At 52.5% G+C, this 69565-nt stretch overlaps 1 long non-coding RNA gene across 1 annotated transcript; it reads right to left on the reverse strand.

The window, feature by feature from the left end:
• Positions 1-400: 400 nt before the first annotated feature.
• Positions 401-25702, reverse strand: LOC309683509. Its single transcript, XR_014270212.1, has 3 exons — positions 25642-25702; positions 22805-22900; positions 401-436 (listed from the first exon to the last, which is right to left on the reverse strand). It is a non-coding gene; the product is annotated as an uncharacterized lncRNA (long non-coding RNA).
• Between the last annotated feature and the right edge of the window lie 43863 nt (positions 25703-69565).

Below are 69565 nucleotides of genomic sequence, written 5' to 3' on the forward strand. Positions count from 1 at the left end.
GGTTTTAGTTTTGTGGATGATTTAAACATGCATAGGTTAGGTCATTATGCCTTGCAGAATCCTCCTGAGCTTCTTTGATAGATTTCAGAGGTGTCTATGACAGAGAGAAAATTTTTGGGGAAGAAATATAGGTCACCTCAGCTCCTAAGTTATTTTTGTGGTGAATCTGGTAAGGTTATGTGGTTTACATGCTTCTATGTAGTACTAGGGTTGTTATTCTTTACTGTTTCTAAACATAACATGAATTTTGTTTTTAATATTCTTTACATTTATTTGCCAAAACTTGGAGATTTTCCTCCTTGTCTGAGTGTACATCAGAAGCAGTGTGTAAACTACAGCTGTTTCAGACTTCAGTGATTTTCATGTCTCAGGAGCAAATTACCTGGCAAGAATGCTCTCCTGGTGCTGGGTCTCCCATTTCACTGCTTTTTCAAGCCTGTATTCATAAAGTCAAGACCAGCTGTTCAGTAATCTGACCAACTACAAGGGAGGAGAGGTAAAATTTCATAGACAACTGCATCTAATTTTTGAGGCCTTAATATAAAGCTCTTAAATCTATAACTCTGGCAGTATACTATATATTATAAAGTATAAGTTATCTGTGGATACTCAAATCTTATGCCATATATACCACTAAAATAAATATGCTGGGTCTAAAATACACCCTCACTATCTCTTGGCAGCGTTTTCATAATCCCCCAAAACATATTAATAACCTCTCTGTAGAGCCAGGATGAAATACTGCAAATATCCAGTTTCTTCATAGTTCCACAAAAAAAGTTTCTCCCCTCTCTCTAGAGCTGGACTAAAAAACTGCTAATATCGAGCAATTGATATAACACAAACGGTACAAGGAGAGAAAGCTGTTGCTGGCTCTTAATGCTCTATGTCAGCATTTTCATAGAATCATAGAACGGTTTAGGTTGGAAAGGACCTTGAAGATCATCGAGTTCCAACCCCCCTACCGTAGGCGAGGACACCTCTCACTGGACCAGGTTGCCCAAGGCCACGTCCAGCCTGGCCTTGAACACCTCCAGGGATGGGGCCTCAACAACCTCTCTGGGCAACCTGTTCCAGTGCCTTACCACCCTCAAAGTGAAAAACTTCTTCCTAATGTTCAATCTGAACCTGCCGTCTTCCAGTTTAAAGCCATTCCCCCTTGTCCTATCGCTACATGCCCTAGTAAAAAGTCCTTCCCTGGCTCTCCCCTAGGCTCCCTTTAGGTACTGGAAGGCCGCAATAAGATCTCCTTGGAGACTTCTCCTCTCCAGTCTAAACAGGTTGGTGACAATCAAGTGCAAGACCAACTGAGGAACCTGAAGGTGCACAAGTCCATGGGACCTGATGAGATACATCCGCAGGTCCTGAAGGAACGGCAGATGAAGTTGCTAAGCCACTATCCATCATATTTGAGAAGTTGTGGCTGTCTAGTGAGGTTCCTGCTGACTGGAAAAGTGGAAATATAACCCCTATTTTCAAAAAGGACAATAAGGAAGACCCAGGGAACTATAGGCCAGTCAGTCTCACCTTGTGCCTGGCAAGATCATGGAGCAGATCCTCCTGGAAACTCTGTTGAGGCACATAGAAAACAAGGAGGTGATTGGTGACAGCCAGCATGGCTTCACCAAGGGCAAATCATGCCTGACAAATTTGGTGGCCTTCTACGGAGGGTTTACAGTGGCCATGGATAAGGGAAGAGCAACCACTGTCATCTACCTGGACTTGTGCAAAGCGTTTGACACCGTCCCACACAATATCCTGCTCTCTAAATTGAAGAGAGACGGAGTCGACAAATGGACCACTCGGTGGATAAAGAACTGGCCGGACGGTCACACTCAAAGAGTTGCGGTCAACGGCTTGATGTCCAAGTGGAGAGCAGTGACGATTGGTGTTCCTCAGGGGTTGGTACCGGGACCTATACTGTTCAAATAGCTCCCCAATCACTTCATCCATCTGTCTCTAGAGCCAGGCTGAAAAACTGTAAACATCAAGCAATAGCTACCACACAAAAGATTCCAGAAAAGAATTCCCTTGCGTGTGCTCCCTGTTCCTTGGCAGCGCTTTCATAGATGAAATAAACACATTTTTCAATCTCTCTAGAGATGGGGTCAAAAACTGCAAACATCTAGCAATTTCTTCCAAACAAAATGCGCAAGGACAGAACACTGTTGGCTTGTCCTCACTGTGAATTACCAGTGCTTTACTAACCCACTAAATAAAGACCCTCCACCCCACAGCAGGGCTCAAAAACTGCAAAATTCCAGCAATTACTTATGCAAGAAAGATACCAGGAACAAACGCTGTTGCTTGTCCTCACTGTCCCCTGGCAGTACTTTCGGAGCCCCACAAAACACATTTCTCCCACCTCTCGAGCCACGTTCAAAAACTGCAAACATCCAGCAATTACCTTTAAATGAAAAAAGCCAGAGAGAATGCCGTTGGTTTTCCTCACTCTCGCTTGGGAGTACTTTCATAGCCGAACAAAACACATTTCTCCTCTCTCTCTACAGTTGGGCTGAAATACTGGAAAAATCCAGCGTTTGGAACTGCAGAAAATATGCCAGAGAAGAGGAAGCTGTTCCTTGTCCTCACTGTCTCTAGGCTGCACATCCGTAGCTGAAGAAAGCACATTCCCCCCTTCTTTCATGACCCAGTCAAATTGCAAATACCCTGCAATTTCTCCCACACGAAAGGTACCAGAAGACAATGATGTGGCTTGTCTTCACTGTCCCTTGGCAGTGCTCTCAGAGCCCCACAAAGCACATTTCTCCCACGTCTACAGCTGGCTTCAAAAACGGCAACCATAGAGCTACTACACCAAAACAAAAGGTGCTATCAGAGAATGATGTGGTTTGTCAGCACTGTCCCTTTGCAGCGCTCTACTAACACCACAAAACAAATTTCTCTCCTCCTATAGAACCAGCCTGAAAAACTGTAAATTGTTTAAAATCAGCTGTAGAAAGAGGGGAGAAGTGTCTTAGAAGGCTTCAAAAACGCAACTAAGGGACTGTGAAGATAGGCAATATCCTTCTGTTCTAGCACCTTTTGTATTGGGGAACTAGTTGGATGGTGTCAGAATTAGAAGCCAGCTGTGTAGAGCCAGGATCAATGGCTCTTGTGGGGTTTTGAAAACACAGCTATGGGACTGTGAGGACAAGCAAGAGCATTGTCTTCTGGTACCTTTCGTGTGGGAGTACTTTTGGTGTGGCTGCAGTTCCTGGATGACTGCAGTTTTGGAAGCCAGCTGTAGAGAGTGGGGAGCTATGTGTTTTGTGCTTCCGTAACAGGGCTTCCAAGGGTCCGTGAAGATAAGTAGCATCCTTCCCTTCTAGCACCTTTTGTGTTGGTTCAATGGTTGGATGTTTGCAGTACTTGAAGTGGCTGTAGAGAGAGGGGAGAAATGTGATTCGGGGTGCTGTGAAAGTACTTCCAAAGGATTCTGATGATAAGCAAAATCTAGGACTTCATTTTACTGCAATTGCTGGAGAGGTGCAAGTTTTGACCCTGGTACCAGAGAGAGGAGAGAAATGTGTTTTGTGTGGCTACGAAAGCGCTGCCAAGAGACAGTGAGGACAAGCAATATAATCCTCTGCTAGCAGCTTTTGTTTTGGTGAAATGGTGTGATTGTGTCAATATTTGAACCTCGATGTAGAGAGACAGGAGAACTGTGTTTTGTGGTTTGTTAATGGGGCTTCCAAGGGACTGTGAAGATAAGCAGTATCATTCTTTGCTAGCATCCTCTTCATGGGTGTAATTGTTGATGGTTGTTGTATTTGTAGCCAGCTGCAGAGAGAGGGGACCTCTGTGATTTGTGGTGCTGTCAAAGTGCTTTCATGGGAAAGCGAGGATAAGAAACACCCTTCTCTCCTAAGAAATTTTGTTTTGGTGCAATGGCTGGACATTGAGTATTTTTGGCTCCGGCCATTAGGAAAATCCAAAAAGTTGGTTTTGAGGCTGAAGTCAAGAGGACAGCCCTGAGCGCCAAGTTTGTGGGGCAACGAAAGTGTTCCCAGGGGACAGTGAGGACAAGGCACATCTTTGTGTGCTGGCCCCTTTAGTGTGGTAGTAATGGCTGGACACTGGGTAATTTTTCCTTCGGATATACGGAAAATGAAAAAAAAAGGTGGTTTTGAGGCTGAAGTAAAGAGGAAAGCCCTGAGCCCCAAGGGCGGTGGGGTGATGAAAGCATGTCCAGGGGACAGTGAGGACAAGGCACAGCTTTGCGTGCTGGCCCCTTTCATGTAGGAGCAATGACTGGACGTTGGGTAATTTTGCCCCTGGCCTTCGGGAAAATGGAGTAACGTTGTTTTGAGTCTGAAGTCAAGAGGAAAGCCCTGAGACTCAAAGTTTATGGGGCAATGAAAGCGCTTCCGGGGAAAGTGAGGACCAGGCACAGCTTTGAGTGCTTGACCTTTGGTGTCGGAAAAATGGCTAGATGTTAGGTATTGCCCCGGCCTTTGGGAAAATGGAGAAAGGAGATTTTGAGGCTGAATTCAAGAGGAAAGCCCTGAGCCCCAAGGTTTGTGGGGCAATGAAAGCGCTTGCAGGGGACAGTGAGCACAAGGCACAGCTTTGTGTGCTGGCCCATTTTGGTGTGGGAGCAATGGCTAGACAGGTGTTTTTCCCCCGGTCATTGCAAATTGAAAAAAAAGTGGTTTTGAGGCTGAAGTCAAGAGGAAAGCCCTGATCTGCAACTTTTTTGGGGCAATGCAAGTGCTTCCATGGGACAGTGAGGACGAGGCAAATGTTTCCATGTTGGCACCTTTGGTGTGGGATCAATGGCTAGGCATTGGGCACTTTGCCCCTGGGCATTGGACATTGAAAAAAATGTGGTTTTGAGGTTGAAGTCAAGAAAAACAGACATGAGGCCCAAGGTTTGTAGGGTGATGAAAGCGCTTCCAGGGGACAGTGTGGACGAGGCACAGATTTACGTGCTGGCCCCTTTGGTGTGGGAGCAATGGCTGGACATCTTGTAACTTTGCCCCGGATGATGGGAAAATGAAAAAAAAACAGGTGGGTTTGAAGCTGAAGTCAAGAGGAAAGCCCTGAAACTCAAGGTTTGTGGGGCAATGAAAGCACTTCCAGAAGACAGTGAGAACAAGGCACAGCTTTGCGTGCTGGCCCCTTTGGCGTGGGAGCAATGGCTGGATATTCTGTATTTCTGTTTCCAGCCTTTGGGAAAATGGAGAAAGGGGTTTTGAGCGTGAAGGCAACAGGAAAGTCCTGATTGCCAAGGTTTGTGGGGTGATTAAAGTGCTTCCAGGGGACAGTGCGGACGAGGCACAGCTTTGCGTGCTGGACCTTTGGTGTGGGAACAAGTGCTGGATGTTGAGTATTTTTATTTTCGGATATTGGGAAAATGAAAGAAAAGGTGGGTTTGAGGCTGAAGTCAGGAGGAAAGCCCTGTGCCCCAAGATTTGTGTGGTGATGAAAGCAATTCCACAGGACAGTCATGACAAGGCACAGCTTTGCGTGCTGGCCCCTTTCATGTAGGAGCAATGGGTGGACATTCAGTATTTTTGCCTCTACCTTTTTGGAAAATGGAAAAAGGAGGTTATGAGGCTGAAGTCAAGAGTAAAGCCCTGAACCCTACGTTTGTGGGGCAATGAAAGTGCTTCCATGGGACAGTACAGACAAGGCGCAGCTTTGAGTGCTGGACCCTTTAATGTGAGAGAAAGAGCAGAACTTTTATTATTTTTCCCTTGGGATATTGGGAAAATGAAAAAAAAGGTGGTGTTGAGGCTGAAGTCAAGAGGAAAGCCCTGAGCGCCAATGTTTGTGGGGTGATGAAAGCGGTTCCAGGGAACAGCGAGGACAAGGCACAGCTTTGTGTTCTGGCCCCTTTGGTCTGGAAGCAATGGATGGACGTTGAGTCGCTGAGGAGACCAGCTCCAGCGCAGACAAGGCTGCACTGGGGAAGGGGATTGTGGCAGATTAAGCTGGCAAAGGGCTCTTTTAGGGGGATTTCGAAGCCAGGAAAAGCGGCTAGGTCATGCCGGAACCGGCAGCTTGGAGGCAGGCTGCTGACACGGCAGGGGCGGAGACAACACCCCACTGCAGTTCTAAACAGGTGGTGCTAGAGTGCAGCGGCCGGCCGCTGCACACCCAGCACACGGGGAGCCAGTGGGCATCACCCAGGGTGTCGCTGCAGCACCGCAGTTGGAACAGGTGAACAGGGCCCAGCATTTTGCACAGTAGGTCACTGAAAGCCTTGTGTCTAAGCTGAGCACAAGCTGGGTAAGCACAAGCAGAAGAACATCGGCTCAGGGCGTGTGTGAAGCTGACAGCAGGAATACATCACCTCCCAGCACAAGAGAAGAACATGGCCACAAACCAGTCAAAAACCGCTGCAAGAAAGAATGTGGGAACTCAGACTGAGCTCCCGCAAAAGCATGTGGCTGTGCAGTTTTCAGGCTGCAACGAATGCCTGAGCCTGGCACTGCTCTCACAGGGTGCCAGCGACACTGCTTGTGTACGGTGGGATCAAGTGATCTGCTCAGGCAGGTGGTTGAACTGAGGGAAGAGGCAGAAAGGTTAAGAATTATCAGAGTGTGAAAATGAAATAGATTGGTGGAGCCATAGCCTGAGGCAAGGGCAGCAGGAAGAGGCTCTATCAGAAGTGGATGATCCCCTTCCCTCCTGTCACCAGGCAGAAAGAGGGGACTTAAGGCATAAGGGGGAGTGGAGTCAGATCCCTCCTTGGGGAGGCAACCAAAACCCCTCATGGCCCCCCTCACCATCCCAATTGCCCTTGCAGAAGAGGTATGGGGCTTTGGAATTCGAAGACCAGGCGATTGAGGATGGAAAGGATGATCCATCCAGTGAGGCGCCCAGGGCTAGTCACCCACCCCCATGCCTTAGGACTTCCTCAACCAAGAAAGAAAGGCAAGTAATTGTAGTAGGTGACTCTCTTCTGAGGGGAACAGAGGGCCCTATTTGTAGACTGGACCCATCCCACAGGGAAGTCAGCTGCCTCCCTGGGGCCAGAATTAAGGACATACGGAGAAAAATCCCTTCCCTGGTTCAGACATCAGATTACTACCCGCTACTGATTTTTCAGGTAGGTGGTGATGAGGTAGCTACCAGAAGTCTAAGGACAATGAAGAATGACTTCAGGACCCTGGGACGGCTGCTAAGGGGATCAGGAGCACAAGTAGTGTTTGCTTCTATCCCAACAGTTGCTGAGATTGATGAGAAGATTAACAGGAAGTGCCAGCTGATCAATGCCTGGCTCAGAGACTGGTGTCATCAGCAGGACTTCAGGTTCTTTGATCATGGGCAGCTCTTCAGGAAACCAGGACTGCTGGCAACAGACAGCAAAAGCCTATCTCGGAGGGGGGAAAAGTTTTTAGGGCAGCAATTGGCGGGGCTCATTGATAGAGCTTTAAACTAGATTTGAAGGGGGATGGGGATAGATCCGAGCTTGCCAGCAAAAAGCCTGAAAGTGGCATGCTGGCACTAGACCTGGAAAAGATAGGGGACGTAACCAGGCCCCTTAGGAATAAGTCTGAGGGTGGCAGAATTTCGGCTTCCTCCAGTAAGAAGGAGAAAGGACCAATAGCCCAGCTGAAGTGCTTATACACTAATGCACGTAGCATGGGCAACAAACAGGAGGAGCTGGAAGCCATTGTACAGCAGGATAATTATGATGTAATCGCCATTACAGAAACATGGTAGGATGACTCACATTGCTATAGTGCTGCCATGGATGGCTATAGGCTCTTCAGGAAGGATAGGCAAGCAAGGAGAGGCGGGAGTGTTATGAATGCTTTGAACTAAATGATGGAGATAATGGGGTTGAGTGTTTATGGGTAAGAATCAGGGGGAGAGCTAACAAGGCAGATATAGTAGGAGTCTGTTATAGACTGCCCAACCAGGATGAGGAGGCAGATGAAATATTCTATAAATGGCTGGGAGAAGTCTCAAGATTGTAAGCTCTTGTCCTCGTGGGGGACTTCAATTTGCCGGACATCTGCTGGGAATACAATACAGCAGGGAGGGAACAGTCTAGAAATTTCCTGGAATGTACTGGGGATAACTTCCTGACACAGCTGGTGAGAGAGCCAACTAGGGAAGGTGCCCTGCTGGATCTGTTGTTTGTAAACAGGGAAGGTCTTGTGGGGGATGCCATGGTTGGAGGCTCTCTTGGGAACAGTGACCATGAAATGATAGTTTTCGATTCTGGGAGAAGCAAGGAGGAGGGTCAGCAGAACTGCTACCTTGGACTTCTGGAGGGCGGACTTTGGGCTTTTCAAGAGCCTGGCTGACATAGTACTGGGATGCAGTCCTCCAGAGCAAAGGAGCCCAGGAAGCCTGGATGTTTTTCAAGAAGGAAGTCTTAAAGGTGCAGGAGCAGGGTCTCCCCGTGTGCCAAAAGACAAGCCGTCAGGGAAAAAGACCGGCCTAGCTAAACAGGGAGCCAGTGTTGTGACTTAGGGGAAAAAAGAGAATTTATGGCCTCTGGAAGGAAGGGCAGGCCACTCTAGAGGACTACAAAGAGGTAGTAAAGCTATGTAGGGAAAAAATCAGGAGGGCCAAAGCCCAGTTAGAACTAAACCCGGATTCAGTTGTCAAGGATAACAAAAAAGGTTTCTATAAATATATTAGAAATAAAAAGAGGACTTAGGATAATCTCTGTCCTCTAGTAGATGGGGCTGGTAACATAGTGACCAAGGATGAGGAAAAGGCTGAGGTACTTAATGCCATCTTTGCCTCAGTCTTCAGCAGTAGGACCAGTTGTTCCCTGAGTACCCAGACCCCTGAGCTAGAAGACAAGGATGGGGAGCAGAATGAAGCCCCTGTAATCCACAATGGTGAGGGACCTGCTTCAGCACCTGGAGGTGCACAAATCTATAGGGCCGGATGGGATCCACCCAAGGGTACTGAAAGAGCTGGCAGAAGTGCTCACCAGGCCACTTTGCATGATTTATGAGCAGTCCTGGACAACTGGGGAGGTCCCAGCTGACTGGAGGTTGGCAAATGTGACACCCATCTTCAAGAAGGGCCGGAAGGAGGATCCAGGGAACTACAGGCCAGTCGGTCTGACCTCGGTGCCTGGGAAGGTCATGGAACAGATCATCCTCAGTGCCATTACACAGCACATGCAGGAGAATAGAGTGATCAGGCCCAGTCAGTATGGGTTTGTGAAAGGCAGGTCATGCCTGAAAAACCTGATCTCCTTCTATGATAAGGTGACCCGCTTAGTGGATGAGGGAAAAGCTGTGGATGTTATCTACCTGGATTTTTGCAAAGCTTTTGACACCATTTCCCACAGCATTCTGCTGCAGAAACTGGCTGCTCATGGCCTGGACAGGTGTACTCTTCACTGGGTAAAAAACTGGCTGGATGGGCATGCCCAGAGAGTGGTGGTGAATGGAGTTAAATCCAGTTAGTGTCCAGTCACAAGTGGACCCCTGTCCCCCAGAGCTCTGTGCTGGGGCCGGTTCTCTTTAATCTTTATTAATGACCTGGATGAGGGGATCAAATGCACACTCAGTAAGTTTGCAGATGATAGTAAACTAGGCGGGTGTGTTGAACTGCTTGAGGGTAGGTTGGCTCTGCAGAGGGATCTGGACAGACTGGACCGATGGACCAAGGGCAATGGTATGAGGTTCAACAAGGCCAAGTGCCGGGTCCTGCACTTGGGTCACAACAACCCCATGCAGCACAAGATTTGGGTGGAATGGCTTGAAAGCTGCCTGGCAGAAAAGGACCTGGGGGTGTTGGTGGACAGCCAGCTGAATATGAGCCAGCAATGTGCCTGTATCAGGAATGGTGTGGTGAACAGGACTAGATCATCCGTCTGTATTCGGCAATGGTGAGGCCCCACCTCGAGTACTGCATTCAGTTTTGGCAATGAGGACCAACATCACCTTTCCCCATTGGCACGATAGGTGTGGGAGCAGTGGCTGGACGTTTCACTATTAGGTTCCGAAGGTAGCACAGAGTAAAAAAAATGTTTTTGACGATAAACTCCGTAGGAAAGAAGAGGAAGCCAAAACCTCTAAGGAATTTGAAGGGTTTCCAGGAGGCAGTGAGGACCATCATGACTTTTCTCCCTGGCACCTTTGCTGTGGGAGCAGGAGTTGGACATTTGCCTTTTTTGCTGCAGAGGCTGATGAGAGTGAAAAAAGGTGGTTTTGAGGCTAGAGTCGGAAGGAAAACAGAGAGGGCCAAAGTGTGTGGGGCGTTTGAAGGGGTTCCATGAGGCAGTGAGGACCAGCATGACTTTTCCCCCATGGCATCTTTCGTGTAGGAGCAGTGGATGTACATTTGCCTTTTTTGGTGCGGAGGCTGCCAAGAGTGAAAAAAGGTGGTTTTGAGGCTAGAGTCGGCAGGAAAGCAGAGAAGGCCAAAGTGTGTGGGGTGTTTGAAGAGATTGGAGGTGGCAGTGAGGACCAGCATCACTTTTCCCCCCTGGCACCTTTGCTGTGCGAGCAGTGGCTGGACGTTTGCAATTTTTGCCCCTGAGGCGACGCAGAGTGTAAAAAGATATTTTTGAATCTAGAGTCTGTAGGAAAGAGATGGAAAAAGTCAGAGGGGCATTTGAAGGGGTTCCAGGAGGCAGTGAAGACCAGCATCACTTTGCCGTCCGTTCCTGCTTTAGTGTAGCAGCAGTGGCTGGACATTTGCCTTTTTATCTGCGGAGGTGTCGCAGAGTGAAAAAAGGTAGTGTTCATTATACTGTCCGTAGGAGAGAAGAGAGGGCCAAAGACTGTGGGGCATTCGAAGGGGTTGCAGGAGGCAGTGAGGACCAGCATCACTTTTCCCCCCTGGCATCTTTGCTGTGGCAGCACAAGCTGGACGTTTGCTTTTTTTCCTGCGGAAGCTGCCAAGAGTGAAAATAGGTGGTTTTGAGGCTAGAGTCGGCAGGAAATCAGAGACGGCCAAAGTGTGTGGAGCATTTGAAGGGGTTCCAGGAGGCAGTTAGAACCAGCATGACTTTTCCCCCCTGGAACGTTTGCTGTGGGAGCAGGAGCTGGACGTTTGCCTTTTTGGCTGCGGAGGCTGCCGAGAATGAAAAAAGGTGGTTTTGAGATCTCTGCTTTCCTGCTGACTATAGTCTCAAAAATACTTTCTTTAACTCTCGGCAGCCTCCGAAAAAAAAAAAGGCAAACGTACAGCACCTGCTCCCACAGCAAAGGTGCCAGAAAGGAAACGAAGTGCTGGTCCTCACTGCCTCCTGGAACCCCTTCAAACGCCACACACACTTTGGCCCTCTCTGCTTTCCTGCTGACTCTAGCCTCAAAACCACATTTCTTCAATCTCGGCAGCATCCACAGCAAAAAAGGAAAACGTCCAGCTCCTGCTCCCACAGCAAAGGTGTCAGGGGGGAAAAGTCATGCTGGTCCTCACTGCCTCCTCAATTCCCTTCATACGCTCCACACACTTTCCCACTGTCTGCTTTCCTGCCGACTCAAGCCTCAAAAACAACTTTTTAATCACTCTTGACACCCTCCGAACAAAAAAGGGCAAACGTCTAGCTCCTGCTCCCACAGCAAAGGTGCCAAAGGGGAAAAGTCATGCTGGTCCTCACTGCCTCCACCAACCCCTTCAAACGCCCACACACTTTCTCCCTCTTTTCTTTCCTGAGGACTCTCGCCTCAAAAACAACTTTTTCACTCTCGGCAGCCTCCAAAGATAAAAGGGCAAATGTCCAGCTCCTGCTCCTACAGCAAAGGTGCCAGGGGGGAAAAGTCATGCTGGTCCTCACTGCCTCATCCAACCCCTTCAAACGCCCCACACACTTTGGCACTCTTTTCATTCCTGTGGACTCTAGCCTCAAAAACAACTTTTTTCACTCTCGGCAGCCTCCGCAGCAAAAACAGCAAACGTCCAGCTCCTGCTCCCACAGCAAAGGTGCCAGGGGGGGAAAGTCATGCTGGTGTTCACTGCCTCCTCCAACACCTTCAAACGCCCCACACACTTTGGCCCTCTCTGATTTCCTACCCACTGTAGCCTCAAAAAATTTTTTTTTCACTCTCGGCAGCCTCCACAGCAAAAAAGGAAAACGTCCAGCTCCTGCTCCCACAGCAAAGGTGCCAGGGCGGAAAAGTCATGCTGGTCCTCACTGCCTCGTGGAACCCCATCAAACTCATAACACACTTTGGCTCTCTCTGCTTTCCTCATGACACTAGCCCCCAAAAACACCTTTATTCACTCTCGACTGCCTCTGCACTAAAAAAGGGAAACGTACAGCTCCTGCTCCCACAACAAAGGTGCCAGGGGAAAAATTCATGCTGGTCCTCACTGCCTCCTCCAACACCTTCAAACGCGCCACACACTTTCTCCCTCTTTTCTGGCCCTATCTGGTCTCCTGACCACTAGCCTCAAAGCCACCTTTTTTCACTCTTGGCAGCCTCCACAGCAAAATAAGCAAACGTCCAGCTCCTGCTCCAACGGCAAAGGTTCCGGGGGAAAATACATTCCGGTCCTCACTGAATCCACCACTCCCTGCAAACGCCCCACACACTTTGTTCCTCTCTGCTCTCCTGACCACTACCCTCAAAAATACCTTTTTTCTCTCCAAAGCAAATAAGGAAAGTGACCACCTAATGCTCCCACACCAAAGGTGCCAGGGGGAAAAAGTCATGCTTGTCCTCACTGCCTCCTCCAACCCCTTCAAACGCCCACACACTTTCTCCCTCTTTTCTTTCTTGAGGACTCTAGCCTCAAAATCAACTTTTTTCAGTCTCGGCAGCCTCCAAAGATAAAAGGGCAAATGTCCAGCTCCTGCTCCTACAGTAAAGATGCCAAGGGGGAAATGTCATGCTGGTCATCACTGCCTCCTCCAACACCTTCAAACTCCTTAAACACTTTGTCCCTCTCTGATTTCCTGCAGACTGTAGCCTCCAAAACACCGTTTTTAACTCTCGGCAGCCTCCCCAGCAAAAAAGGCTCCAGCTCCTGCTCCCACAGGAAAGCCGCCAGGGGGAAAAAGTTATGTTGGTCCTCACTGCCTCATCCAACCCCTTCAAATGCCCCACACCCTTTGGCACTCTTTTATTTGCTTCGGACTCTAGCCTCAAAAAAAAAACTTTTTCCACTCTCGGCAGCCTCCGCAGCAAAAAAGGCAAACGGCCACCTCCTGCTCCCACACCAAAGGTGCCAATGGCAAAAAATCATGCTGGTCCTCACTGCCTCCTCCAACCACTTCCAATGCTTCACACACTATCCCCCTCTCTGCTTTCCTGCACACTCTAGGATCTAAAACACCTTTTTTCACTCTAGACAGCATGCCCAGCAAAAAAGGAAAACGTCCAGCTCCTGCTCCCACACCAAAGGTGCCAGGGGCAAAATATCGTGCTGATCCTCACTGCCTCCTCCAACCCCTTCAAACGCTCCAAACACTTTGGCCCTCTCTGCTTTCCTGCCTACTCTAGCTTCAAAAACAACTTTTTTCACTCTCAGTGGCCTCCGCAGCAAAAAAGGCAAACGTCCAGCTCCTCCTCCCACACCAAAGGTGCCAGGGGGGAAAAGTCATGCTGGTCCTCACTGCCTCCTCCAATCCCTTAAAAACGCACCACACACTTTCCCCCTCTCTGCTTTCCTGCCCACTCTAGCCTCAAAAACACCTTTTTTCACTCGCGGCAGCCTCCGCACTAAAAGAGTCAAACGTCCAGCTCCTGCTCCCACAGCAAAGGAACCAAGGGCACAAAGTCATGCTTGTCCTCACTGCCTTGTATAAACCCTTCAAACGCCACACACACTTTGGCCCTCTCTGCTCTGCTGACCACTACCCTCAAAACCACCTTTTTTCACTCTCGGCAGCCTCCCAAGCAAAAATGCAAACGTCCACCTCCTACTCCCACACCAAAGGTGCCAGAAGGGAAAATAAACGCAGGTCCTCACTGCCTCCTCCAAGCCCTGCCAATGCCTCACACACTTCCCCCCTCTCTGCTTTCCTGCCCAATCCAAACTCAGAAACACCTTTTTTTACTCTCGGCAGCCTCCCCAGCAAAAAAGGCAAACGTCCAGCTCCTGCTCCAACACCAAAGGTGCCAGGGACAAAAGATCATGCTAGTCCTCACTGCCTCCTCCACCCCCTTCAAACGCCCCACACACTTTGGCCCTCTCTGCTTTCCTGCCCACTCGAGCCTCAAAAACACCTTTTCCACTCTCGGCAGCCTCCGCACCAAAAGAGGCAAACGTCTAGCTCCTACTCCCATAGCAAAGGTGCCAGGGGCAAAAAGTCATGCTGCTCCTCACTGCCTCCTCCAACACCTTCAAACGCCCCACACACTTTGGCCCTCTCTGATTTCCTACCCACTGTAGCATAAAAAAAAAAAACTTTTTTCACTCTTCCAAGCCTCCGCACCAAAAAAGGCAAACGTCTAGCTCCTGCTCCCACAGCTAAGGTGCCAGGGGCAAAAAATCATGCTGGTCCTCACTGCCTCCTCCAACACCTTCAAACGCCCCACGCACTTCGGCCCTCTCTGCTTTCCTGCCCACTTTAGCCTCAAAAACTTCTTTTTTCACTCTCGACGGCCTCCGCAGCAAAAAAGGAAAACGTCCAGCTCCTGCTCCCACACCAAAGGTGCCAGGGGCAAAATATCGTGCTGGTCCTCACTGAATCCTCCAACCCCTTCAAACGCTCCAAACACTTTGGCCCTCTCTGCTTTCCTGCCTACTCTAGCTTCAAAAACACCTTTTTTCACTCTCAGTGGCCTCCGCAGCAAAAAAGGCAAACGTCCAGCTCCTCCTCCCACACCAAAGGTGCCGTGGGTCAAACGTCATGCTGGTCCTCACTGAATCCTCCAACCCCTTCAAACGCGCCACACACTTTGGCCCTCTCTGGTCTCCTGACCACTAGCCTCAAAACCAAGTTTTTTCACTCTCGACGGCCTCCCAAGCAAAAAAGGCAAACGTCCAGCTCCTGCTCCCACAGCAAAGTTGCCAGGGGCAAAAAAACATGGTGGTTCTCACTGCCTCCTCCAACCCCTGCAAACACCCCACACACTTCCCCCCCTCTGCTTTCCTGACCACTCCAGAATCAAAAACACCTTTTTTCACTCTCGGCAGCCTCCACAGCAAAAAAGGAAAACATCCAGCTCCTGATCCCACAGCAAAACTGCCAGGCGCCAAAAGTCATGCTGGTCCTCACTGCCTCCTCCAACCCCTTCCAATGCCTCACACACCTTCCCCCTCTCTGCTTTCCTGCACACTCTAGCCTCAAAAACACCTTTTTTCACTCTTGACGTCCTCCTCAGCAAAAAAGGAAAACGTCCAGCTCTTGCTCCAACACCAAAGGTGCCAGGGACAAAAGATCATGCTAGTCCTCACTGCCTCCTCCACCCCCTTCAAACGCCCCACGCACTTTGGCCCTCTCTGCTTTCCTGCCCACTCTAGCCTCAAAAACACCCTTTTTCACTCTCGGCAGCCTCCACAGCAAAAAAGGCAAACGTCCACCTCCTACTCCCACATCTAAGGTGCCAGGAGGGAAAAGAAACGCTGGTCCTCACTGCCTCCTCCAAGCCCTGCCAATGCCTCACACACTTTCCCCCTCTCTGCTTTCCTGCCCACTCTAGCCTCAAAAACTTCTTTTTTCACTCTCGACGGCCTCCGCAGCACAAAAGGGAAATATGCAGCTCCTGCTCCCACACCAAAGGTGCCAGGGGCCAAAAGTCATGCTGGTCCTCACTGCCTTCTCCAACCCCTTCCAATGCCTCACACACTTCCCCCCTCTCTGCTTTCCTGACCACTCCAGAATCAAAAACACCTTTTTTCACTCTCGGCAGCCTCCCCAGCAAAAAAGGCAAACGTCCACCTCCTGCTCCCACACCAAACGTGCCAGGGCAGAAAAGTCATGCTGCTCCTCACTCAATCCTCCAACCCCTTCAAACGCTCCAAACACTTTGGCCCTCTCTGCTTTCCTGCCTACTCTAGCTTCAAAAACAACTTTTTTCACTCTCAGTGGCCTCCGCAGCAAAAAAGGCAAACGTCAAGCTCCTGCTCCCACACCAAAGGTGACAGGGGCAAAAGATCATGCTAGTCCTCACTGCCTCCTCCAACCCCTTCAAACGCCCCACACACTTTGGCCCTCTCTGCTTTCCTGCCCACTCGAGCCTCAAAAACACCTTTTCCACTCTCGGCAGCCTCCGCACCAAAAGAGGCAAACGTCTAGCTCCCACTCCCACAGCAAAGGTGCCAGGGGTAAAAGGTCATGCTAGTCCTCACTGCCTCCTCCAACGCCTTCCAATGCCTCACACGCTTTCCCCCCCTCTGCTTTCCTGCCCACTATCTCCACAAAACCAACTTTTTTGACTCTCGGCAGCCTCCGCACCAAAAAACGCAAACGTCCAGCTTTTGCTCCCACAACAAAGGTGTCAGGGGAAAAAGTCATTCTGGTCCTCACTCCCTCCTCCAACCCCTTCCAACGCCCCACACACTTTCACCCTCTCTGCTTTCCTATCCACTCTAGCCTCAAAAACACCTTTTTTCACTCTTGGCAGCCTCCGCACCAAAAAACGGAAACGTCCAGCTCCTGCTCCCACACCAAAGATGCCAGGGGCCAAAAGTCATGCTGGTCCTCACTGCCTCCTCCGAACCCTTCATATGCCCCACCCACTTTCCCCCTCTCTGCTTTCCTACCCACTCTAGCCTCAAACACACCTTTTTTCACTCTCGACAGCCTCCGCAGCAAAGAAGGCAAACGTCCAGCTTTTGCTCCCACAACAAAGTTGTCAGGGGCAAAAACTCATGCTGCTCCTCACTGCCTCCTACAACCCCTTAAAATCCCTCTCACACTTTCCCCCTCTCTGCTTTCCTACCCACTCTAGCCTCAAAAAAACTTTTTTCACTCTCGACAGCCTCCGCAGCAAAGAAGGCAAACGTCCCGCTCCTGCTTCCACACCAAAGGTGCCACGGGCAAACAGTCATGTAGCTCCTAAATGCCTCCTCTAAACCCTTCCAATGACCCACACACTTTGGCCCCCTCTGCTTTCCTGCCTACTCTAGCCTCAAAAACACCTTTTTTCCCTCTTGGCAGCCTCCCCATCAAAAAAGGGAAACGTCCACCTACTGCACCCACAGAAAAGGTGCCAGGAGCAAAAAGTCATGCTGCTCCTCACTGCCTCCTCCAACCCCTTCGAATGACCCACACAGTTTGGCCCTCTCTGCTTTCCTGCCCACTCTAGCCTCAAAAACACCTTTTTTCACTCTTGACAGCCTCCACAGCAAACAAGGCAAACGTCCAGCTCCTGCTCCCACAGCAAAGGTGCCAGGGGAGAAAAGTCAGGCTGGTCCTCACTGCCTTATCGAACCCCTTCAAGTGCCCCACACACTTTGGCCCTCTCTGCTTTCTTGACCACTCTAGCCTCAAAACCACCTTTTTTCACTCTCGACGGCCTCCACAGCAAAAAAGGCAAACATCCAGCTCCTGCTCCCAAAGCAAAAGTGTCAGGGGGGAAAAGTCATGCTGGTCCTAACTTACCGCTCCAACCCCTGCAATCGCCCCACATGCGTTCCCGTTTCTGCTCTCCTGACGACGCTATCCTCAAAACCACCTTTTTTAACTCTCGGCGGCCTCCCCAGCAAAAAAGGCATAACGTCCAGCTCCTGCTCCCACAGCAAAATTGCAAGGGGCAAAAAACCATGCTGGTTCTCACTGCCTCCTCCAACCCCTGCAAACGCCCCACACACTTTCACCCTCTCTGCTTTCTTATCCACTCTAGCCTCAAAAACAACTTTTTCCACTCTCGGCAGACTCCCCAGCAAAAAAGGCAAACGTCCAGCTCCTGATCCCACAGCAAAACTGCCAGGGGCCAAAAGTCATACTGGTCCTCACTGCCTCCTCCAACCCCTTCCAATGCCTCACACACCTTCCCCCTCTCTGCTTTCCTGACCACTCTAGCCTCAAAAACACCTTTTTTCACTCTTGATGGCCTCCTCAGCAAAAAAGGAAAACGTCCAGCTGTTGCTCCCACAGCAAAATTGCCAGGGGGGGAAAGTCATGCTGCTCCTCACTGCCTCCTCCAACCCCTTCAAAACCCACACACTTTGGCCCTCTCTGCTTTCCTGCACACCCTAGCTTCAAAAACGCCTTTTTTTAACTCGTGGCATCCTCCGCAGCAAAAAAGGCAAACGGCCAGCTCCTACTCCCACAGCTAAGGTGCCAGGGGTCAAACGTCATGCTGGTCCTCACTGAATCCTCCAACCCCTTCAAACGCGCCACACACTTTGGCCCTCTCTGGTCTCCTGACCACTAGCCTCAAAACCAAGTTTTTTCACTCTCGACGGCCTCCCAAGCAAAAAAGGCAAACGTCCACCTCCTACTCCCACACCAAAGGTGCCAGGAGGGAAAAAAAACGCTGGTCCTCACTGCCTCCTCCAATCCCTTAAAAACGCACCACACACTTTACCCCTCTCTGCTTTCCTGCCCACTTTAGCCTCAGAAACACCTTTTTTCACTCGCGGCAGCCTCCGCAGCAAAAAAGGCAAACATCCAGCTCCTGCTCCCACACCAAAGGTGCCAGGGGTCAAACGTCATGCTGCTCCTCACTGCCTCCTCCAACCCCTTCAAACGCCCCACACACTTTCCCCCTCTCTGCTTTCCTGACTACTATCTCCACAAAACCAACTTTTTTCACTCTCAGCAGCCTCCGCACCAAAAAAGGCAAACGTCCAGCTTTTGCTCCCACACCAAAGGTGCCAGGGCCCAAGAGTCATACTGGTCCTCACTGCCTCCTCCGAACCCTTCCAATGCCTCACACACTTTCCCCCTCTCTACTTTCCTAGCCATTCTAGCCTCAAAAACACCTTTTTTCACTCTCGACGGCCTCCCCAGTAAAAAGGCAAACGTCCAGCTTCTGCTCCCACACCAAACGTGCCAGGGGCAAAAAGTCATGCTGGTCCTCACTGCCTCCTCCGAACCCTTCATATGCCCCACCCACTTTCCCCCTCTCTGCTTTCCTACCCACTCTAGCCTCAAACACACCTTTTTTCACTCTCGACAGCCTCCGCAGCAAAGAAGGCAAACGTCCAGCTTTTGCTCCCACAACAAAGTTGTCAGGGGCAAAAACTCATGCTGCTCCTCACTGCCTCCTACAACCCCTTAAAATCCCTCTCACACTTTCCCCCTCTCTGCTTTCCTACCCACTCTAGCCTCAAAAAAACTTTTTTCACTCTCGACAGCCTCCGCAGCAAAGAAGGCAAACGTCCCGCTCCTGCTTCCACACCAAAGGTGCCACGGGCAAACAGTCATGTAGCTCCTAAATGCCTCCTCTAAACCCTTCCAATGACCCACACACTTTGGCCCCCTCTGCTTTCCTGCCTACTCTAGCCTCAAAAACACCTTTTTTCCCTCTTGGCAGCCTCCCCATCAAAAAAGGGAAACGTCCACCTACTGCACCCACAGAAAAGGTGCCAGGAGCAAAAAGTCATGCTGCTCCTCACTGCCTCCTCCAACCCCTTCGAATGACCCACACAGTTTGGCCCTCTCTGCTTTCCTGCCCACTCTAGCCTCAAAAACACCTTTTTTCACTCTTGACAGCCTCCACAGCAAACAAGGCAAACGTCCAGCTCCTGCTCCCACAGCAAAGGTGCCAGGGGAGAAAAGTCAGGCTGGTCCTCACTGCCTTATCGAACCCCTTCAAGTGCCCCACACACTTTGGCCCTCTCTGCTTTCTTGACCACTCTAGCCTCAAAACCACCTTTTTTCACTCTCGACGGCCTCCACAGCAAAAAAGGCAAACATCCAGCTCCTGCTCCCACAGCAAAAGTGTCAGGGGGGAAAAGTCATGCTGGTCCTAACTTACCGCTCCAACCCCTGCAATCGCCCCACACGCGTTCCCGTCTCTGCTCTCCTGACGACGCTATCCTCAAAACCACCTTTTTTAACTCTCGGCGGCCTCCCCAGCAAAAAAGGCATAACGTCCAGCTCCTGCTCCCACAGCAAAATTGCAAGGGGCAAAAAACCATGCTGGTTCTCACTGCCTCCTCCAACCCCTGCAAACGCCCCACACACTTTCACCCTCTCTGCTTTCTTATCCACTCTAGCCTCAAAAACACCTTTTTTCACTCTCGGCAGCCTCCACAGAAAAAAAGGCGAACGTCCAGCTCCTGCTCCCACAGCAAAGGTGCCAGGGGTAAAAGGTCATGCTAGTCCTCACTGCCTCCTCCAACGCCTTCCAATGCCTCACACGCTTTCCCCCCCTCTGCTTTCCTGCCCACTATCTCCACAAAACCAACTTTTTTGACTCTCGGCAGCCTCCGCACCAAAAAACGCAAACGTCCAGCTTTTGCTCCCACAACAAAGGTGTCAGGGGAAAAAGTCATTCTGGTCCTCACTGCCTCCTCCAACCCCTTCCAACGCCCCACACACTTTCACCCTCTCTGCTTTCCTATCCACTCTAGCCTCAAAAACACCTTTTTTCACTCTTGGCAGCCTCCGCACCAAAAAACGCAAACGTCCAGCTCCTGCTCCCACACCAAAGATGCCAGGGGCCAAAAGTCTTGCTGGTCCTCACTGCCTCCTCCAACCCCTTAAAATGCCCCACACGCTTTGGCCCTCTCTGCTTTCCTCCTGACTCTAGCCTCAAAAAAAAACCTCTTTTCACTCTCGACAGCCTCCGCAGCAAAGAAGGCAAACGTCCAGCTTTTGCTCCCACATCAAAGGTGCCAGGGGGAAAAAGTCATCCTGGTCCTCACTGCCTCCTCCAACCCCTTCAAACACCCCACACACTTCGGCCCTCTATGCTTTCCTGACCACTCGAGCCTCAAAAACACCTTTTTTCACTCTTGGCAGCCTCCCCAGCAAAAAAGGCAAACGTCCAGGTCTTGCTCCCACAGCAAAGTTCCCAGGGGCAAAAAGTCATGCTGCTCCTCACTGTCTCCTGCAACCCCTTCATATGCCTCACACACTTTCCCCCTCTCTGATTTTCTGCCCGCCCTAGCCTCAAAAACACCTCTTTTCACTCTCAGAGGCCTCGGCGTCAAAAAAGGAAAACCTCTAGCTCCTGCTTCGAAAACAAAGGTGCCAGTGGGTAAAAGTCATGCTGGTCCTCACTGCCTCCTCCAACCCCTTACAATGCCTCACACACTTTCCCCCTCTCTGCTTTCCTGCCAACTCTAGCCTCAGAAACACCTTTTTTCACTCTCAGCGGGCTCCGCAGGAAAAAAGACAAACGTCCAGCTCCTGCTCCCAAAGCAAAGGTGCCAGGGGCAAAAAGTCATGCTGCTCCTCACTGCCTCCTCCAACCCCTTCAAACACCACACACACTTTGCCCTTTGCTTTCCTGCCGCCTCTACCCTCAAAAACACTTTTTTTCACTCTCAGCACCCTCTGCACCAAAAAAGGCAAACCTCCAGCTCCTGCTCCCACAGAAAAGGTGCCGGGGCAATAGATCATGCTAGCCCTCACTGCTTCCTCCAACACCTTCAAACGCCCCACAAACTTTGGACCTCTCTGCTCTCCTGCCCACTCTAGCCTCAAAAACACCTTTTTTCACTCTCTCCAGCCTCGCCAGCAAAAAAGGCAAACGTCCTGCTCCTGCTCCCACAGCAAAGGTGAAAGGGGGGAAAAGTCATGCTGGTCCTCACTGACTCCTCCAACCCCTTCCAATGCCCCACACACTTTGGCCCTCTCTACTTTCCTCCCGACTCTGTCCTCAAAACCACATTTTTGACTCTCGGCAGCCACGCCAGCAAAAAAGGGAAACGTCCTGCTCCTGCTCCCACAGCAAAGGTGCCAGGGGGAAAAACTCATGCTGGTCCTCACTGCATTCTCCAACCCCTTTATCTGCCCCACACACTTTGGTTCTCTCTGCTTTCCTGCCCACTCTAGCCTCAAAAACACCTTTTTTCACTCTTGGCAGCCTCCGCACCAAAAAAGGCAAACCTCCAGCTCCTGCTCTCACAGCAAAGGTGGTAGGAGGGAAAAGTCGTGCTGGTCCTCACTGCCTCCTCCAATTCCTTAAAAACGCCCCACATACTTTGGCCCTCTCTGCTTTCATGCCCACTCTAGCCTCAAAAAAACCTTTTTTCACTCTCGACGGCCTACGAAACAAAAAAGGCAAACGTCCAGCTCCTGCTCCCACAGAAAAGGTGCCAGGGGGAAAAAGTCATGCTGCTCCTCACTGCCTTCTCCAACTCCTTCATCTTTCCTACACACTTTGGCCCTCTCTGTTTTCCTGCCCACTCTACCCTCAAAAACACTATTTTTCACTCTCGACTGCCTCCGAACAAAAAAAGGCAAACCTCCAGCTTTTGCTCCCACACCAAACTTGCCAGGGGCGAAAAGTCATACTGGTCCTCAGTGCCTCCTCCAATCCCTTCAAACGCCCCACACACTTTGGCCCTCTCTGCTCTCCTGACCACTTTAGCCTCAAAAACACCTTTTTTCACTGTTGGCAGTCTCCGCAGCAAAATAGACATACGTCCAGCTCCGGCTCCCACACCAAAGGTGCCAGGGGCCAAAAGTCATGCTGGTCCTCACTGCCTCCTCCAACCCCTTCCAATGCCTCACACACTTGCCCCCTCCCTGCTTTCCTGCCCACACTAGCCTCAAAAACACCTTTTTTCACCCTCAGCGGCCTCCGCAGCAAAAAAAGCAAACGTTCATGTCCTTCTCCCATAGAAACGGTAAGCACACAGAAAGAGATGACGCTTTCGGGAGGAGAACATAAGCGGAGGGAAGCAAGCTTTGCATGGGCGCAACGTGCTCCGGAACACACCTTATTTTTAGTATACACGGTCAAATATTTCATCGAAAAACTAAGGAAGTAGAGTCAGCACATCCTTCGCGTTCACTTCAAAGCCCCCAGGACAAGGACCTTAGGAAAAACGCAGACGCACATGGGAGACGTACCTGGTCCTGGCAGACCACTCTGGATCCTTTCCGTCTGTCCCGTACCGTCATGGCAGAAGAAAGGCTGACCGTGGAGAAAGGCTGGCCGTTGACAACCTGCCGAGAGAGGAAAAAACCCGTGAACGCAAAGCCAGGTAGGAATCTCAAGCTGCCTTCTTCCCTGAAGGTTTGCCCAGACAACAGCTGAGCGGAGGAAAAAGTACTTGGCATCACTTTTGGGACGCTTCTTGGGGCAGGCCACGAGAGCTCTTGCATTTTTCAGACCACCCTGCCTTTCGTTGACTCACCGGCAGCTTCAGTTGCACTAGAGCCACCTATCCGGCTGCACGCAGGTGACAGACACGGACAGGCGCATTTTCTCAAGCCTACGTACAGCCAAGGTTTCCTCACCCTAGATGGCCCAAGGTGAACATTTTTGTTAAAGGGTACAGCAACCCACCGGACCACTGAACCGCCTCCTGCCAAAAAGGCAACCATTTTTTCCAGGCTCTTTCTCCAGATGGTCACGAGCTTTTAAAACTGCCATTGCGCCACCAAATCTGCTCAGGGTCCCTGCCAGCTTTCGACTGCCCTCCGCCTTACCGGGCACACGCTCTCTGCCGTCTCCCAAAAGCAGGAGTATGGCACGCGCCCAGAGCCCAGCGCAACCCTGCCGGTGCCCACGCGCACCTCGCTCTTTGCACGAGGAGCGCCCAAGCACCCCTGCGAGCGCAGCCGCACGCACAGGATCAGCTTCACCTATGCTGGTTTCAGTGGCCGCCATTGCTGAAGCTTTAAACCAAAAACCGCCTCCTGAAACTCGGCCACAGCAGAAGTCATCCATAACGAGAACTCCACAAACACGCAGCAACGCAAATTGCAAACCCGCAGCAGCAGCTTCAGAGCTATTTAGACCAGGAACAAGGAAGAAAAATAAAACAGCTTCATCTCGCGCACACAGGAAAGCTGCAGACAGAGAAGAGGGTCTGCCTGTTTTCTGTCAGGGCTGAGAACGCTTTCTCCTTCCCTTCCAGAACCCCTCTGTTAGGTCTAAAAATCTGTTATGTTTTGAGAGACCCATAACAACTTCTTGCCGTTTAGACAATTCTTCTATCCCCCGATGACCCCTCCCTACCCGGGAAAGGGCATCGGGAAAAAACAAGGAAACCCGGGAGGCGACGTATAAACAGATTTAATAGAGTAGGATTCCACAAACAACATTAATAGCACTAAAGAACCAATATTGATCCTGATACCCATACAGAATACCCAAAGATTATACTCAGCCCATTCTATCCGTAGGAAGCTGTGCACTCCCAGCAGCGGACAGCAAACGTCGGACACTGCGAGCACTACGACAGCAGGAGGAAGGGAAGGCCTCAGGGGTCCGGCACCAGGGCACTAAGTTCTTGGGATCGCAGCCATCAAGGGAGAGAGAGAACTTCGCAGCAAACTTTCTAATTTATAGGGAATGTGACGCTGATGGTATGAAATAATCCTGTTGGCCAGCTTGGGTCAAGTGCCCGGCTCTCGCTCCTCCTCATCCCCGCACCTGGATTCCTCACCCCTGCACCAAGTATCAGTAGAGAAATTAGTCCCGTGTCGCTCAAACCAGGACAATATTGCAGCAACACCGTGCCAATACCCAGAGCGGGAACCGACCGCCCCGCCGCTGGACCTTTGTGGAGCGGGGCACGCAGACAGAGGGGCGCCTTTTGCCACACACAACCCTGAACCTCCTGAAAATTTACGTTTGCCAAAGAGAGCCCCTTGGAAGGTACTGCCAAACAACATTTGGCAATAAAACTTTCACGGGTTTGACACACACCCAATTCAGGGGGAACTAGCTCTTTGCTTCCTGCTGCTGTTGTTGTTCTGCCTTCAGAAATCCTACTCAGAGCCCAGTTTTTCACTACCGGTCCAAGCATTTCCCTTCCTGGTATCACCAGCACATTTACACAGGCAAGTCACTTCATTGCTCTGCTCAAATCAGCCAAAGGAAAGTTACAGCCCTGAGAGTGGACTGCAAATGGGGAGGTCAGGCAGCAAAAGGGCTCTGCAGGTTGCCACCAGGCAACACCGCGCTCTCCTTTGGAAACCACGCGCATGCCCCACACAAACCCACACCCCCGCAAAAAAAAAAAAAAAACAAACCAAAACCTCCCAGCCCTGAGGGAGCTGGGGGGAAAGGAATAAAAGGGAACCGCAAGGTTAAGTGACATTTGCCCGTAACACTGGCCGTGTACTTCAGCGACTCTCCGAGCCTACCCCTCAATCTGCCCAACGACCAGTCCTTTTCTGGAAGGACAAGCTTCTCGGACTTAAAAACCCTAGATTGGAGGCTCCCCGCAACAGAAGGTGGGTTGAGCCACAGGACAACATGCCATCAACACTCAAAGAAAAAAAAAAGTTGAGTAAAAACCAAGCAAAACATCAGTTTCCATCACGTTTCATTCATTACGTTTCCACTGGCACCTATGTGCTCCAAAATTAACCATGCTCGCGCCACAGACTCCTAATGATTCAGTTACGCAGGGAAAGAGAAAAGGCTATTTCCAACTTGCCCATAAAATTAGCACGAACAAACAGAAGGGAAACACCAGACCCTAAGGAAGGTATTGGGCAGCTCTTAATTTATGCGAGAGGAAAGGTGGCTCTTTCACCCCAAAGGAAGACATTCCTGACTACCCAGGCACCAATCCGGGAAGGAGGCACGCTCTGTTCACTGCAGTCCTGCATCAGCTTTTCTGCACTGGCAGCAAATTTGCCCTTTCTGCCCGTTTGATGTGGAGTACCCGCAGCGCCCCTGAACTCGCAAACGTGTCTCTCCGCTCCCCCAGCCCCATGCCTGCAATTACCTGAGCAGCTGGCGGAATCAATCCCGCAGGATTTTCTTCCCGGGATGCACAAGGGGACACTGGGAAAAGAGGAGGCAAGAAATGTCCCTCTTTGTCGCAGCCAGACAACGGGCACAAGCCGGGGGACCCCCACCCCACCTCCGCCCTCGGGAGCAGGGCCCAGACAGGTGCCTGGCGGGGATTTAAGCCCCCCGGCAAGAGGCCGGGCTCCCCACCGGCAGAAGCACCGCTCGCCTCCCCTCTGCTCGGAGCTCCTCGCTTGGGACAGCCCAGCCTGCACCCGGCCCCTCTTCAGCCCTGCGGGAAGTGCAGTTTGGCTGGCGGCTGCTCCAGCCAACACACACTCTGGCTAATTGCAGCTTCTGCTCATTACCGCTGCCGGGAGTCTTGCCTCTGGCTAATGCATGCTCCGGACAGAGGACACCCCACCTTCCTCCAGCTCCTGCTTGCCAAGCTCTGCCTAAATGAAGCCCCAGCTCTGCACTGAAGCTCTAGCTGATTTCAACTCCTTCTTCCCAGCTCCAGCTACTTGCAATAGTCTGGGCTGTTGACGAGGTCGTCAACCAATCAGCGTCCTGACTTGAGTGTTAGGGTTAAACACCACGGCTTTACACAGTATAAATATCAATAAGTTGCTATGATTAATTACTTGATATCTATGCTCAGCAATGTCCAAAGAAGAGCTAGATTCAAAGAGGAGAGGCGTGCCAGGTCTGAAAAGCGCCTTTCCCCCCAGAGAGACATGGAGTTCAGTCGGCTGCTTGCCGGCCTCCTGAACTCGGGGGTCCCATGGCACCAGACCCCCACCTGCGGGGAGGGTCCACGCACCTTGCCCACCCCCTGCTTTTCCCCGCAGCCCCCAACGCCTCCCAACTCCTCTCTGCCTCCCCCCCGGCCCCTGCAAAACCAACCAGAGTCTGCTCTTAACCCCCAAACCCGCTCATTTAGTGCCCCTTTCTGAGCCCATAACCTCAGCTGCTGTGCCCCTTCTCAAGCCCCAAAACCGCAGGACTGCACCCCTGCTCCTCAGCCCAAAGCCACACAACTCCGCCTGTTTCTGCACCCCCAAACCTGCCCTCGAGGCAGAAGACCTGTTCTCTGTTTCGGGCCCCGAAGCGGCTCACCCCCTCTGCTTCCCCACCCCCTCGGCAGTCCCCGCGGGCCACGCTGAGGGTCAGGCCGAGCACAGCCACCCCACAGCCCGCCACCCCCAGCGCCCACAGACACTCTTGGGGAGCGCTGGGCAAGTGCGGAGGGCCCGACCCCACCGCGCTGCGGGGAAGCGCCGCCACGGCCCGGGCGCCGCTTCACTATCGCCCTTTATTTCTCCGGCACCGCCACCTCTGCACCCCAAACCCCAAGGTACCCCGCAGGGAGCCGGGCCCAGCCAGCCCCGCTCCGAGCCTACAGTGCCCCCCCTCAAGCCCCCCGTTGCCCCAGACCCCCTCAAGGCCCCCGTTCAGCGCCCCTTCCCCCCCCGTCACCCCTCAGGGCCTTCTACAGCCCCCCCGCCATGTTCCCTCGGGGCCCCCTCAGGCCCTCCCGCATCGTTGCTCCCCGCTCACCTTGACGCGCTCCGGCTGCCTCGCGGCGAGCCCGCGGGCCGGGTCGGGCCGGGCCGGGCCGGGCTGCACTTTCCCTCCCGCGCCGCCCGCTCTGCTCCGCTCCGCTTTCGAACTGGGCGCCATTTTCCCCCGGCCCCCTCGGCTTCCGGAGCGTCCCGGTCCGCCCTCGCCGCACGGCCATTGGCCGTCGCACGCACCCCTCTTTGGGAGGCCCCGCTCCATTGGCTCGGCGTTGCCGTCAATCCCTGACGTGCCCCACCCCAGCGAGGAAATTCGGCCAATCGGAGCGTGACTCCCGCGCTGTGATTGGCCCGACCTCCCGACCATCCGCCCGGGAGCAGTTGCCATGGTGAAGCGGCGGCGGCGCGGGGCCGCTGCCGGGGCGACGGACAGGTGCGGCCGCGCCTGCGCGGCGCGGAGTGGGGGGCGGATTTACCAAACCCGCGGCTTTTTCTTCTTCAAAACTGGATGGGTTTGTGTGCGACGGCACAAAATAAAACCGTTGCGCCTTCTTCCCCGTTGTGCCTTCCGTCACCTCTCGGGTAACGCCCCGGGGCTACCCGGTGCTGACTCGTCTCAACCGTTGTGCCTTCCGTCACCTCTCGGGTAACGCCCCGGGGCTACCCGGTGCTGACTCGTCTCCCAGAGGAGCGGCAGCCTGTCGCAGGCGGCGGCTTGAAACCCCCGCCCCGCCAGCGCCGGGCGGCCAGCGGGCGGGAGACACCCCCGCACGCGCCGAAGGAGTCCGCTCGTCTCCACGGTGGTCCTGGCCCTCCCCCGCCGCCGGGTTCGGCGCCGGACAACGGCGCGTGCGGGAACTGCGGTGCAGTGCGGGTCCGAGGCGGGGCCGAGATGAGGGAGGCGGAGCGGGAGAGTCCGGGGAGGCGGGGCCGGGACGAGCCGGGAGGCGGGGCCGAGGCTAGGGGGTGGCAGAGCCCCCGCAGGGGATTCGGGGCGGAGACGAGCGGAGACGAGATGGGGGAGGCGGGGTGGAAGACGGCAGGGAGCCGTGGCCGAGGGCTAGTGGTTAGGCGGGGTTGAGATCTGTATAGAGGCGGGGCAGGGACGAGCGGGGAGGCGGGGACGAAGAGGGCGGGAGGCGCGGCAGAGGCCGAGAAGGAGGCAGGACCCACGAGAACGCTATACTGCGCGGGCGCGGCCACCCGGCTGCAGTACCGGCTTGCGGCCGCCAAGAGACAGATGCGAGAGCCGACCATCGCGCCGTAGCGCACATGCGCCGATCCCCCGCCGCAGTACCGGCGTACGGTCGCATGGTAGCGGAAGCGAGCGAGCGGCAGTTCGCTGTACTGGGCACGCGCACACCTCGCAACATCGCCCAATACTGCGCATGAGCGGCTCCCCGGGTGCTTGAGAGGCTTTTGGTCGCCTGGTGACAGCAGCGAGCACACTGAGCCGCGCGACATACTGCGCATGCGCACATACCCACGTAAGGCGCGGGGGAGGAAGGGCCGAGCAAGGCTGGGTCGTGGCAGGTAGGCGGGGTGGGGCGGGGCGGGAAGAGGAGCCAAGATGGGCGGGGGGTCAGTCACGCATGGAAGGCGGAGCCCAAAGGAACAGGGTGTGGACTCTATCTTCACAACCACCTTTTTTAACTCTCGGCGTCTGCCAGAGCAAAAAAGGCAAATGTCCAGCTCCTGCTCCAACAGCAAAGGAGCCAGGCGGGAACCCCTTCAAATGCCTAACACGCTTTGGCTATCTCTGCTTTCCTGCGGATTCTAGTCTCAAAACTACCTAGCATCACTTTTCTTCCCTGGCTCCTTTGCTATGGGAGCAAGAGCTGGACGTTTGCCTTTTTTGCTCCAGAGGCCGTCAAGAGTGAACAAAGGTGGTTTTGAGGCTAGAGTCCACAGGAAAGCAAAGAGGGCTAAACTACAGGGACTGTTTGAAGGGGTTCCAGGAGGCAGTGATGACCAGCATGACTTTTCCCCCCTGGCACCTTTGCTGTGGGAGCAGGGGCTGGACGTTTGCCGTTTTTGCTGCGGAGGCTGCCAAGAGTGAAAAAAGGTGGTTTTGAGGCTAGGGTCCACAGGAAATCAGAGAGGGCTGAACTGCCTTGACCATTTAAAGGCGTTCCAGGAGGCAGTGAGGAACAGCATGATTTTTCCCCCCTTGCACCTTTGTTGTGGCAGCAGGAGCTGAACCTTTGCCTTTTTTACTCCCGAGGCGGCCGAGAGTGAGAAAAGGGGCTTTTCAGTATAGAGTACGCAGGAAAGCAGAGAGGGTGAAAGTGTGTGGTGCGTTTGAAGGGGTTCCAGGAGGCAGTCAGGACCAGAATGACTTTTCCCCCCTGAAACCTTTGCTGTGGGAGCAGGAGCTGGACGTTTGCTGGTTTTGCTCAGGAGGCTGTTGAGAGTTAAAACCGGTGCTTCTGAAGTTAGGGTGCACAGGAAAGCAGAGAGAGCCAAAGTGTGTGGAGCATTGGAATGGGTACAAAGACGAAGTGAGGACCAGCATGAGTATTCCCCACTAACACCTTTGCTGTGGGAGCAGGAGGTGGACGTTTGCCGTTTTTGCTGCGGAGGTATCCGAGAGTGAAAAAAGGTAGTTTTAGGCTAGAGTCCGCAGGATAGCATAAAGGGCCAAACTGCCTGGACCATTTGAAAGCATTCCAGGAGGCAGTGAGGAACAGCATGACATTTCCGCCCTGGCACAATTGCTGTGGCAGCAGGAGCTGGACATTTGCCGTTTTTGCTCCGGCAGCTGCCGAGAGTGAAAAAACAGGCTTTTCACTCTAGAGTCCGCAGGAAAGAAGAGAGGACAAAACTGCCTAGACCACTTGAAGGCGGTACAGGTGGCAGTGAAGAACAGCATCACTCTTCAACCCGGCACCTTAGCTATGGCAGCAGGAGCTGGATGTTTACCTTTTTTGCTCAGGAGACTGTTGAGAGTTAAAACCGGTGCTTCTGAGGTTACAGTGCGCAGGAAAGCAGAGAGATCCAAAGTGTTTGGAACATTGGAACGGGTACAAAGAGGCAGCGAGGACTAAAATTACTTTTCACCACTGGCACATTTCCTGTGGGAGCAGGTGGACGGTTCCAGTTTTTGCTCTGTCAGCATGCGAGAGTGAAAAAAGGTGCTTTTCAGCCTAGAGTCGGAAGGAAATCAGAGAGGACCGAACGGCCTGGACCATTTGAAGGGGTTCCAGGAGGCAGTGAGGAACAGCATCACTCTTCGCCCCGTCACCTTTTCTGTGGCACCAGGACGTGGACGGTTGCTGATTTTGCTGCAGCAGCCGCCAAGAGTGAAAAAAGGAACTTTTGAGGCTAGAATCCACAGGAAAGCAGAGAGGGCCGAACTGCCTGCACTATTTCAAGGGGTTCCAGGAGGCAGTGAGGAACAGCATCACTCTTCGCCCCGGCACCTTTGCTGTGGCAGCAGGAGGTGCACGGTTTGCCTGGTCAGCTGCCAAGAGTGACAAAAGGTGCTTTTGAGGATAGAGTCGGCAGGACATAGGAGAGGGCCGAACTGCCTGGACCATTTGAAGGGGTTCCAGGAGGCAGTGAGGAACAGCATCACTCCTCACCCCGGCACCTTTCCTGTGGCAGCAGGAGCTGGACGTTTGCCGTTTTTGCTGCGGAGGCTGCCGAGAATTAAAAAAGGTGCTTATAAGGCTAGAGTCTGCAGGAAAGCAGAGAGGGCTAAACTACATGGACCGTTTGAAGGGGTTCCAGGAGGCAGTGACGGTCAGCATGTGTTTTCCCTCCTGGCACCTTTGCTGTGGCAGCAGGAGCTGGACCTTTGCCGTTTTTATTGCAGAGGGTGCCGAGAGTGAACAAAGGTGGTTTTGAGGCTAGAGTCGGCAGGAAATCAGAGACGGCCGAACCGCATGGACCATTTGAAGGGGTTCCAGGAGGCAGTGAGAAACAGCATCACTCTTCACCCCAGCACCTTTGTGTGGGAGCAGGAGCTGGACGGTTGCCTTTTTTGCTGCCAAGGCTGCCGAGAGCGAGACAAGTTTTGAGGCTAGACTCCGCAGGAAAGAAGAGAGGGCCAAAGTGTGTGGATCATTTGAAGGGGTTCCAGGCTGCAGTGAGGACCAGCATGACTTTTCCCTGCTTACACCTTTGCTCTGGCAGCAGGAGCTGGATGTTTGCCGTTTTTGCTGCTGAGGCTGCTGAGATTTAAAAAATGTGGTTTTGAGGGTACAGTTCGCAGGAAAGCAGAGAGGGCAAAATGTATGCGACAGTTGAATGGGATCTAGGAGGCAGTGAAGACCAGCATGCCTTTTCCCCCCTGGAACATTGGCTGTGTGAGAAGGAGCTGGACGTTTGCCTTTTTTGCTCCGTCAGCCTCCGAGTGTGAAAAAAGGTGGTTTTGAGCCTCAAGTCGGCAGGAAATCAGAGAGGTCCGAACACCCTGGACCATTTCAATGGGTTCCAGGAGGCAGTGAGGAACACCATAGCTCCTCGCCCCGGCACCTTTGCTATGGCAGCAGGAGCTGGACGGTTGCAGATTTTGCTCTGTCAGCATCCGAGAGAGAAAAAAGGAGGTTTTCAGCCTACAGCCGGCAGAAAATAATAGAGGGCCCAAATGCCTGGACCATTTGAAGGGGTTCCAGGAGGCAGTGAGGAAGAGCATCAGTCCCCACCTCGGCACCTTTGCTGTGGCAGCAGGAGGTGCACAGTTGCAATTTTTCCTCTGTCAGCTTCTGAGAATGAAAAAAAGACGTTTTGAGGCTAGAGTCTGCAGGGAAGCAGAGAGAGCCAAAATGTATGCGGTAGTTGACTGGGATGTAGGAGGCAGTGAAGACCAGCATGCCTTTTCCCCTTGGTTCATTTGCTGTGAGAGCAGGAGGTGACGGTTGCCGTTTTTGATCCGTGAGCCTCTGAGAGTGAAAAAAGGTGCTTTTGAGCATAGAGTCGGCAGAAAATCAGAGAGGGCCGAACAGCCTGGACAGTTTGAATGGGTTCCAGGAGGCAGTGAGGAACACCATAGCTCCTCGCGCCGGCACCTTTGCTATGGCAGCAGGAGCTGGACGGTTGCATTTTTGCTCCATCAGCCTCCGAGTGGGAAAAAGCTGCTTTTGAACCTAGATTCGGCAGGAAATCAAAGAGATCGGAGCTGCCTGGACCATTTGAAGGGGTTCCATGAGGCAGTGATGAAAAGCATCACTCTCCCCCGCAGCACCTTTGCTGTGGCAGCAGGAGGTGGACAGTTGCAGATTTTCCTCCGTCAGCCTCCGAGAATGAAAAAGGGTGTTTTTGAGCCTAGAGTCGGCAGGAAATAGGAGAGGGCCCAACTGCCCGGACTATTTGACGTGCTTCCAGGAGGCAGTGAGGAACAGCATCACTCTTCACCCCGGCACCTTTCCTGTGGTAGCAGGAGCTGGACGTTTTTCTTTTTTGCTGCGGAGACTACCGAGAGTGACAAAGGGTGGTTCTCAGGCTAATGTTGCAGTTTTTCCTCCGTGGGCATCCGAGAATGAAAATGGTGCTGTTGAGCCTAGACTCGGCAGAAAATCAGAAAGAGCAGAACTACTTGGAACATTTCACGAGCTTCCAGGAGGCAGTGAGGAACACCATAGCTCCTCGCCCCGGCACCTTTGGTATGGCAGCAGGAGCTGGATGGTTGCAGTTTTTGCTCTGTCAGCCTCCGAGAGTGAAAAAAGGAGATATTGAGCCTAGAGTCGGTAGAAAATCAGAGAGGGCCGAACAGCCTGGACCATTTGAATGGGTTCCAGGAGGCAGTGAGGAAGAGCATCACTCGTTGCCCCGGCACCTTTCCTGTTGTAGCAGCAGCTGGACCTTTGTCTTTTTTACTGCGGAGAGTGCCGAGAGTGACAAAGGCTGGTTCTGAGGCTAATGTCGGCAGGAAAGCAGAGTGGGCCGAACTGCCTGCACCATTGCAAGGGGTTCCAGGAGGCAGTGAGGAACAGCATCACTCCCCACCCCGGCACCTTTGCTATGGCAGCAGGAGCTGGACGTTTGCCATTTTTGCTCCGTCAGCCGCAGAGAATGAAACAGGTTGCTGTTGAGCCAAGAGTCGGCAGAAAATCAGAGAGGGCAGAACTGCCTGGACCATTTGAAGGGGTTCCAGGAGACAGTGAGGAACTGCATTGCTCTTCACTATGGCACCTTTGCTGTGGGAGAAGAAGCTGGACGTTTGCCCTTTTCGCTGCGAAGGCTGCTGAGATTTAAAAAATGTGGTTTTGAGGCTACAGTCTGCAGGAGAGGAGAGAGAGTCAAAATGTATGCGGTAGTTCAATGGGATCTAGGACGCAGTGAAGACCAGCTTGCCTTTCCCCCCTGCAACATTTGCTGTGGCAGCAGGATCTGGACCTTTGCCATTTTTGCTCCGTCAGCCTCCGAGAGTGAAAAAAGGTGCTTTTGAGCATAGAGTTGGCAGAAAATCAGAGAGGGCAGAACTGCCTGGACCATTTGACGAGCTTCCAGGAGGCAGTGAGGAACAGCATCACTCTTCGCCCCAGCACCCTTGCTGTGGGAGAAGAAGCTGGACGTTTACCATTTTTGATGCGAAGGCTCCCGAGATTTTAAATCATGTGGTTTTGAGGCTACAGTCTGCAGGAAAGCAGAGAGAGTCAAAAGGTATGCGATAGTTGAATGGGATGTAGGAGGCAGTGAAGACCAGCATGCCTTTTCCCCCTGGTTCATTTGCTGTGAGAGGAGGAGGTGGACGGTTGCCGTTTTTGATCCGTGAGCCTCTGAGAGTGAAAAAAGGTGCTTTTGAGCCTAGAGTCGTGAGAAAATCAGAGAGGGCCGAACAGCCTGGACAGTTTGAATGGGTTCCAGGAGGCAGTGAGGAACACCTGATCAAGATATTTAAAATAACCTACTATATGGTCAAGTTGTCGGTGATAAACAAAGCGAGGAGTGCTTTCTTGAGGGAGGACAGTATTTCTGTTTGCAGCAGCTGCTGCAAGTTATTTAGCTGTTTGGTTTCCATTAAGCTTGTTGTCGGTTTTGCATAATGATTTTTGGTGTTGTGTTCTCTTTTTTAGAATGGATAAAATGCCAGAGACAATTAACGAAATGATATTATCAACTGGAATGGAAACCACACATTTGTAATGGCTCACAGGGTTTGTGATCTGAAAATGTGTACAAATGTCTCACACAGTCAGCAACTGGTTATTTCATAGACTAGTTGACCGTGGCTTCTTTTTCGTGAGGCAGTTCTAAGAAATTTCATATACTGGCAAAAGGGCTGCAAAGTTGTCCTTTTCAACAGCAGTTGGCTAGTTTGATTTCACCTTTAGCAAAGGTTTTTCTCAACACTACTTGGAGCTAGACTTTTCTTGAAGCTACAAATGAAATAAAAATAAATGCACGTGTGCTCCCAGGGACAGTTCATTGCTCATAATCCAATATGATTCATACAGTCTATTTCCAGGCATTAGTTATGCATTTAAAGAAGTAATAAGGTACCTTTGCTGTGGCAGCAGGAGCTGGACGGTTTCAGGTTTTTATCCGTGTGCCTCCGAGAGTGAAAAAAGCTGCTTTTGAGATTAGAGTCAGCAGGAAATTGGAGAGGGCCCAACTGCCTGGACCATTTGAAGGGGTTCCAGTAGGCAGTGAGGAAGAGCATCACTCTTCGCCTTGGCACGTTTGCTGTGGTAGCAGGAGCTGGACGTTTGTCTTTTGTGCTGCGCAGACTGCCGAGAGTGACAAAGGGTGCTTCTGAGGCTAATGTTGGCAGGAAAGCAGAGAGGGCCGAACTGCCTGCACCATTGGAAGCGGTTCCAGGAGGCAGTGAGGAACAGCATCACTCTTCGCCCCGGCACCTTTGCTGTGGCAGGAGGAGGTGGACAGTTGCAGTTTTTCCCTCGTCAGCCTCAGAGAATGAAAAAGGGTGCTGTTGAGCCAAGAGCCGGCAGAAAATCAGAGAGGGCAGAACAGCCTGGACAGTTTGAATGGGTTCCAGGAGGCAGTGAGGAACACCATAGCTCCTCACATCGGCACGTTTGCTGTGGCAGCAAGAGATGGATGGTTGCAGTTTTTCCCATGTAAGCCTCAGAGAATGAAACAGGTTGCTGTTGAGCCAAGAGTCGGCAGAAAATCAGAGAGGGCAGAACTGCCTGGACCATTTGAAGGGGTTCCAGGAGACAGTGAGGAACTGCATCGCTCTTCGCTATAGCATCTTTGCTGTGGGAGAAGAAGCTGGACGTTTGCCCTTTTCGCTGCGAAGGCTGCCGAGATTTAAAAAATGTGGTTTTGAGGCTACAGTCTGCAGGAAAGCAGAGAGAGTCAAAAGGTATGCGATAGTTGAATGGGATGTAGGAGGCAGTGAAGACCAGCATGCCTTTTCCCCCTGGTTCATTTCTGTGAGAGGAGGAGGTGGACGGTTTCCGTTTTTGATCCGTGAGCCTCTGAGAGTGAAAAAAGGTGCTTTTGAGCCTAGAGTCGTGACAAAATCAGAGAGGGCCGAACAGCCTGGACAGTTTGAATGGGTTCCAGGAGGCAGTGAGGAACACCATAGCTCCTCGCCCCGGCACCTTTGCTATGGCAGCAGGAGCTGGAGTGTTTCAGGTTTTTATCCGTGTGCCTCCGAGAGTGAAAAACGTTGCTTTTGAGATTAGAGTCGGCAGGAAATTGGAGAGAGCCCAACTGCCTGGACCATTTGAAGGGGTTCCAGTAGGCAGTGAGGAACAGCATCACTCTTCGCCCCGGCACGTTTGCTGTGGTAGCAGGAGCTGGACGTTTGTCTTTTGTGCTGCGCAGACTGCCGAGAGTGACAAAGGGTGATTCTGAGGCTAATGTCGGCAGGAAAGCAGAGAGGGCCGAACTGCCTGCACCATTGGAAGCGGTTCCAGGAGGCAGTGAGGAACAGCCTCACTCTTCGCCCCGGCACCTTTGCTGTGGCAGGAGGAGGTGGACAGTTGCAGTTTTTCCCTCGTCAGCCTCAGAGAATGAAAAAGGGTGCTGTTGAGCCAAGAGTCGGCAGAAAATCAGAGAGGGCAGAACTGCCTGGACCATTTGAAGGGGTTCCAGGAGGCAGTGAGGAACTGCATCGCTCTTCGCTATGGCACCTTTGCTGTGGGAGAAGAAGCTGGACGTTTGCCCTTTTCGCTGCGAAGGCTGCTGAGATTTAAAAAATGTGGTTTTGAGGCTACAGTCTGCAGGAGAGGAGAGAGAGACAAAATGTATGCGGTAGTTGAATGGGATCTAGGACGCAGTGAAGACCAGCCTGCCTTTCCCCCTTGCAACATTTGCTGTGTCAGCAGGATCTGGACGTTTGCCATTATTGCTCCGTCAGCCTCCGAGAGTGAAAAAAGGTGCTTTTGAGCATAGAGTCGGCAGAAAATCAGAGAGGGCAGAACAGCCTGGACAGTTTGAACGGGATCCAGGAGGCAGTGAGGAACACCATAGCTCCTCGCATCGGCACGTTTGCTGTGGCAGCAGGAGATGACAGTTGCAGTTTTTCCCTCGTCAGCCTCAGAGAATGAAAAAGGGTGCTTTTGAGCCAAGAGTCGGCAGAAAATCAGAGACGGCAGAACTGCCTGGAACATTTGACGAGCTTCCAGGAGGCAGTGAGGAACAGCATCACTCCCTACGCCAGCACCTTTGCTATGACAACAGGAGCTGGATGTTTGCCATTTTTGCTCCATCAACCTCCGAGAGTGAAAAAAGGTGCTTTTGAGCATAGAGTCGGCAGAAAATCAGAGAGGGCAGAACAGCCTGGACAGTTTGAACGGGATCCAGGAGGCAGTGAGGAACACCATAGCTCCTCGCATCGGCACGTTTGCTGTGGCAGCAGGAGATGACAGTTGCAGTTTTTCCCTCGTCAGCCTCAGAGAATGAAAAAGGGTGCTTTTGAGCCAAGAGTTGGCAGAAAATCAGAGACGGCAGAACTGCCTGGAACATTTGACGAGCTTCCAGGAGGCAGTGAGGAACAGCATCACTCCCTACGCCAGCACCTTTGCTATGACAACAGGAGCTGGATGTTTGCCATTTTTGCTCCATCAACCTCCGAGAGTGAAAAAAGGTGCTTTTGAGCATAGAGTCGGCAGAAAATCAGAGAGGGCCGAACAGCCTGGACAGTTTGAATGGGTTCCAGGAGGCAGTGAGGAACACCATATCTCCTCGCCCCGGCACCTTTGCTGTGGCAGCAGGAGGTGGACAGTTGCAATTTTTCGTCTGTCAGCTTCTGAGAATGAAAAAAAGACATTTTGAGGCTAGATTCTGCAGGGAAGCAGAGAGAGCCAACGTGTATGCGGTAGTTGAACGGGATGCAGGAGGCAGTGAAGACCAGCATGCCTTTTCCCCCGGATCATTTGCTGGTAGAGCAGGAGCTGGAGGGTTGCAGTTTTTGCTCTGTCAGCCTCCGAGAGTGAAAAAAGGTTACTGTTGAGCCTAGAGTCGGCAGAAAATCAGAGAGGGCAGAACTGCCTGGAACATTTGACGAGCTTCCAGGAGGCAGTGAGGAATTGCATCTCTCGTCGCCCCAGCACCTTTCCTGTGGTAGCAGGAGCTGGATGTTTGTCTTCTTTGCTGCGGAGACTACCGAGAGTGACAAAGGGTGGTTCTGAGAGAAAAGTCGGCAGGAAAGCAGAGAGGGCCGAACTGCCTGCACCATTGGAAGCGGTTCCAGGAGGCAGTGAGGAACAGCATCACTCTTCGCCCCGGCACCTTTGCTGTGGCAGCAGGAGGTGGACAGTTGCAGTTTTTCCCTCGTCAGCCTCAGAGAATGAAAAAGGGTGTTGTTCAGCCAAGAGTCGGCAGAAAATCTAAGACGGCAGAACTGCCTGGAACATTTGAAGGGGTTCCAGGAGGCAGTGAGGAATTGCATCTCTCGTCACCCCAGCACCTTTCCTGTGGTAGCAGGAGCTGGACGTTTTTCTTTTTTGCTGCGGAGACTGCCGAGAGTGACAAAGGGTGATTCTGAGGCTAATGTCGGCAGGAAAGCAGAGTGGGCCGAACTGCCTGCACCATTGCAAGGGGTTCCAGGAGGCAGTGAGTAACAGCATCACTCCCCACCCAGGCACCTTTGCTATGGCAGCAGAAGCTGGATGTTTGCCATTTTTGCTCCGTCAGCCCCTGAGAGTGAAAAAAGGTGCTTTTGAGCATAGAGTTGGCAGAAAATCAGAGAGGGCAGAACTGCCTGGACCATTTGACGAGCTTCCTGTAGGCAGTGAGGAACAGCATCACTCTTCGCCCTGGCACCCTTGCTGTGGGAGAAGAAGCTGGACGTTTACCAATTTTGATGCGAAGGCTCCCGAGATTTAAATAATGTGGTTTTGACGCTACAGTCTACAGGAAAGCAGAGAGTCAAAATGTATGCGATTGTTGACTGGGATGTAGGAGGCAGTGAAGACCAGCATGCCTTTTCCCCCTGGTTCATTTGCTGTGAGAGGAGGAGATGGACGGTTGCCGTTTTTGATCCGTGAGCCTCTGAGAGTGAAAAAAGGTGCTTTTGAGCCTAGAGTCGGGAGAAAATCAGAGAGGGCCGAACAGCCTGAACAGTTTAAATGGGTTCCAGGAGGCAGTGAGGAACACCATAGCTCCTCACCCCGGCACCTTTGCTATGGCAGCAGGAGCCTGACGGTTGCATTTTTTGCTCTGTCAGCCTCTGAGAGAGAAAAAAGGAGGTTTTTAGCCTAGCGCCGGCAGAACATCGTACAGGGCAGAACAGCCTGGACCATTTGAAGGGGTTCCAGGAGGCAGTGAGGAATTGCATCACTCGTCGCCCCAGCACCTTTCCTGTGGTAGCAGGAGCTGGACGTTTGTCTTTTTTGCTGCGGAGACTGCCGAGAGTGACAAAGGGTGCTTCTGAGGCTAATGTCGGCAGGAAAGCAGAGAGGGCCCAACTGCCTGCACCATTGGAAGCGGTTCCAGGAGGCAGTGAGGAACAGCATCACTCTTCGCCCCAGCACCTTTGCTGTGGCAGCAGGAGCTGGACGGTTGCCTTTTTTGCTCCGTCAGCCTCCGAGAGTGAAAAAAGGTGCTTTTGAGCATAGAGCCGGCAGAAAATCAGAGAGGGCAGAACTGCCTGGACCATTTGACGAGCTTCCTGTAGGCAGTGAGGAACAGCATCCCTCTTCGCCACAGCACCCTTGCTGTGGGAGAAGAAGCTGGACGTTTACCAATTTTGATGCGAAGGCTCCCGAGATTTAAATAATGTGGTTTTGAGGCTACAGTCTGCAGGAAAGCAGAGAGAGTCAAAAGGTATGCGATAGTTGAATGGGATGTAGGAGGCAGTGAAGACCAGCATGCCTTTTCCCCCTGGTTCATTTGCTGTGAGAGGAGGAGGTGGACGGTTGCCGTTTTTGATCCGTGAGCCTCTGAGAGTGAAAAAAGGTGCTTTTGAGCCTAGAGTCGGGAGAAAATCAGAGAGGGCCGAACAGCCTGGACGGTTTGAATGGGTTCCAGGAGGCAGTGAGGAACACCATAGCTCCTCGCCCCGGTACCTTTGCTGTGGCGGCAGGAGCTGGACGGTTGCAGTTTTTGCTCTGTCAGCCTCCGAGAGAGAAAAAAGGAGGTTTTCAGCCTAGAGCCGGCAGAACATCGTACAGGGCAGAACTGCCTGGACCATTTGAAGGGGTTCCAGGAGGCAATGAGGAAGAGCATCAGTCCCCACCTCAGCACCTTTGCTGTGGCAGCAGGAGGTGCACAGTTGCAATTTTTCCTCTGTCAGCTTCTGAGAATGAAAAAAAGACGTTTTGAGGCTAGAGTCTGCAGGGAAGCAGAGAGAGCCGAAATGTATGCGGTAGTTGAACGGGATGTAGGAGGCAGTGAAGACCAGCATGCCTTTTCCCCCTGGATCATTTGCTGTGAGAGCAGGAGCTGGAGGGTTGCAGTTTTTGCTCTGTCAGCCTCCGAGAGTGAAAAAAGGTTGCTGTTGAGCCTAGAGTCGGCAGAAAATCAGAGAGTCTTTCCATGACTCTTTCCAGAACTGCCTGGAACATTTGACGAGCTTCCAGGAGGCAGTGAGGAATTGCATCACTCGTCGCCCCAGCACCTTTCCTGTGGTAGCAGGAGCTGGACGTTTGTCTTTTTTGCTGCGGAGACTGCCGAGAGTGACAAAGGGTGCTTCTGAGGCTAATGTCGGCAGGAAAGCAGAGAGGGCCCAACTGCCTGCACCATTGGAAGCGGTTCCAGGAGGCAGTGAGGAACAGCCTCACTCTTCGCCCCGGCACCTTTGCTGTGGCAGCAGGAGCTGGACGGTTGCCTTTTTTGCTCCGTCAGCCTCCGAGAGTGAAAAAAGGTGCTTTTGAGCATAGAGCCGGCAGAAAATCAGAGAGGGCAGAACTGCCTGGACCATTTGACGAGCTTCCTGTAGGCAGTGAGGAACAGCATCCCTCTTCGCCACGGCACCCTTGCTGTGGGAGAAGAAGCTGGACGTTTACCAATTTTGATGCGAAGGCTCCCGAGATTTAAATAATGTGGTTTTGAGGCTACAGTCTGCAGGAAAGCAGAGAGAGTCAAAAGGTATGCGATAGTTGAATGGGATGTAGGAGGCAGTGAAGACCAGCATGCCTTTTCCCCCTGGTTGATTTGCTGTGAGAGGAGGAGGTGGACGGTTGCCGTTTTTGATCCGTGAGCCTCTGAGAGTGAAAAAAGGTGCTTTTGAGCCTAGAGTCGGGAGAAAATCAGAGAGGGCCGAACAGCCTGGACGGTTTGAATGGGTTCCAGGAGGCAGTGAGGAACACCATAGCTCCTCGCCCCGGTACCTTTGCTGTGGCGGCAGGAGCTGGACGGTTGCAGTTTTTGCTCTGTCAGCCTCCGAGAGAGAAAAAAGGAGGTTTTCAGCCTAGAGCCGGCAGAACATCGTACAGGGCAGAACTGCCTGGACCATTTGAAGGGGTTCCAGGAGGCAATGAGGAAGAGCATCAGTCCCCACCTCGGCACCTTTGCTGTGGCAGCAGGAGGTGCACAGTTGCAATTTTTCCTCTGTCAGCTTCTGAGAATGAAAAAAAGACGTTTTGAGGCTAGAGTCTGCAGGGAAGCAGAGAGAGCCGAAATGTATGCGGTAGTTGAACGGGATGTAGGAGGCAGTGAAGACCAGCATGCCTTTTCCCCCTGGATCATTTGCTGTGAGAGCAGGAGCTGGAGGGTTGCAGTTTTTGCTCTGTCAGCCTCCGAGAGTGAAAAAAGGTTGCTGTTGAGCCTAGAGTCGGCAGAAAATCAGAGAGTCTTTCCATGACTCTTTCCAGAACTGCCTGGAACATTTGACGAGCTTCCAGGAGGCAGTGAGGAATTGCATCACTCGTCGCCCCAGCACCTTTCCTGTGGTAGCAGGAGCTGGACGTTTGTCTTTTTTGCTGCGGAGACTGCCGAGAGTGACAAAGGGTGCTTCTGAGGCTAATGTCGGCAGGAAAGCAGAGAGGGCCCAACTGCCTGCACCATTGGAAGCGGTTCCAGGAGGCAGTGAGGAACAGCCTCACTCTTCGCCCCGGCACCTTTGCTGTGGCAGCAGGAGCTGGACGGTTGCCTTTTTTGCTCCGTCAGCCTCCGAGAGTGAAAAAAGGTGCTTTTGAGCATAGAGCCGGCAGAAAATCAGAGAGGGCAGAACTGCCTGGACCATTTGACGAGCTTCCTGTAGGCAGTGAGGAACAGCATCCCTCTTCGCCACGGCACCCTTGCTGTGGGAGAAGAAGCTGGACGTTTACCAATTTTGATGCGAAGGCTCCCGAGATTTAAATAATGTGGTTTTGAGGCTACAGTCTGCAGGAAAGCAGAGAGAGTCAAAAGGTATGCGATAGTTGAATGGGATGTAGGAGGCAGTGAAGACCAGCATGCCTTTTCCCCCTGGTTCATTTGCTGTGAGAGGAGGAGGTGGACGGTTGCCGTTTTTGATCCGTGAGCCTCTGAGAGTGAAAAAAGGTGCTTTTGAGCCTAGAGTCGGGAGAAAATCAGAGAGGGCCGACCAGCCTGGACGGTTTGAATGGGTTCCAGGAGGCAGTGAGGAACACCATAGCTCCTCGCCCCGGTACCTTTGCTGTGGCGGCAGGAGCTGGACGGTTGCAGTTTTTGCTCTGTCAGCCTCCGAGAGAGAAAAAAGGAGGTTTTCAGCCTAGAGCCGGCAGAACATCGTACAGGGCAGAACTGCCTGGACCATTTGAAGGGGTTCCAGGAGGCAATGAGGAAGAGCATCAGTCCCCACCTCGGCACCTTTGCTGTGGCAGCAGGAGGTGCACAGTTGCAATTTTTCCTCTGTCAGCTTCTGAGAATGAAAAAAAGACGTTTTGAGGCTAGAGTCTGCAGGGAAGCAGAGAGAGCCGAAATGTATGCGGTAGTTGAACGGGATGTAGGAGGCAGTGAAGACCAGCATGCCTTTTCCCCCTGGATCATTTGCTGTGAGAGCAGGAGCTGGAGGGTTGCAGTTTTTGCTCTGTCAGCCTCCGAGAGTGAAAAAAGGTTGCTGTTGAGCCTAGAGTCGGCAGAAAATCAGAGAGTCTTTCCATGACTCTTTCCAGAACTGCCTGGAACATTTGACGAGCTTCCAGGAGGCAGTGAGGAATTGCATCACTCGTCGCCCCAGCACCTTTCCTGTGGTAGCAGGAGCTGGACGTTTGTCTTTTTTGCTGCGGAGACTGCCGAGAGTGACAAAGGGTGCTTCTGAGGCTAATGTCGGCAGGAAAGCAGAGAGGGCCCAACTGCCTGCACCATTGGAAGCGGTTCCAGGAGGCAGTGAGGAACAGCCTCACTCTTCGCCCCGGCACCTTTGCTGTGGCAGCAGGAGCTGGACGGTTGCCTTTTTTGCTCCGTCAGCCTCCGAGAGTGAAAAAAGGTGCTTTTGAGCATAGAGCCGGCAGAAAATCAGAGAGGGCAGAACTGCCTGGACCATTTGACGAGCTTCCTGTAGGCAGTGAGGAACGGCATCCCTCTTCGCCACGGCACCCTTGCTGTGGGAGAAGAAGCTGGACGTTTACCAATTTTGATGCGAAGGCTCCCGAGATTTAAATAATGTGGTTTTGAGGCTACAGTCTGCAGGAAAGCAGAGAGAGTCAAAAGGTATGCGATAGTTGAATGGGATGTAGGAGGCAGTGAAGACCAGCATGCCTTTTCCCCCTGGTTGATTTGCTGTGAGAGGAGGAGGTGGACGGTTGCCGTTTTTGATCCGTGAGCCTCTGAGAGTGGAAAAAGGTGCTTTTGAGCCTAGAGTCGGGAGAAAATCAGAGAGGGCCGAACAGCCTGGACGGTTTGAATGGGTTCCAGGAGGCAGTGAGGAACACCATAGCTCCTCGCCCCGGTACCTTTGCTGTGGCGGCAGGAGCTGGACGGTTGCAGTTTTTGCTCTGTCAGCCTCCGAGAGAGAAAAAAGGAGGTTTTCAGCCTAGAGCCGGCAGAACATCGTACAGGGCAGAACTGCCTGGACCATTTGAAGGGGTTCCAGGAGGCAATGAGGAAGAGCATCAGTCCCCACCTCGGCACCTTTGCTGTGGCAGCAGGAGGTGCACAGTTGCAATTTTTCCTCTGTCAGCTTCTGAGAATGAAAAAAAGACGTTTTGAGGCCAGAGTCTGCAGGGAAGCAGAGAGAGCCGAAATGTATGCGGTAGTTGAACGGGATGTAGGAGGCAGTGAAGACCAGCATGCCTTTTCCCCCTGGATCATTTGCTGTGAGAGCAGGAGCTGGAGGGTTGCAGTTTTTGCTCTGTCAGCCTCCGAGAGTGAAAAAAGGTTGCTGTTGAGCCTAGAGTCGGCAGAAAATCAGAGAGTCTTTCCATGACTCTTTCCAGAACTGCCTGGAACATTTGACGAGCTTCCAGGAGGCAGTGAGGAATTGCATCACTCGTCGCCCCAGCACCTTTCCTGTGGTAGCAGGAGCTGGACGTTTGTCTTTTTTGCTGCGGAGACTGCCGAGAGTGACAAAGGGTGCTTCTGAGGCTAATGTCGGCAGGAAAGCAGAGAGGGCCCAACTGCCTGCACCATTGGAAGCGGTTCCAGGAGGCAGTGAGGAACAGCCTCACTCTTCGCCCCGGCACCTTTGCTGTGGCAGCAGGAGCTGGACGGTTGCCTTTTTTGCTCCGTCAGCCTCCGAGAGTGAAAAAAGGTGCTTTTGAGCATAGAGCCGGCAGAAAATCAGAGAGGGCAGAACTGCCTGGACCATTTGACGAGCTTCCTGTAGGCAGTGAGGAACAGCATCCCTCTTCGCCACGGCACCCTTGCTGTGGGAGAAGAAGCTGGACGTTTACCAATTTTGATGCGAAGGCTCCCGAGATTTAAATAATGTGGTTTTGAGGCTACAGTCTGCAGGAAAGCAGAGAGAGTCAAAAGGTATGCGATAGTTGAATGGGATGTAGGAGGCAGTGAAGACCAGCATGCCTTTTCCCCCTGGTTGATTTGCTGTGAGAGGAGGAGGTGGACGGTTGCCGTTTTTGATCCATGAGCCTCTGAGAGTGAAAAAAGGTGCTTTTGAGCCTAGAGTCGGGAGAAAATCAGAGAGGGCTGAACAGCCTGGACGGTTTGAATGGGTTCCAGGAGGCAGTGAGGAACACCATAGCTCCTCGCCCCGGTACCTTTGCTGTGGCGGCAGGAGCTGGACGGTTGCAGTTTTTGCTCTGTCAGCCTCCGAGAGAGAAAAAAGGAGGTTTTCAGCCTAGAGCCGGCAGAACATCGTACAGGGCAGAACTGCCTGGACCATTTGAAGGGGTTCCAGGAGGCAATGAGGAAGAGCATCAGTCCCCACCTCGGCACCTTTGCTGTGGCAGCAGGAGGTGCACAGTTGCAATTTTTCCTCTGTCAGCTTCTGAGAATGAAAAAAAGACGTTTTGAGGCTAGAGTCTGCAGGGAAGCAGAGAGAGCCGAAACGTATGCGGTAGTTGAACGGGATGTAGGAGGCAGTGAAGACCAGCATGCCTTTTCCCCCTGGATCATTTGCTGTGAGAGCAGGAGCTGGAGGGTTGCAGTTTTTGCTCTGTCAGCCTCCGAGAGTGAAAAAAGGTTGCTGTTGAGCCTAGAGTCGGCAGAAAATCAGAGAGTCTTTCCATGACTCTTTCCAGAACTGCCTGGAACATTTGACGAGCTTCCAGGAGGCAGTGAGGAATTGCATCACTCGTCGCCCCAGCACCTTTCCTGTGGTAGCAGGAGCTGGACGTTTGTCTTTTTTGCTGCGGAGACTGCCGAGAGTGACAAAGGGTGCTTCTGAGGCTAATGTCGGCAGGAAAGCAGAGAGGGCCCAACTGCCTGCACCATTGGAAGCGGTTCCAGGAGGCAGTGAGGAACAGCCTCACTCTTCGCCCCGGCACCTTTGCTGTGGCAGCAGGAGCTGGACGGTTGCCTTTTTTGCTCCGTCAGCCTCCGAGAGTGAAAAAAGGTGCTTTTGAGCATAGAGCCGGCAGAAAATCAGAGAGGGCAGAACTGCCTGGACCATTTGACGAGCTTCCTGTAGGCAGTGAGGAACAGCATCCCTCTTCGCCACGGCACCCTTGCTGTGGGAGAAGAAGCTGGACGTTTACCAATTTTGATGCGAAGGCTCCCGAGATTTAAATAATGTGGTTTTGAGGCTACAGTCTGCAGGAAAGCAGAGAGAGTCAAAAGGTATGCGATAGTTGAATGGGATGTAGGAGGCAGTGAAGACCAGCATGCCTTTTCCCCCTGGTTGATTTGCTGTGAGAGGAGGAGGTGGACGGTTGCCGTTTTTGATCCGTGAGCCTCTGAGAGTGAAAAAAGGTGCTTTTGAGCCTAGAGTCGGGAGAAAATCAGAGAGGGCCGACCAGCCTGGACGGTTTGAATGGGTTCCAGGAGGCAGTGAGGAACACCATAGCTCCTCGCCCCGGTACCTTTGCTGTGGCGGCAGGAGCTGGACGGTTGCAGTTTTTGCTCTGTCAGCCTCCGAGAGAGAAAAAAGGAGGTTTTCAGCCTAGAGCCGGCAGAACATCGTACAGGGCAGAACTGCCTGGACCATTTGAAGGGGTTCCAGGAGGCAATGAGGAAGAGCATCAGTCCCCACCTCGGCACCTTTGCTGTGGCAGCAGGAGGTGCACAGTTGCAATTTTTCCTCTGTCAGCTTCTGAGAATGAAAAAAAGACGTTTTGAGGCTAGAGTCTGCAGGGAAGCAGAGAGAGCCGAAATGTATGCGGTAGTTGAACGGGATGTAGGAGGCAGTGAAGACCAGCATGCCTTTTCCCCCTGGATCATTTGCTGTGAGAGCAGGAGCTGGAGGGTTGCAGTTTTTGCTCTGTCAGCCTCCGAGAGTGAAAAAAGGTTGCTGTTGAGCCTAGAGTCGGCAGAAAATCAGAGAGTCTTTCCATGACTCTTTCCAGAACTGCCTGGAACATTTGACGAGCTTCCAGGAGGCAGTGAGGAATTGCATCACTCGTCGCCCCAGCACCTTTCCTGTGGTAGCAGGAGCTGGACGTTTGTCTTTTTTGCTGCGGAGACTGCCGAGAGTGACAAAGGGTGCTTCTGAGGCTAATGTCGGCAGGAAAGCAGAGAGGGCCCAACTGCCTGCACCATTGGAAGCGGTTCCAGGAGGCAGTGAGGAACAGCCTCACTCTTCGCCCCGGCACCTTTGCTGTGGCAGCAGGAGCTGGACGGTTGCCTTTTTTGCTCCGTCAGCCTCCGAGAGTGAAAAAAGGTGCTTTTGAGCATAGAGCCGGCAGAAAATCAGAGAGGGCAGAACTGCCTGGACCATTTGACGAGCTTCCTGTAGGCAGTGAGGAACGGCATCCCTCTTCGCCACGGCACCCTTGCTGTGGGAGAAGAAGCTGGACGTTTACCAATTTTGATGCGAAGGCTCCCGAGATTTAAATAATGTGGTTTTGAGGCTACAGTCTGCAGGAAAGCAGAGAGAGTCAAAAGGTATGCGATAGTTGAATGGGATGTAGGAGGCAGTGAAGACCAGCATGCCTTTTCCCCCTGGTTGATTTGCTGTGAGAGGAGGAGGTGGACGGTTGCCGTTTTTGATCCGTGAGCCTCTGAGAGTGGAAAAAGGTGCTTTTGAGCCTAGAGTCGGGAGAAAATCAGAGAGGGCCGAACAGCCTGGACGGTTTGAATGGGTTCCAGGAGGCAGTGAGGAACACCATAGCTCCTCGCCCCGGTACCTTTGCTGTGGCGGCAGGAGCTGGACGGTTGCAGTTTTTGCTCTGTCAGCCTCCGAGAGAGAAAAAAGGAGGTTTTCAGCCTAGAGCCGGCAGAACATCGTACAGGGCAGAACTGCCTGGACCATTTGAAGGGGTTCCAGGAGGCAATGAGGAAGAGCATCAGTCCCCACCTCGGCACCTTTGCTGTGGCAGCAGGAGGTGCACAGTTGCAATTTTTCCTCTGTCAGCTTCTGAGAATGAAAAAAAGACGTTTTGAGGCCAGAGTCTGCAGGGAAGCAGAGAGAGCCGAAATGTATGCGGTAGTTGAACGGGATGTAGGAGGCAGTGAAGACCAGCATGCCTTTTCCCCCTGGATCATTTGCTGTGAGAGCAGGAGCTGGAGGGTTGCAGTTTTTGCTCTGTCAGCCTCCGAGAGTGAAAAAAGGTTGCTGTTGAGCCTAGAGTCGGCAGAAAATCAGAGAGTCTTTCCATGACTCTTTCCAGAACTGCCTGGAACATTTGACGAGCTTCCAGGAGGCAGTGAGGAATTGCATCACTCGTCGCCCCAGCACCTTTCCTGTGGTAGCAGGAGCTGGACGTTTGTCTTTTTTGCTGCGGAGACTGCCGAGAGTGACAAAGGGTGCTTCTGAGGCTAATGTCGGCAGGAAAGCAGAGAGGGCCCAACTGCCTGCACCATTGGAAGCGGTTCCAGGAGGCAGTGAGGAACAGCCTCACTCTTCGCCCCGGCACCTTTGCTGTGGCAGCAGGAGCTGGACGGTTGCCTTTTTTGCTCCGTCAGCCTCCGAGAGTGAAAAAAGGTGCTTTTGAGCATAGAGCCGGCAGAAAATCAGAGAGGGCAGAACTGCCTGGACCATTTGACGAGCTTCCTGTAGGCAGTGAGGAACAGCATCCCTCTTCGCCACGGCACCCTTGCTGTGGGAGAAGAAGCTGGACGTTTACCAATTTTGATGCGAAGGCTCCCGAGATTTAAATAATGTGGTTTTGAGGCTACAGTCTGCAGGAAAGCAGAGAGAGTCAAAAGGTATGCGATAGTTGAATGGGATGTAGGAGGCAGTGAAGACCAGCATGCCTTTTCCCCCTGGTTCATTTGCTGTGAGAGGAGGAGGTGGACGGTTGCCGTTTTTGATCCATGAGCCTCTGAGAGTGAAAAAAGGTGCTTTTGAGCCTAGAGTCGGGAGAAAATCAGAGAGGGCTGAACAGCCTGGACGGTTTGAATGGGTTCCAGGAGGCAGTGAGGAACACCATAGCTCCTCGCCCCGGTACCTTTGCTGTGGCGGCAGGAGCTGGACGGTTGCAGTTTTTGCTCTGTCAGCCTCCGAGAGAGAAAAAAGGAGGTTTTCAGCCTAGAGCCGGCAGAACATCGTACAGGGCAGAACTGCCTGGACCATTTGAAGGGGTTCCAGGAGGCAATGAGGAAGAGCATCAGTCCCCACCTCGGCACCTTTGCTGTGGCAGCAGGAGGTGCACAGTTGCAATTTTTCCTCTGTCAGCTTCTGAGAATGAAAAAAAGACGTTTTGAGGCTAGAGTCTGCAGGGAAGCAGAGAGAGCCGAAACGTATGCGGTAGTTGAACGGGATGTAGGAGGCAGTGAAGACCAGCATGCCTTTTCCCCCTGGATCATTTGCTGTGAGAGCAGGAGCTGGAGGGTTGCAGTTTTTGCTCTGTCAGCCTCCGAGAGTGAAAAAAGGTTGCTGTTGAGCCTAGAGTCGGCAGAAAATCAGAGAGTCTTTCCATGACTCTTTCCAGAACTGCCTGGAACATTTGACGAGCTTCCAGGAGGCAGTGAGGAATTGCATCACTCGTCGCCCCAGCACCTTTCCTGTGGTAGCAGGAGCTGGACGTTTGTCTTTTTTGCTGCGGAGACTGCCGAGAGTGACAAAGGGTGCTTCTGAGGCTAATGTCGGCAGGAAAGCAGAGAGGGCCGAACTGCCTGCACCATTGGAAGCGGTTCCAGGAGGCAGTGAGGAACAGCCTCACTCTTCGCCCCGGCACCTTTGCTGTGGCAGCAGGAGCTGGACGGTTGCCTTTTTTGCTCCGTCAGCCTCCGAGAGTGAAAAAAGGTGCTTTTGAGCATAGAGCCGGCAGAAAATCAGAGAGGGCAGAACTGCCTGGACCATTTGACGAGCTTCCTGTAGGCAGTGAGGAACAGCATCCCTCTTCGCCACGGCACCCTTGCTGTGGGAGAAGAAGCTGGACGTTTACCAATTTTGATGCGAAGGCTCCCGAGATTTAAATAATGTGGTTTTGAGGCTACAGTCTGCAGGAAAGCAGAGAGAGTCAAAAGGTATGCGATAGTTGAATGGGATGTAGGAGGCAGTGAAGACCAGCATGCCTTTTCCCCCTGGTTCATTTGCTGTGAGAGGAGGAGGTGGACGGTTGCCGTTTTTGATCCGTGAGCCTCTGAGAGTGAAAAAAGGTGCTTTTGAGCCTAGAGTCGGGAGAAAATCAGAGAGGGCCGACCAGCCTGGACGGTTTGAATGGGTTCCAGGAGGCAGTGAGGAACACCATAGCTCCTCGCCCCGGTACCTTTGCTGTGGCGGCAGGAGCTGGACGGTTGCAGTTTTTGCTCTGTCAGCCTCCGAGAGAGAAAAAAGGAGGTTTTCAGCCTAGAGCCGGCAGAACATCGTACAGGGCAGAACTGCCTGGACCATTTGAAGGGGTTCCAGGAGGCAATGAGGAAGAGCATCAGTCCCCACCTCGGCACCTTTGCTGTGGCAGCAGGAGGTGCACAGTTGCAATTTTTCCTCTGTCAGCTTCTGAGAATGAAAAAAAGACGTTTTGAGGCTAGAGTCTGCAGGGAAGCAGAGAGAGCCGAAATGTATGCGGTAGTTGAACGGGATGTAGGAGGCAGTGAAGACCAGCATGCCTTTTCCCCCTGGATCATTTGCTGTGAGAGCAGGAGCTGGAGGGTTGCAGTTTTTGCTCTGTCAGCCTCCGAGAGTGAAAAAAGGTTGCTGTTGAGCCTAGAGTCGGCAGAAAATCAGAGAGTCTTTCCATGACTCTTTCCAGAACTGCCTGGAACATTTGACGAGCTTCCAGGAGGCAGTGAGGAATTGCATCACTCGTCGCCCCAGCACCTTTCCTGTGGTAGCAGGAGCTGGACGTTTGTCTTTTTTGCTGCGGAGACTGCCGAGAGTGACAAAGGGTGCTTCTGAGGCTAATGTCGGCAGGAAAGCAGAGAGGGCCCAACTGCCTGCACCATTGGAAGCGGTTCCAGGAGGCAGTGAGGAACAGCCTCACTCTTCGCCCCGGCACCTTTGCTGTGGCAGCAGGAGCTGGACGGTTGCCTTTTTTGCTCCGTCAGCCTCCGAGAGTGAAAAAAGGTGCTTTTGAGCATAGAGCCGGCAGAAAATCAGAGAGGGCAGAACTGCCTGGACCATTTGACGAGCTTCCTGTAGGCAGTGAGGAACAGCATCCCTCTTCGCCACGGCACCCTTGCTGTGGGAGAAGAAGCTGGACGTTTACCAATTTTGATGCGAAGGCTCCCGAGATTTAAATAATGTGGTTTTGAGGCTACAGTCTGCAGGAAAGCAGAGAGAGTCAAAAGGTATGCGATAGTTGAATGGGATGTAGGAGGCAGTGAAGACCAGCATGCCTTTTCCCCCTGGTTGATTTGCTGTGAGAGGAGGAGGTGGACGGTTGCCGTTTTTGATCCGTGAGCCTCTGAGAGTGAAAAAAGGTGCTTTTGAGCCTAGAGTCGGGAGAAAATCAGAGAGGGCCGAACAGCCTGGACGGTTTGAATGGGTTCCAGGAGGCAGTGAGGAACACCATAGCTCCTCGCCCCGGTACCTTTGCTGTGGCGGCAGGAGCTGGACGGTTGCAGTTTTTGCTCTGTCAGCCTCCGAGAGAGAAAAAAGGAGGTTTTCAGCCTAGAGCCGGCAGAACATCGTACAGGGCAGAACTGCCTGGACCATTTGAAGGGGTTCCAGGAGGCAATGAGGAAGAGCATCAGTCCCCACCTCGGCACCTTTGCTGTGGCAGCAGGAGGTGCACAGTTGCAATTTTTCCTCTGTCAGCTTCTGAGAATGAAAAAAAGACGTTTTGAGGCTAGAGTCTGCAGGGAAGCAGAGAGAGCCGAAATGTGTGCGGTAGTTGAACGGGATGTAGGAGGCAGTGAAGACCAGCATGCCTTTTCCCCCTGGATCATTTGCTGTGAGAGCAGGAGCTGGAGGGTTGCAGTTTTTGCTCTGTCAGCCTCCGAGAGTGAAAAAAGGTTGCTGTTGAGCCTAGAGTCGGCAGAAAATCAGAGAGTCTTTCCATGACTCTTTCCAGAACTGCCTGGAACATTTGACGAGCTTCCTGTAGGCAGTGAGGAACAGCATCCCTCTTCGCCACGGCACCCTTGCTGTGGGAGAAGAAGCTGGACGTTTACCAATTTTGATGCGAAGGCTCCCGAGATTTAAATAATGTGGTTTTGAGGCTACAGTCTGCAGGAAAGCAGAGAGAGTCAAAAGGTATGCGATAGTTGAATGGGATGTAGGAGGCAGTGAAGACCAGCATGCCTTTTCCCCCTGGTTCATTTGCTGTGAGAGGAGGAGGTGGACGGTTGCCGTTTTTGATCCGTGAGCCTCTGAGAGTGAAAAAAGGTGCTTTTGAGCCTAGAGTCGGGAGAAAATCAGAGAGGGCCGACCAGCCTGGACGGTTTGAATGGGTTCCAGGAGGCAGTGAGGAACACCATAGCTCCTCGCCCCGGTACCTTTGCTGTGGCGGCAGGAGCTGGACGGTTGCAGTTTTTGCTCTGTCAGCCTCCGAGAGAGAAAAAAGGAGGTTTTCAGCCTAGAGCCGGCAGAACATCGTACAGGGCAGAACTGCCTGGACCATTTGAAGGGGTTCCAGGAGGCAATGAGGAAGAGCATCAGTCCCCACCTCGGCACCTTTGCTGTGGCAGCAGGAGGTGCACAGTTGCAATTTTTCCTCTGTCAGCTTCTGAGAATGAAAAAAAGACGTTTTGAGGCTAGAGTCTGCAGGGAAGCAGAGAGAGCCGAAATGTGTGCGGTAGTTGAACGGGATGTAGGAGGCAGTGAAGACCAGCATGCCTTTTCCCCCTGGATCATTTGCTGTGAGAGCAGGAGCTGGAGGGTTGCAGTTTTTGCTCTGTCAGCCTCCGAGAGTGAAAAAAGGTTGCTGTTGAGCCTAGAGTCGGCAGAAAATCAGAGAGTCTTTCCATGACTCTTTCCAGAACTGCCTGGAACATTTGACGAGCTTCCAGGAGGCAGTGAGGAATTGCATCACTCGTCGCCCCAGCACCTTTCCTGTGGTAGCAGGAGCTGGACGTTTGTCTTTTTTGCTGCGGAGACTGCCGAGAGTGACAAAGGGTGTTTCTGAGGCTAATGTCGGCAGGAAAGCAGAGAGGGCCCAACTGCCTGCACCATTGGAAGCGGTTCCAGGAGGCAGTGAGGAACAGCCTCACTCTTCGCCCCGGCACCTTTGCTGTGGCAGCAGGAGCTGGACGGTTGCCTTTTTTGCTCCGTCAGCCTCCGAGAGTGAAAAAAGGTGCTTTTGAGCATAGAGCCGGCAGAAAATCAGAGAGGGCAGAACTGCCTGGACCATTTGACGAGCTTCCTGTAGGCAGTGAGGAACAGCATCCCTCTTCGCCACGGCACCCTTGCTGTGGGAGAAGAAGCTGGACGTTTACCAATTTTGATGCGAAGGCTCCCGAGATTTAAATAATGTGGTTTTGAGGCTACAGTCTGCAGGAAAGCAGAGAGAGTCAAAAGGTATGCGATAGTTGAATGGGATGTAGGAGGCAGTGAAGACCAGCATGCCTTTTCCCCCTGGTTCATTTGCTGTGAGAGGAGGAGGTGGACGGTTGCCGTTTTTGATCCGTGAGCCTCTGAGAGTGAAAAAAGGTGCTTTTGAGCCTAGAGTCGGGAGAAAATCAGAGAGGGCCGACCAGCCTGGACGGTTTGAATGGGTTCCAGGAGGCAGTGAGGAACACCATAGCTCCTCGCCCCGGTACCTTTGCTGTGGCGGCAGGAGCTGGACGGTTGCAGTTTTTGCTCTGTCAGCCTCCGAGAGAGAAAAAAGGAGGTTTTCAGCCTAGAGCCGGCAGAACATCGTACAGGGCAGAACTGCCTGGACCATTTGAAGGGGTTCCAGGAGGCAATGAGGAAGAGCATCAGTCCCCACCTCGGCACCTTTGCTGTGGCAGCAGGAGGTGCACAGTTGCAATTTTTCCTCTGTCAGCTTCTGAGAATGAAAAAAAGACGTTTTGAGGCTAGAGTCTGCAGGGAAGCAGAGAGAGCCGAAATGTATGCGGTAGTTGAACGGGATGTAGGAGGCAGTGAAGACCAGCATGCCTTTTCCCCCTGGATCATTTGCTGTGAGAGCAGGAGCTGGAGGGTTGCAGTTTTTGCTCTGTCAGCCTCCGAGAGTGAAAAAAGGTTGCTGTTGAGCCTAGAGTCGGCAGAAAATCAGAGAGTCTTTCCATGACTCTTTCCAGAACTGCCTGGAACATTTGACGAGCTTCCAGGAGGCAGTGAGGAATTGCATCACTCGTCGCCCCAGCACCTTTCCTGTGGTAGCAGGAGCTGGACGTTTGTCTTTTTTGCTGCGGAGACTGCCGAGAGTGACAAAGGGTGCTTCTGAGGCTAATGTCGGCAGGAAAGCAGAGAGGGCCCAACTGCCTGCACCATTGGAAGCGGTTCCAGGAGGCAGTGAGGAACAGCCTCACTCTTCGCCCCGGCACCTTTGCTGTGGCAGCAGGAGCTGGACGGTTGCCTTTTTTGCTCCGTCAGCCTCCGAGAGTGAAAAAAGGTGCTTTTGAGCATAGAGCCGGCAGAAAATCAGAGAGGGCAGAACTGCCTGGACCATTTGACGAGCTTCCTGTAGGCAGTGAGGAACAGCATCCCTCTTCGCCACGGCACCCTTGCTGTGGGAGAAGAAGCTGGACGTTTACCAATTTTGATGCGAAGGCTCCCGAGATTTAAATAATGTGGTTTTGAGGCTACAGTCTGCAGGAAAGCAGAGAGAGTCAAAAGGTATGCGATAGTTGAATGGGATGTAGGAGGCAGTGAAGACCAGCATGCCTTTTCCCCCTGGTTCATTTGCTGTGAGAGGAGGAGGTGGACGGTTGCCGTTTTTGATCCGTGAGCCTCTGAGAGTGAAAAAAGGTGCTTTTGAGCCTAGAGTCGGGAGAAAATCAGAGAGGGCCGAACAGCCTGGACGGTTTGAATGGGTTCCAGGAGGCAGTGAGGAACACCATAGCTCCTCGCCCCGGTACCTTTGCTGTGGCGGCAGGAGCTGGACGGTTGCAGTTTTTGCTCTGTCAGCCTCCGAGAGAGAAAAAAGGAGGTTTTCAGCCTAGAGCCGGCAGAACATCGTACAGGGCAGAACTGCCTGGACCATTTGAAGGGGTTCCAGGAGGCAATGAGGAAGAGCATCAGTCCCCACCTCGGCACCTTTGCTGTGGCAGCAGGAGGTGCACAGTTGCAATTTTTCCTCTGTCAGCTTCTGAGAATGAAAAAAAGACGTTTTGAGGCTAGAGTCTGCAGGGAAGCAGAGAGAGCCGAAATGTGTGCGGTAGTTGAACGGGATGTAGGAGGCAGTGAAGACCAGCATGCCTTTTCCCCCTGGATCATTTGCTGTGAGAGCAGGAGCTGGAGGGTTGCAGTTTTTGCTCTGTCAGCCTCCGAGAGTGAAAAAAGGTTGCTGTTGAGCCTAGAGTCGGCAGAAAATCAGAGAGTCTTTCCATGACTCTTTCCAGAACTGCCTGGAACATTTGACGAGCTTCCTGTAGGCAGTGAGGAACAGCATCCCTCTTCGCCACGGCACCCTTGCTGTGGGAGAAGAAGCTGGACGTTTACCAATTTTGATGCGAAGGCTCCCGAGATTTAAATAATGTGGTTTTGAGGCTACAGTCTGCAGGAAAGCAGAGAGAGTCAAAAGGTATGCGATAGTTGAATGGGATGTAGGAGGCAGTGAAGACCAGCATGCCTTTTCCCCCTGGTTCATTTGCTGTGAGAGGAGGAGGTGGACGGTTGCCGTTTTTGATCCGTGAGCCTCTGAGAGTGAAAAAAGGTGCTTTTGAGCCTAGAGTCGGGAGAAAATCAGAGAGGGCCGACCAGCCTGGACGGTTTGAATGGGTTCCAGGAGGCAGTGAGGAACACCATAGCTCCTCGCCCCGGTACCTTTGCTGTGGCGGCAGGAGCTGGACGGTTGCAGTTTTTGCTCTGTCAGCCTCCGAGAGAGAAAAAAGGAGGTTTTCAGCCTAGAGCCGGCAGAACATCGTACAGGGCAGAACTGCCTGGACCATTTGAAGGGGTTCCAGGAGGCAATGAGGAAGAGCATCAGTCCCCACCTCGGCACCTTTGCTGTGGCAGCAGGAGGTGCACAGTTGCAATTTTTCCTCTGTCAGCTTCTGAGAATGAAAAAAAGACGTTTTGAGGCTAGAGTCTGCAGGGAAGCAGAGAGAGCCGAAATGTGTGCGGTAGTTGAACGGGATGTAGGAGGCAGTGAAGACCAGCATGCCTTTTCCCCCTGGATCATTTGCTGTGAGAGCAGGAGCTGGAGGGTTGCAGTTTTTGCTCTGTCAGCCTCCGAGAGTGAAAAAAGGTTGCTGTTGAGCCTAGAGTCGGCAGAAAATCAGAGAGTCTTTCCATGACTCTTTCCAGAACTGCCTGGAACATTTGACGAGCTTCCAGGAGGCAGTGAGGAATTGCATCACTCGTCGCCCCAGCACCTTTCCTGTGGTAGCAGGAGCTGGACGTTTGTCTTTTTTGCTGCGGAGACTGCCGAGAGTGACAAAGGGTGTTTCTGAGGCTAATGTCGGCAGGAAAGCAGAGAGGGCCCAACTGCCTGCACCATTGGAAGCGGTTCCAGGAGGCAGTGAGGAACAGCCTCACTCTTTGCCCCGGCACCTTTGCTGTGGCAGCAGGAGCTGGACGGTTGCCTTTTTTGCTCCGTCAGCCTCCGAGAGTGAAAAAAGGTGCTTTTGAGCATAGAGCCGGCAGAAAATCAGAGAGCGCAGAACTGCCTGGACCATTTGACGAGCTTCCTGTAGGCAGTGAGGAACAGCATCCCTCTTCGCCACGGCACCCTTGCTGTGGGAGAAGAAGCTGGACGTTTACCAATTTTGATGCGAAGGCTCCCGAGATTTAAATAATGTGGTTTTGAGGCTACAGTCTGCAGGAAAGCAGAGAGAGTCAAAAGGTATGCGATAGTTGAATGGGATGTAGGAGGCAGTGAAGACCAGCATGCCTTTTCCCCCTGGTTCATTTGCTGTGAGAGGAGGAGGTGGACGGTTGCCGTTTTTGATCCGTGAGCCTCTGAGAGTGAAAAAAGGTGCTTTTGAGCCTAGAGTCGGGAGAAAATCAGAGAGGGCCGACCAGCCTGGACGGTTTGAATGGGTTCCAGGAGGCAGTGAGGAACACCATAGCTCCTCGCCCCGGTACCTTTGCTGTGGCGGCAGGAGCTGGACGGTTGCAGTTTTTGCTCTGTCAGCCTCCGAGAGAGAAAAAAGGAGGTTTTCAGCCTAGAGCCGGCAGAACATCGTACAGGGCAGAACTGCCTGGACCATTTGAAGGGGTTCCAGGAGGCAATGAGGAAGAGCATCAGTCCCCACCTCGGCACCTTTGCTGTGGCAGCAGGAGGTGCACAGTTGCAATTTTTCCTCTGTCAGCTTCTGAGAATGAAAAAAAGACGTTTTGAGGCTAGAGTCTGCAGGGAAGCAGAGAGAGCCGAAATGTATGCGGTAGTTGAACGGGATGTAGGAGGCAGTGAAGACCAGCATGCCTTTTCCCCCTGGATCATTTGCTGTGAGAGCAGGAGCTGGAGGGTTGCAGTTTTTGCTCTGTCAGCCTCCGAGAGTGAAAAAAGGTTGCTGTTGAGCCTAGAGTCGGCAGAAAATCAGAGAGTCTTTCCATGACTCTTTCCAGAACTGCCTGGAACATTTGACGAGCTTCCAGGAGGCAGTGAGGAATTGCATCACTCGTCGCCCCAGCACCTTTCCTGTGGTAGCAGGAGCTGGACGTTTGTCTTTTTTGCTGCGGAGACTGCCGAGAGTGACAAAGGGTGCTTCTGAGGCTAATGTCGGCAGGAAAGCAGAGAGGGCCCAACTGCCTGCACCATTGGAAGCGGTTCCAGGAGGCAGTGAGGAACAGCCTCACTCTTCGCCCCGGCACCTTTGCTGTGGCAGCAGGAGCTGGACGGTTGCCTTTTTTGCTCCGTCAGCCTCCGAGAGTGAAAAAAGGTGCTTTTGAGCATAGAGCCGGCAGAAAATCAGAGAGGGCAGAACTGCCTGGACCATTTGACGAGCTTCCTGTAGGCAGTGAGGAACAGCATCCCTCTTCGCCACGGCACCCTTGCTGTGGGAGAAGAAGCTGGACGTTTACCAATTTTGATGCGAAGGCTCCCGAGATTTAAATAATGTGGTTTTGAGGCTACAGTCTGCAGGAAAGCAGAGAGAGTCAAAAGGTATGCGATAGTTGAATGGGATGTAGGAGGCAGTGAAGACCAGCATGCCTTTTCCCCCTGGTTCATTTGCTGTGAGAGGAGGAGGTGGACGGTTGCCGTTTTTGATCCGTGAGCCTCTGAGAGTGAAAAAAGGTGCTTTTGAGCCTAGAGTCGGGAGAAAATCAGAGAGGGCCGAACAGCCTGGACGGTTTGAATGGGTTCCAGGAGGCAGTGAGGAACACCATAGCTCCTCGCCCCGGTACCTGTACTGTGGCAGCAGGAGCTGGACGGTTGCAGTTTTTGCTCTGTCAGCCTCCGAGAGAGAAAAAAGGAGGTTTTCAGCCTAGAGTCGGCAGAACATCGTACAGGGCAGAAATGCCTGGACCATTTGAAGGGGTTCCAGGAGGCAATGAGGAAGAGCATCAGTCCCCACCTCGGCACCTTTGCTGTGGCAGCAGGAGGTGCACAGTTGCAATTTTTCCTCTGTCAGCTTCTGAGAATGAAAAAAAGACGTTTTGAGGCTAGAGTCTGCAGGGAAGCAGAGAGAGCCGAAATGTATGCGGTAGTTGAACGGGATGTAGGAGGCAGTGAAGACCAGCATGCCTTTTCCCCCTGGATCATTTGCTGTGAGAGCAGGAGCTGGAGGGTTGCAGTTTTTGCTCTGTCAGCCTCCGAGAGTGAAAAAAGGTTGCTGTTGAGCCTAGAGTCGGCAGAAAATCAGAGAGTCTTTCCATGACTCTTTCCAGAACTGCCTGGAACATTTGACGAGCTTCCAGGAGGCAGTGAGGAATTGCATCACTCGTCGCCCCAGCACCTTTCCTGTGGTAGCAGGAGCTGGACGTTTGTCTTTTTTGCTGCGGAGACTGCCGAGAGTGACAAAGGGTGCTTCTGAGGCTAATGTCGGCAGGAAAGCAGAGAGGGCCCAACTGCCTGCACCATTGGAAGCGGTTCCAGGAGGCAGTGAGGAACAGCCTCACTCTTCGCCCCGGCACCTTTGCTGTGGCAGCAGGAGCTGGACGGTTGCCTTTTTTGCTCCGTCAGCCTCCGAGAGTGAAAAAAGGTGCTTTTGAGCATAGAGCCGGCAGAAAATCAGAGAGGGCAGAACTGCCTGGACCATTTGACGAGCTTCCTGTAGGCAGTGAGGAACAGCATCCCTCTTCGCCACGGCACCCTTGCTGTGGGAGAAGAAGCTGGACGTTTACCAATTTTGATGCGAAGGCTCCCGAGATTTAAATAATGTGGTTTTGAGGCTACAGTCTGCAGGAAAGCAGAGAGAGTCAAAAGGTATGCGATAGTTGAATGGGATGTAGGAGGCAGTGAAGACCAGCATGCCTTTTCCCCCTGGTTCATTTGCTGTGAGAGGAGGAGGTGGACGGTTGCCGTTTTTGATCCGTGAGCCTCTGAGAGTGAAAAAAGGTGCTTTTGAGCCTAGAGTCGGGAGAAAATCAGAGAGGGCCGAACAGCCTGGACGGTTTGAATGAGTTCCAGGAGGCAGTGAGGAACACCATAGCTCCTCGCCCCGGTACCTGTACTGTGGCAGCAGGAGCTGGACGGTTGCAGTTTTTGCTCTGTCAGCCTCCGAGAGAGAAAAAAGGAGGTTTTCAGCCTAGAGCCGGCAGAACATCGCACAGGGCAGAAATGCCTGGACCATTTGAAGGGGTTCCAGGAGGCAATGAGGAAGAGCATCAGTCCCCACCTCGGCACCTTTGCTGTGGCAGCAGGAGGTGCACAGTTGCAATTTTTCCTCTGTCAGCTTCTGAGAATGAAAAAAAGACGTTTTGAGGCTAGAGTCTGCAGGGAAGCAGAGAGAGCCGAAATGTATGCGGTAGTTGAACGGGATGTAGGAGGCAGTGAAGACCAGCATGCCTTTTCCCCCTGGATCATTTGCTGTGAGAGCAGGAGCTGGAGGGTTGCAGTTTTTGCTCTGTCAGCCTCCGAGAGTGAAAAAAGGTGCTTTTGAGCATAAAGCCGGCAGAAAATCAGAGAGGGCAGAACTGCCTGGACCATTTGACGAGCTTCCTGTAGGCAGTGAGGAACAGCATCCCTCTTCGCCACGGCACCCTTGCTGTGGGAGAAGAAGCTGGACGTTTACCAATTTTGATGCGAAGGCTCCCGAGATTTAAATAATGTGGTTTTGAGGCTACAGTCTGCAGGAAAGCAGAGAGAGTCAAAAGGTATGCGATAGTTGAATGGGTTGTAGGAGGCAGTGAAGACCAGCATGCCTTTTCCCCCTGGTTCATTTGCTGTGAGAGGAGGAGGTGGACGGTTGCCGTTTTTGATCCGTAAGCCTCTGAGAGTGAAAAAAGGTGCTTTTGAGCCTAGTGTCGGGAGAAAATCAGAGAGGGCCGACCAGCCTGGACGGTTTGAATGGGTTCCAGGAGGCAGTGAGGAACACCATAGCTCCTCGCCCCGGTACCTTTGCTGTGGCAGCAGGAGCTGGACGGTTGCCTTTTTTGCTCCGTCAGCCTCCGAGAGTGAAAAAAGGTGCTTTTGAGCATAGAGCCGGCAGAAAATCAGAGAGCGCAGAACTGCCTGGACCATTTGACGAGCTTCCTGTAGGCAGTGAGGAACAGCATCCCTCTTCGCCACGGCACCCTTGCTGTGGGAGAAGAAGCTGGACGTTTACCAATTTTGATGCGAAGGCTCCCGAGATTTAAATAATGTGGTTTTGAGGCTACAGTCTGCAGGAAAGCAGAGAGAGTCAAAAGGTATGCGATAGTTGAATGGGATGTAGGAGGCAGTGAAGACCAGCATGCCTTTTCCCCCTGGTTCATTTGCTGTGAGAGGAGGAGGTGGACGGTTGCCGTTTTTGATCCGTAAGCCTCTGAGAGTGAAAAAAGGTGCTTTTGAGCCTAGAGTCGGGAGAAAATCAGAGAGGGCCGACCAGCCTGGACGGTTTGAATGGGTTCCAGGAGGCAGTGAGGAACACCATAGCTCCTCGCCCCGGTACCTTTGCTGTGGCAGCAGGAGCTGGACGGTTGCAGTTTTTGCTCTGTCAGCCTCCGAGAGAGGAAAAAGGAGGTTTTCAGCCTAGAGCCGGCAGAACATCGTACAGGGCAGAACTGCCTGGACCATTTGAAGGGGTTCCAGGAGGCAATGAGGAAGAGCATCAGTCCCCACCTCGGCACCTTTGCTGTGGCAGCAGGAGGTGCACAGTTGCAATTTTTCCTCTGTCAGCTTCTGAGAATGAAAAAAAGACGTTTTGAGGCTAGAGTCTGCAGGGAAGCAGAGAGAGCCGAAATGTATGCGGTAGTTGAACGGGATGTAGGAGGCAGTGAAGACCAGCATGCCTTTTCCCCCTGGATCATTTGCTGTGAGAGCAGGAGCTGGAGGGTTGCAGTTTTTGCTCTGTCAGCCTCCGAGAGTGAAAAAAGGTTGCTGTTGAGCCTAGAGTCGGCAGAAAATCAGAGAGTCTTTCCATGACTCTTTCCAGAACTGCCTGGAACATTTGACGAGCTTCCAGGAGGCAGTGAGGAATTGCATCACTCGTCGCCCCAGCACCTTTCCTGTGGTAGCAGGAGCTGGACGTTTGTCTTTTTTGCTGCGGAGACTGCCGAGAGTGACAAAGGGTGCTTCTGAGGCTAATGTCGGCAGGAAAGCAGAGAGGGCCCAACTGCCTGCACCATTGGAAGCGGTTCCAGGAGGCAGTGAGGAACAGCCTCACTCTTCGCCCCGGCACCTTTGCTGTGGCAGCAGGAGCTGGACGGTTGCCTTTTTTGCTCCGTCAGCCTCCGAGAGTGAAAAAAGGTGCTTTTGAGCATAGAGCCGGCAGAAAATCAGAGAGCGCAGAACTGCCTGGACCATTTGACGAGCTTCCTGTAGGCAGTGAGGAACAGCATCCCTCTTCGCCACGGCACCCTTGCTGTGGGAGAAGAAGCTGGACGTTTACCAATTTTGATGCGAAGGCTCCCGAGATTTAAATAATGTGGTTTTGAGGCTACAGTCTGCAGGAAAGCAGAGAGAGTCAAAAGGTATGCGATAGTTGAATGGGATGTAGGAGGCAGTGAAGACCAGCATGCCTTTTCCCCCTGGTTCATTTGCTGTGAGAGGAGGAGGTGGACGGTTGCCGTTTTTGATCCGTGAGCCTCTGAGAGTGAAAAAAGGTGCTTTTGAGCCTAGAGTCGGGAGAAAATCAGAGAGGGCCGAACAGCCTGGACGGTTTGAATGGGTTCCAGGAGGCAGTGAGGAACACCATAGCTCCTCGCCCCGGTACCTGTACTGTGGCAGCAGGAGCTGGACGGTTGCAGTTTTTGCTCTGTCAGCCTCCAAGAGAGGAAAAAGGAGGTTTTCAGCCTAGAGCCGGCAGAACATCGTACAGGGCAGAACTGCCTGGACCATTTGAAGGGGTTCCAGGAGGCAATGAGGAAGAGCATCAGTCCCCACCTCGGCACCTTTGCTGTGGCAGCAGGAGGTGCACAGTTGCAATTTTTCCTCTGTCAGCTTCTGAGAATGAAAAAAAGACGTTTTGAGGCTAGAGTCTGCAGGGAAGCAGAGAGAGCCGAAATGTATGCGGTAGTTGAACGGGATGTAGGAGGCAGTGAAGACCAGCATGCCTTTTCCCCCTGGATCATTTGCTGTGAGAGCAGGAGCTGGAGGGTTGCAGTTTTTGCTCTGTCAGCCTCCGAGAGTGAAAAAAGGTTGCTGTTGAGCCTAGAGTCGGCAGAAAATCAGAGAGTCTTTCCATGACTCTTTCCAGAACTGCCTGGAACATTTGACGAGCTTCCAGGAGGCAGTGAGGAATTGCATCACTCGTCGCCCCAGCACCTTTCCTGTGGTAGCAGGAGCTGGACGTTTGTCTTTTTTGCTGCGGAGACTGCCGAGAGTGACAAAGGGTGCTTCTGAGGCTAATGTCGGCAGGAAAGCAGAGAGGGCCCAACTGCCTGCACCATTGGAAGCGGTTCCAGGAGGCAGTGAGGAACAGCCTCACTCTTCGCCCCGGCACCTTTGCTGTGGCAGCAGGAGCTGGACGGTTGCCTTTTTTGCTCCGTCAGCCTCCGAGAGTGAAAAAAGGTGCTTTTGAGCATAGAGCCGGCAGAAAATCAGAGAGCGCAGAACTGCCTGGACCATTTGACGAGCTTCCTGTAGGCAGTGAGGAACAGCATCCCTCTTCGCCACGGCACCCTTGCTGTGGGAGAAGAAGCTGGACGTTTACCAATTTTGATGCGAAGGCTCCCGAGATTTAAATAATGTGGTTTTGAGGCTACAGTCTGCAGGAAAGCAGAGAGAGTCAAAAGGTATGCGATAGTTGAATGGGATGTAGGAGGCAGTGAAGACCAGCATGCCTTTTCCCCCTGGTTCATTTGCTGTGAGAGGAGGAGGTGGACGGTTGCCGTTTTTGATCCGTGAGCCTCTGAGAGTGAAAAAAGGTGCTTTTGAGCCTAGAGTCGGGAGAAAATCAGAGAGGGCCGAACAGCCTGGACGGTTTGAATGGGTTCCAGGAGGCAGTGAGGAACACCATAGCTCCTCGCCCCGGTACCTGTACTGTGGCAGCAGGAGCTGGACGGTTGCAGTTTTTGCTCTGTCAGCCTCCGAGAGAGAAAAAAGGAGGTTTTCAGCCTAGAGTCGGCAGAACATCGTACAGGGCAGAAATGCCTGGACCATTTGAAGGGGTTCCAGGAGGCAATGAGGAAGAGCATCAGTCCCCACCTCGGCACCTTTGCTGTGGCAGCAGGAGGTGCACAGTTGCAATTTTTCCTCTGTCAGCTTCTGAGAATGAAAAAAAGACGTTTTGAGGCTAGAGTCTGCAGGGAAGCAGAGAGAGCCGAAATGTATGCGGTAGTTGAACGGGATGTAGGAGGCAGTGAAGACCAGCATGCCTTTTCCCCCTGGATCATTTGCTGTGAGAGCAGGAGCTGGAGGGTTGCAGTTTTTGCTCTGTCAGCCTCCGAGAGTGAAAAAAGGTTGCTGTTGAGCCTAGAGTCGGCAGAAAATCAGAGAGTCTTTCCATGACTCTTTCCAGAACTGCCTGGAACATTTGACGAGCTTCCAGGAGGCAGTGAGGAATTGCATCACTCGTCGCCCCAGCACCTTTCCTGTGGTAGCAGGAGCTGGACGTTTGTCTTTTTTGCTGCGGAGACTGCCGAGAGTGACAAAGGGTGCTTCTGAGGCTAATGTCGGCAGGAAAGCAGAGAGGGCCCAACTGCCTGCACCATTGGAAGCGGTTCCAGGAGGCAGTGAGGAACAGCCTCACTCTTCGCCCCGGCACCTTTGCTGTGGCAGCAGGAGCTGGACGGTTGCCTTTTTTGCTCCGTCAGCCTCCGAGAGTGAAAAAAGGTGCTTTTGAGCATAGAGCCGGCAGAAAATCAGAGAGCGCAGAACTGCCTGGACCATTTGACGAGCTTCCTGTAGGCAGTGAGGAACAGCATCCCTCTTCGCCACGGCACCCTTGCTGTGGGAGAAGAAGCTGGACGTTTACCAATTTTGATGCGAAGGCTCCCGAGATTTAAATAATGTGGTTTTGAGGCTACAGTCTGCAGGAAAGCAGAGAGAGTCAAAAGGTATGCGATAGTTGAATGGGATGTAGGAGGCAGTGAAGACCAGCATGCCTTTTCCCCCTGGTTCATTTGCTGTGAGAGGAGGAGGTGGACGGTTGCCGTTTTTGATCCGTGAGCCTCTGAGAGTGAAAAAAGGTGCTTTTGAGCCTAGAGTCGGGAGAAAATCAGAGAGGGCCGAACAGCCTGGACGGTTTGAATGGGTTCCAGGAGGCAGTGAGGAACACCATAGCTCCTCGCCCCGGTACCTGTACTGTGGCAGCAGGAGCTGGACGGTTGCAGTTTTTGCTCTGTCAGCCTCCGAGAGAGAAAAAAGGAGGTTTTCAGCCTAGAGTCGGCAGAACATTGTACAGGGCAGAACTGCCTGGACCATTTGAAGGGGTTCCAGGAGGCAATGAGGAAGAGCATCAGTCCCCACCTCGGCACCTTTGCTGTGGCAGCAGGAGGTGCACAGTTGCAATTTTTCCTCTGTCAGCTTCTGAGAATGAAAAAAAGACGTTTTGAGGCTAGAGTCTGCAGGGAAGCAGAGAGAGCCGAAATGTATGCGGTAGTTGAACGGGATGTAGGAGGCAGTGAAGACCAGCATGCCTTTTCCCCCTGGATCATTTGCTGTGAGAGCAGGAGCTGGAGGGTTGCAGTTTTTGCTCTGTCAGCCTCCGAGAGTGAAAAAAGGTTGCTGTTGAGCCTAGAGTCGGCAGAAAATCAGAGAGTCTTTCCATGACTCTTTCCAGAACTGCCTGGAACATTTGACGAGCTTCCAGGAGGCAGTGAGGAATTGCATCACTCGTCGCCCCAGCACCTTTCCTGTGGTAGCAGGAGCTGGACGTTTGTCTTTTTTGCTGCGGAGACTGCCGAGAGTGACAAAGGGTGCTTCTGAGGCTAATGTCGGCAGGAAAGCAGAGAGGGCCCAACTGCCTGCACCATTGGAAGCGGTTCCAGGAGGCAGTGAGGAACAGCCTCACTCTTCGCCCCGGCACCTTTGCTGTGGCAGCAGGAGCTGGACGGTTGCCTTTTTTGCTCCGTCAGCCTCCGAGAGTGAAAAAAGGTGCTTTTGAGCATAGAGCCGGCAGAAAATCAGAGAGGGCAGAACTGCCTGGACCATTTGACGAGCTTCCTGTAGGCAGTGAGGAACAGCATCCCTCTTCGCCACGGCACCCTTGCTGTGGGAGAAGAAGCTGGACGTTTACCAATTTTGATGCGAAGGCTCCCGAGATTTAAATAATGTGGTTTTGAGGCTACAGTCTGCAGGAAAGCAGAGAGAGTCAAAAGGTATGCGATAGTTGAATGGGATGTAGGAGGCAGTGAAGACCAGCATGCCTTTTCCCCCTGGTTCATTTGCTGTGAGAGGAGGAGGTGGACGGTTGCCGTTTTTGATCCGTGAGCCTCTGAGAGTGAAAAAAGGTGCTTTTGAGCCTAGAGTCGGGAGAAAATCAGAGAGGGCCGAACAGCCTGGACGGTTTGAATGGGTTCCAGGAGGCAGTGAGGAACACCATAGCTCCTCGCCCCGGTACCTGTACTGTGGCAGCAGGAGCTGGACGGTTGCAGTTTTTGCTCTGTCAGCCTCCGAGAGAGAAAAAAGGAGGTTTTCAGCCTAGAGTCGGCAGAACATCGTACAGGGCAGAAATGCCTGGACCATTTGAAGGGGTTCCAGGAGGCAATGAGGAAGAGCATCAGTCCCCACCTCGGCACCTTTGCTGTGGCAGCAGGAGGTGCACAGTTGCAATTTTTCCTCTGTCAGCTTCTGAGAATGAAAAAAAGACGTTTTGAGGCTAGAGTCTGCAGGGAAGCAGAGAGAGCCGAAATGTATGCGGTAGTTGAACGGGATGTAGGAGGCAGTGAAGACCAGCATGCCTTTTCCCCCTGGATCATTTGCTGTGAGAGCAGGAGCTGGAGGGTTGCAGTTTTTGCTCTGTCAGCCTCCGAGAGTGAAAAAAGGTTGCTGTTGAGCCTAGAGTCGGCAGAAAATCAGAGAGTCTTTCCATGACTCTTTCCAGAACTGCCTGGAACATTTGACGAGCTTCCAGGAGGCAGTGAGGAATTGCATCACTCGTCGCCCCAGCACCTTTCCTGTGGTAGCAGGAGCTGGACGTTTGTCTTTTTTGCTGCGGAGACTGCCGAGAGTGACAAAGGGTGCTTCTGAGGCTAATGTCGGCAGGAAAGCAGAGAGGGCCCAACTGCCTGCACCATTGGAAGCGGTTCCAGGAGGCAGTGAGGAACAGCCTCACTCTTCGCCCCGGCACCTTTGCTGTGGCAGCAGGAGCTGGACGGTTGCCTTTTTTGCTCCGTCAGCCTCCGAGAGTGAAAAAAGGTGCTTTTGAGCATAGAGCCGGCAGAAAATCAGAGAGGGCAGAACTGCCTGGACCATTTGACGAGCTTCCTGTAGGCAGTGAGGAACAGCATCCCTCTTCGCCACGGCACCCTTGCTGTGGGAGAAGAAGCTGGACGTTTACCAATTTTGATGCGAAGGCTCCCGAGATTTAAATAATGTGGTTTTGAGGCTACAGTCTGCAGGAAAGCAGAGAGAGTCAAAAGGTATGCGATAGTTGAATGGGATGTAGGAGGCAGTGAAGACCAGCATGCCTTTTCCCCCTGGTTCATTTGCTGTGAGAGGAGGAGGTGGACGGTTGCCGTTTTTGATCCGTGAGCCTCTGAGAGTGAAAAAAGGTGCTTTTGAGCCTAGAGTCGGGAGAAAATCAGAGAGGGCCGAACAGCCTGGACGGTTTGAATGAGTTCCAGGAGGCAGTGAGGAACACCATAGCTCCTCGCCCCGGTACCTGTACTGTGGCAGCAGGAGCTGGACGGTTGCAGTTTTTGCTCTGTCAGCCTCCGAGAGAGAAAAAAGGAGGTTTTCAGCCTAGAGCCGGCAGAACATCGCACAGGGCAGAAATGCCTGGACCATTTGAAGGGGTTCCAGGAGGCAATGAGGAAGAGCATCAGTCCCCACCTCGGCACCTTTGCTGTGGCAGCAGGAGGTGCACAGTTGCAATTTTTCCTCTGTCAGCTTCTGAGAATGAAAAAAAGACGTTTTGAGGCTAGAGTCTGCAGGGAAGCAGAGAGAGCCGAAATGTATGCGGTAGTTGAACGGGATGTAGGAGGCAGTGAAGACCAGCATGCCTTTTCCCCCTGGATCATTTGCTGTGAGAGCAGGAGCTGGAGGGTTGCAGTTTTTGCTCTGTCAGCCTCCGAGAGTGAAAAAAGGTGCTTTTGAGCATAAAGCCGGCAGAAAATCAGAGAGGGCAGAACTGCCTGGACCATTTGACGAGCTTCCTGTAGGCAGTGAGGAACAGCATCCCTCTTCGCCACGGCACCCTTGCTGTGGGAGAAGAAGCTGGACGTTTACCAATTTTGATGCGAAGGCTCCCGAGATTTAAATAATGTGGTTTTGAGGCTACAGTCTGCAGGAAAGCAGAGAGAGTCAAAAGGTATGCGATAGTTGAATGGGTTGTAGGAGGCAGTGAAGACCAGCATGCCTTTTCCCCCTGGTTCATTTGCTGTGAGAGGAGGAGGTGGACGGTTGCCGTTTTTGATCCGTAAGCCTCTGAGAGTGAAAAAAGGTGCTTTTGAGCCTAGTGTCGGGAGAAAATCAGAGAGGGCCGACCAGCCTGGACGGTTTGAATGGGTTCCAGGAGGCAGTGAGGAACACCATAGCTCCTCGCCCCGGTACCTTTGCTGTGGCAGCAGGAGCTGGACGGTTGCCTTTTTTGCTCCGTCAGCCTCCGAGAGTGAAAAAAGGTGCTTTTGAGCATAGAGCCGGCAGAAAATCAGAGAGCGCAGAACTGCCTGGACCATTTGACGAGCTTCCTGTAGGCAGTGAGGAACAGCATCCCTCTTCGCCACGGCACCCTTGCTGTGGGAGAAGAAGCTGGACGTTTACCAATTTTGATGCGAAGGCTCCCGAGACTTAAATAATGTGGTTTTGAGGCTACAGTCTGCAGGAAAGCAGAGAGAGTCAAAAGGTATGCGATAGTTGAATGGGATGTAGGAGGCAGTGAAGACCAGCATGCCTTTTCCCCCTGGTTCATTTGCTGTGAGAGGAGGAGGTGGACGGTTGCCGTTTTTGATCCGTGAGCCTCTGAGAGTGAAAAAAGGTGCTTTTGAGCCTAGAGTCGGGAGAAAATCAGAGAGGGCCGAACAGCCTGGACGGTTTGAATGGGTTCCAGGAGGCAGTGAGGAACACCATAGCTCCTCGCCCCGGTACCTGTACTGTGGCAGCAGGAGCTGGACGGTTGCAGTTTTTGCTCTGTCAGCCTCCGAGAGAGAAAAAAGGAGGTTTTCAGCCTAGAGCCGGCAGAACATCGTACAGGGCAGAACTGCCTGGACCATTTGAAGGGGTTCCAGGAGGCAATGAGGAAGAGCATCAGTCCCCACCTCGGCACCTTTGCTGTGGCAGCAGGAGGTGCACAGTTGCAATTTTTCCTCTGTCAGCTTCTGAGAATGAAAAAAAGACGTTTTGAGGCTAGAGTCTGCAGGGAAGCAGAGAGAGCCGAAATGTATGCGGTAGTTGAACAGGATGTAGGAGGCAGTGAAGACCAGCATGCCTTTTCCCCCTGGATCATTTGCTGTGAGAGCAGGAGCTGGAGGGTTGCAGTTTTTGCTCTGTCAGCCTCCGAGAGTGAAAAAAGGTGCTTTTGAGCATAAAGCCGGCAGAAAATCAGAGAGGGCAGAACTGCCTGGACCATTTGACGAGCTTCCTGTAGGCAGTGAGGAACAGCATCCCTCTTCGCCACGGCACCCTTGCTGTGGGAGAAGAAGCTGGAAGTTTACCAATTTTGATGCGAAGGCTCCCGAGATTTAAATAATGTGGTTTTGAGGCTACAGTCTGCAGGAAAGCAGAGAGAGTCAAAAGGTATGCGATAGTTGAATGGGTTGTAGGAGGCAGTGAAGACCAGCATGCCTTTTCCCCCTGGTTCATTTGCTGTGAGAGGAGGAGGTGGACGGTTGCCGTTTTTGATCCGTAAGCCTCTGAGAGTGAAAAAAGGTGCTTTTGAGCCTAGTGTCGGGAGAAAATCAGAGAGGGCCGAACAGCCTGGACGGTTTGAATGGGTTCCAGGAGGCAGTGAGGAACACCATAGCTCCTCGCCCCGGCACCTTTGCTGTGGCAGCAGGAGCTGGACGGTTGCCTTTTTTGCTCCGTCAGCCTCCGAGAATGAAAAAAGGTGCTTTTGAGCATAGAGCCGGCAGAAAATCAGAGAGCGCAGAACTGCCTGGACCATTTGACGAGCTTCCTGTAGGCAGTGAGGAACAGGATCCCTCTTCGCCACGGCACCCTTGCTGTGGGAGAAGAAGCTGGACGTTTACCAATTTTGATGCGAAGGCTCCCGAGACTTAAATAATGTGGTTTTGAGGCTACAGTCTGCAGGAAAGCAGAGAGAGTCAAAAGGTATGCGATAGTTGAATGGGATGTAGGAGGCAGTGAAGACCAGCATGCCTTTTCCCCCTGGTTCATTTGCTGTGAGAGGAGGAGGTGGACGGTTGCCGGTTTTGATCCGTGAGCCTCTGAGAGTGAAAAAAGG

This window comes from Vanellus vanellus, assembly GCF_965231255.1.
Source record: "Vanellus vanellus genome assembly, chromosome: Z".
NCBI lineage: Eukaryota > Metazoa > Chordata > Aves > Charadriiformes > Charadriidae > Vanellus > Vanellus vanellus.